Source organism: Ursus maritimus, unplaced genomic scaffold (genome assembly GCF_017311325.1).
Source record: "Ursus maritimus isolate PB19 unplaced genomic scaffold, ASM1731132v1 scaffold_13, whole genome shotgun sequence".
Taxonomy (NCBI): Eukaryota; Metazoa; Chordata; class Mammalia; order Carnivora; family Ursidae; genus Ursus; species Ursus maritimus.
The window spans coordinates 70640331-70711686 of record NW_024423675.1 but is presented as its reverse complement, the minus strand read 5'-3'; the positions used below and the strand labels follow the sequence as shown (position 1 = coordinate 70711686).

The 71356-nt window shown below is 42.0% G+C and overlaps 3 protein-coding genes across 4 annotated transcripts; 2 read left to right on the top strand and 1 right to left on the bottom strand.

The window, feature by feature from the left end:
• Positions 1–4367: 4367 nt before the first annotated feature.
• On the top strand, positions 4368–10876 carry PDCD2 (programmed cell death 2). The gene is made up of 6 exons (XM_040628095.1): positions 4368–4684; positions 5097–5339; positions 5657–5788; positions 7629–7732; positions 9408–9521; positions 10272–10876. Exons 1-6 carry the CDS (start codon positions 4402–4404, stop codon positions 10428–10430), a joined length of 1035 nt encoding a protein of 344 aa, XP_040484029.1. The 5' UTR covers positions 4368–4401; the 3' UTR covers positions 10431–10876.
• Positions 10877–14294: 3418 nt separating this feature from the next.
• Positions 14295–36392, bottom strand: LOC103660778 (TATA-box binding protein). 2 transcript variants are annotated; one of them, XM_040628094.1, is made up of 8 exons: positions 36238–36392; positions 33139–33344; positions 29177–29577; positions 24687–24774; positions 18913–19004; positions 17230–17397; positions 16167–16261; positions 14295–15026 (listed from the first exon to the last, which is right to left on the bottom strand). In XM_040628094.1, the coding sequence occupies exons 2-8, from the start codon at positions 33190–33192 to the stop codon at positions 14947–14949; spliced, it is 978 nt and encodes a 325-aa protein (XP_040484028.1). In that variant the 5' UTR covers positions 33193–33344; positions 36238–36392; the 3' UTR covers positions 14295–14946. The 2 variants fall into 2 exon arrangements, with proteins under 2 accessions (XP_040484028.1, XP_008686648.1); XM_008688426.2 differs by having other exon boundaries at positions 33139–33341.
• Positions 36393–38965: 2573 nt separating this feature from the next.
• PSMB1 (proteasome 20S subunit beta 1) lies at positions 38966–55504 on the top strand. The gene is made up of 6 exons (XM_008688427.2): positions 38966–39144; positions 42273–42380; positions 46138–46219; positions 48868–48997; positions 54102–54208; positions 55217–55504. The coding sequence occupies exons 1-6, from the start codon at positions 39032–39034 to the stop codon at positions 55400–55402; spliced, it is 726 nt and encodes a 241-aa protein (XP_008686649.2). The 5' UTR covers positions 38966–39031; the 3' UTR covers positions 55403–55504.
• The last annotated feature ends 15852 nt before the right edge of the window (positions 55505–71356 follow it).

The following is a 71356-nucleotide window of genomic DNA, read 5'->3' as shown; positions in this document are numbered from 1 at the left end:
ATGACTTTCAGTGTCTTTGGCCCGGCTTGGGTCACACTCTCATCCTTGAAGCCATTAGAGCACCCAGAGAACAGAGCATGGGGTTGGGTAGACTTGGATCATACACCCATCTCTGAGGTGGATGGAAAGTGGGGTCTGCCCTCTGGAACTGTTTGGATGGGAGGCAGGTGAGATGTGGTTCCCAAAGACAAGCTGAGATGCTGGACTTGGATGTGAGAATGGATGCCAGGCTGGGAAAGCAGCAGATTCCACATCACTGGTGGCTGACTGCACGGCTGTGGGATCTGAAGCAGGGAAGGAAGGAGTCACTTAGGGTCAGGGCTGCAGCCGCCCATCCAGTGCTCTTGCTGTTCTCCCACAATGGCAAGACACTCTTCCACTTGCTGAAAAAGCAATTCTGCTGTTGATGGGAAACTCAAGGCTCCTGCCCTGGGCATTGGGTCCTCATGTCTCAGAGACTGGAAGGCACACAGACCTCACTTGTGTCTCTGGGAGGAGGGAGTCCCGGAGTGACACCTGCCCCCACATTAATCACCCATCCCCAAAGAACAAACTGGCTCATTTTCCAATCTCTTCTCTCTCATTTACAAAGAGAGAGACCAAATGTGAGGGTGGTAAGGAAATTATTGCTCAGTGAAGCAGTGGAAGACTCAAGATTATTCCACAGCATAAAATTCACACTTGGCAGGCTTTCTAGGGTCATGCATGTGGCTCTCTGAGACTATACAGCCTCAGCAAGAAACTGCCCACTGGGAGACATAGGTTCTCCTATACCCTTGATTCCTAACAAGTATGCATGTCAAATATTTACATTATAACCGAGGCCAAAGGACTGCAGGGCCAGTCTGCTGTATGGCAGTTGTACCCAGAGCCACACTCTGTATTTGGAGGATTATTACTGCTCTTAGCAGGCTCAGAGGCTGTGAGGGAGGAGGCACTTGTCTCAACCACACAGACCCTCAGAATGAAAATATCTCAAGAAGCTGTCTACACTGTCCATGGACCTGTTACGTTGCCCAGGAGCACAGTCAGCTCAGTGATTGTCATGGGGGTTGTCAAGACCCAGGCTGGCAGGAGCTGGAGGACCACAGATGCCTGCCTGCCTGCCTGGATGTTCGGAGGTCAAGGGCTGTTCTGTCTGAGACTTCATTGTCTACTCCTGTTCACTTGGATGGGATGAAGGATCCAGCCAGTGCCAGGAGGGCACCACCAGCCCACAAGAAAGCTGCAGACAGGGGCTGGTAGGCCACCACACCTCATCCTATATAAATCCACACATGCTTACTGAGTGCCCTGTGCTGGAACCTGGGAATCCCCAGGCAGAGTGGGGCCAGCAGCACCCTTTCCAGGTGGGAGGATCCTACATGATCTCTGAGGCCATCCACAACCCATGATTCGGGTTGGGTTGGATTTGAAACAGTCAGTGACCTGTCACATATTTTACTCTTCTTTTAGAGCCCAACACTGAGGGGCTCCCCAGACCAACTCCTGATATATAGGTGACCATGACAGTCCTGTCCATCCTAGAGGCTAAGAGGAAAATAGAGAAGAGACAGAAGATAGGGAAGGGGGCCACTTATGATCAAGCCAAACCCTGACCTTCACCCTGACCCAGATCCAGGCCCTGATCTAAACACTGACCTTGATGCTGACCCAGAATGTGAGGCTGACCTGGACCCAGACCAACAGCCTGACCCAGATCCTGTCCCTGACCCTAAACCCTGAACCTGACCTGTCCAACAAATAAGGAATACCAAGTGAGAATAATGAGAAACTAGACTCCAAAAGAAAGGTCCAGGGGCGCTTGGGTGGCTCAGTTGGGTAAGTGACTACCTTCAGCTCTGGTCATGATCCTGGAGTCCCAGGATTGAGTCCTGCATCGGGCTCCCTGCTCAGTGGGGAGTCTGCTTCTCCCTCTGACCCTCCCTCCTCTCATGTTCTCTCTCTCTCATTCTCTCTCTCAAATAAATCTGAAAGAAAGAAAGAAAGAAAGAGAAAGAAAGAAAAAAAGAAAGGAAGGAAGGAGGGAAGGAAGGAAGGAAGGAAGGAAGGACCATCCAATTTGGATTGTGGAGATTCAAATGTCTGGCTGAGCATTTGGGGCTGTGATGGCTGAGCAAAACCACTAGAGACCCTAAACAAAGGTGAGGATATCTAATACACCAGTTTTTCATCCAGGGATGGGTGGAGACTTGGCCCAAAGACTCCCTGTTCCAGGTGGCTTCCAAGGACAAACTAGCCATTCCAACCAACAATACACAGTGAGAGATGTCCTACAGTGGTGACCTCAGGGCCATTCTGCTCAGCCTCATTTTCTCCTCAGTGTTTTGGGAAAACATCTTTTGCTCTTTATAAACCTAAAATTATTAAGTGGTCCCTGTAAATTCCCTTGTGCAGGTGGAAGAGTCTAGTGCCTAGACAATCTGAGGCCAATGGCAGTGCAGCAGCACACGTGTTCAGCTGCAAAATGACTCATCCTCGCCAGGGCTTGTTCCATGCAGATACTCTGCGATACTTGTAATTCAGAGGCATTGACCTGCCCTCTTTGCTCCCTTTACTTGGGGGTGATGAAGTGAGTCACAGCTGAACCTCAGCAAAATAAAGACTCATAAAAAATCCATTCCCTTGAGATGACAGTTTGGGGGGGGTGCTAAATCACATCCAGAGGGGAGGTGTGTACCTCAACAGAGGGGTGGGAAGGAGGCACAAGGGCCAAAAAGGTCACACTGGAGAACACCACTTGGAGACTCAGGAAGAGAGAGGAGTGGAGGTGGTATCGATCTCTGAAATGAAAACTGATGTTTTCAGATCCGTTGTAATAAAGACAGAAACTAAAGCTGAGCCATAGGCTACAATAAGTCAGGGGAAAGAAGGGCACTGAGAGATCTGAACATTCGTCCACTAAAAAATAGGCTAGATTTCATAATACATTGATTCCAAGTAAAAAATGTTCAGGAATTAATAATAAAAAGCAGAGGGATCTACAGCAGGGGAACTGAAACAGATCTCCCAAATGGGTTTCAGTTTTCAAGGCCCGTCTCTGGCATTATCTCATCTTCATATGATTGGATTCTGTGTATCAAAAAAGAGAACAGTATTTCACAGACTTGAGGTGTGAAAAGTCACTGAATTCTCTAAGCAGTCTGGGACGCTACCGCTGGAAGGAAAAGTTTGTTGAGTAAAACTGAGCTGGAGCAGGCGTCACCGGAGTGAAGCGGAACGTCCCTCAACAATCTGCTTTTACGCACTGCTCCCGGACTTCAACAGACAGAAGAAACTAGTTTTTCTTCCTCAGCACGCAATTCACATCCACAAATAACCTATCTTATTAGGGATGTGGCTTACTCAATTCCAAGAACGTAGTTTTTAAAAATAAACATTCTTGGGGCACCTGGGGGCTCAGTCGGTTGAGCGTCTGCCTTCCGGTCAGGTCATGATTCGGGGGTGCCAGGATCGAGTCCCGAGTAGGGCTCCCTGCGGGGGGGACTCTGCTTCTCCCTCTCCCTCTGCAGCTCCCCTGCTCATGCTCTGTCACTCTCTCTGAAGCAAATAAATAAAATCTTTTTTAAAAATTAAAAAAAAATAAACATTCTCCTATTGTTTTCCCATCAGTAAAACAGAACCGAATTTAATCGAAGAATGATTAACATGTGCTTTGGGAAACAAAATACCACCACAGAGGTTACACTAAGATGAACGCTGTTCAAGTAAAATTAAAGAAACTTGCTTTCCAAAGAAAGGAAACGTTAGATGTAATTTTTCTATAAAATAATTACTGGAAATAGAAGCATCGGAGCCATAGCTACATTTGCTCGCGTCCGGTTGAGATTTAAACAAGAAACGGCCAATAAGATCCTCGCCGCACCGAAGGGGCGCAGGCCTGGATCACCAGGCAGCGCTTCGGGCCGTGTCGGCCCCACGTGCGAGGTGGAGGGGCTGCAGGAAAACGAGCGGGGACAATAGCTCCTCTGCAGGTTGCGAAGTTGCAGACCTGCTGCATTTAGCATTGAAATTATATTGTCAATTTTTACTTACAAAAATAAAACTCTCGGTGTTCGACGTGACAAAGTCTGCCATGTCCAAAAGGCAGAGAAGAGGAAAAAAACAAAACTAAGGACACAGTTGAAATAGTGGTGAAACTTGCACACGTCTCTTCTCGGTACATTAGAGTAAATTCCTAAACCCTAAATTCCAACCCCTAAGTCCTAGCCCCGCCCCCTTGTCACGGGACCGGAAGTTAGGGACGCGCGGAGAGACCTGACGACCGGCCGTTTCCTTAGTCCCGCCTCCTCTCCCCGTGGCCCAATCGCTTCTGAGACGCCGTTCCGCGCCTTCCGGTAGCCAACTTCCGTCCTCCGGCCGCGAAGCGCAACCTTCCGAGCGCCCGGCTCCCCTCGCTCTATGGCGGCCACCTGTGCGGGGCCGGCTGAGCTGGGCTTCGTGGAGGAGGCGCCGGCCTGGCGGCTGCGCAGCGAGCAGTTCCCAAGCAAGGTGGGCGGGCGGCCGGCGTGGCTGGGCGCAGCCGGGCTGCCGGGGCCCGAGGAGCTGGCCTGCGCGTTGTGCGGCCGCCCGCTGGCCTTCCTGCTGCAGCTGTACGCGCCGCTGCCCGACCGCGCCGACGCCTTCCACCGCGGCCTCTTCCTCTTCTGCTGCCGGGCGCCGCCGTGCTGCGCCGGCCTGCGCGGTGAGCGGCCGCGGCGCCGGGGGCCGGTGGGGGGTGGTCGCGCCTCCAGCCGCCACGCTTCCCGGCGCAGTCCGGGCCCCAGCTTCTGGGTTGCCAGTGGGTACGGAGTGTGCGTGCTTACACCGACAGAATACAAATTGTGCTTTTCTGGAAAGCTGCGCCTGCATAATGTTTCCATTCTTCTGCACCCAGTGTGACCTTCGTCAGTTCAGGTTGTTGGGTACCGAACTAGTCTCTTGTTCTCCTCTCCCCTTTCAGAAAATAGGATCCCTGAAGTCAAAAAGTTCCCTCTGTGTCTCTTTTTAAGAAATTAGTGTCTTTTCAGTCCCGTGTGGACTGGAGGCTCAAATATTTCCATTGCTGTATTGTTTTATTTACGGTATCTACAACATTTCTCCTCATTTTCTCTTAGTTTTTAGAAATCAGCTACCCAGGAAAAATGACTTTTACTCGTATGAGCCACCACCTGAGGATCCCCCTCCAGAGACGGGAGAGTCTGTTTGCCTCCAGCTCAAGGCTGGTGCTCATCTCTGCAGGGTCTGTGGCTGTCTAGGCCCCAAGACGTGTTCCAGATGTCACAAGGCACATTACTGCAGTAAGGAGCATCAGACTCTAGACTGGAGGTTTGGGCATAAGCAGGCTTGTACACAGTCAGGTGAGTCAACTCTTTTTAAGTCAACCCAAGTTTTTTGTTTTGAGGATAAAAGTTAAGATTAGAGAAGGCATTCTACTTTCAAAATTTTAGTAACTGGTAACATGAACACTTCTATGAAAGAGCTGTGAGGTCTTGCCTGCTCAGTTATGTCCTAAATACAGGCGTTTAATTTATGACCTAAACTGCTGGAACTATGTGTATTAATTCACTAGGGAAAAGTGTTACTGCACAGAATATACTTTAGAAATGGGAAATTATTGAACCCTCTTTAAAACTAAATGACGAGTAATGATGCTAGTTACCTTTTCGTGTTTCAGATTATTTGGAGAGAACAGTTCCAGACCACAACTTCCTTTTTCCAGAATTTGAAATTGTAATAGAAACAGAAGATGAGATTACACCTGAAGTTGTTGAAAAAGAAAATGAATCAGAGATTATGGGGAGCATGGGTAAGGAGTCCGTCTTAGAACTTTATTCATTAAATGATTAAATATAATGCTAACTTTGGGGCGCCTGGGTGACGCAGTCGTTAAGCGTCTGCCTTTGGCTCAGGGCGTGATCCCAGTGTTCTGGGATCGAGCCCCGCATCGGGCTCCTCTGCTATGAGCCTGCTTCTTCCTCTCCCACTCCCCCTGCTTGTGTTCCCTCTCTCGCTGGCTGTCTCTGTCAAATAAATAAATAAAATCTTAAAAAATATATATATATATAATGCTAACTTTATTCATTATATGATTAAATATAATTAAATATAATGATTAAATATAAATATAATGCTTAAAGAAAAGGCTCAGTATGTCAAAAAGAGAGGTAGGTACTGACAGGAAGTCAAATCACTTTCGAGTCTGTAGCCTGTGACTTTCAAACACTATCATTTGACAGTATCCTTCCTGTATCTCCACTCCTGGGCATATGTATATCAGATAGACTCTGGTTCTGATGAAGACATGTCAGGGTAAGTATCCAGGTGGTCATTTGGGTAGGGCTTCTCCACAAGACGCTGGAAACTTGGTAAGTTCACCTGGATCCAAGATCTGTTTCTCAGATCAAGGTCGAATATGTGAGACACTTAGCATAGTGTTTGGTGGGTGACAGGGGCCCTTTAAATGTTTCTCTTTCATCTACATAGTTTCAGATACCCAGTTTTACAGGTTATCTCGAGATGATGGTACGCTAATGTAGTGCCTAGGCCTACCAGATACCTAAGAGAAGGATTAGTACCCAACATTTATTCAGCACTTACTCTGCATCAAGGGCTATTTGTGCATGATCTCATTAAAATCCTGAAAGCAGTACAGTGAGTTAGAAACTGTACCTCATTTTGCAGTGAAGAATTTGAGGTTGTCTGGGTAACTTGTTTGGTCATGTAACCAAAGTTGTTAAAGGCTTAGAACTGCAGTTTGAGCTCACATGTTGTTGACTCCAGAATTTGAGCTCTTAACGACCACAAAATTGGTTTTAGAGTCTAAATCAGACTTTTAGAATATCAGTTTACTGGTTTATAGTTCATATTCAGGTGATATCAAAAATATACTTTGGGGGACGCCTGGGTGGCTCAGTCGTTAAGCGTCTGCCTTCGGCTCAGGGCGTGATCCCGGCGTTCTGGGATTGAGCCCCACATCGGGCTCCTCTGCTGGGAGCCTGCTGCTTCCTCTCCCACTCCCCCTGTTCCCTCTCTCGCTGGCTGTCTCTATCTCTGTCAAATAAATAAATAAAATCTTAAAAAAAAAAAAATATATATATATATGTACTTTGGTACATGTAACACAGACTAAATCCTGTTGAGGACAGCAGTGGTTCAGGGAGGTCGGATTCTAGGAGAGGAGTGTGCAGCAGTGTGCACAGAGAACAAGCTGGTAGGTCCACAGTGAGAGTGATGACTGAGTGAGTGTTCCACCTGGGAAGAGACATGCATGAGACACGAAGAGATCGGGACAGTCCAGGCAGCTTAAGGGCAGTAGTGAAAATAGAAGGCTCAGTGTTTGTTGGGTGTCCTGTCATCTACTGGGCACAAGTGCTAAACCCAGGACTTGGGTCTGTTCTTTTAAATTGAAGCTTTGAGATAAGCAGTCACTAGGAACCTGCCCAGTAAAGTGGGGTACCCGGAAAATCAGATGATCTTGAAGGACTATGACGAATTAAAATAGGGAAAGCCTGTGGGAACATCTGGTTTTCACTGTCTGATTTGACACTAGGTTGGTTGGTTGAAATTTCCTGCCCTCATCATGTGGGAATTGTTAAGTCGTAGGAATTAATCCTATTGCCAGAACGGTTAATGTTGATATTTTTCAGGTGAAGCACCTGAGGAAGAATTGGATTCCATGGCAAAACATGAATCAAAGGAAGATAAAATTTTCCAGAAGTTTAAAACTAAAGTAGCCCTTGAGCCAGAACAGGTAAACTAGAACTCCTACAATTCCTTTTGTGTTCTTTTCAGGTGGTGTTTTCAGGGTACAGTCCCTGAGAAGTAACTACAATAAGGCTAGTCTCTTGTTACAGGAATCCTTCACACAGATGGTCTGCTGATCTGTCAGTAGTTACTGAAAAACTACAGGTTATACTGTTTATCATGTAGGGTCCGTATTTTAAAGAAGGCATCAGAGGCAGATGAGTAGGATGTTGCCTGTAATACAGGAAGTTTGTACCAGTGGCAGAAAGAAAGGAACAGATATTCTTGCCCATTTATCCAACAGGAACCTTTTGATTGTAAAACCAACGTGACATGTTAACACAGACACTGGTTTTGTGAAAAGAAAAATGGGCTTTGGGGTTGGGAAGAATCCCGGGTCCTAGAGGTAAACGAAGAGCTCTGATGTAATTGCATCTACAGTGTGAAAAAATCAGAGGCTAGTTTTGAGGATGAAGGAAGAATGTAGGTGCAGAGTTAAGTGCTCAGCAAATGTTGCCCTGCTTCATCTCTGTTCTTCCAGTATCATTCCTCTTAAAGACATTCACCATAACCCTAAATCACTGAAGAAGTTTCAGCCAAACTCCTGTAAACCGGTCACTGAATCAAATATCCAGGGGAAGAATATCATACGAATAGACCTAGGTCCTAAACTGCGAGGGTAGTTTTTAGCAATGCATATGCTTTTAACAAAGCATAGGAAGGCACTCTGTTGACATATAAGATCTTACAATGAAATTTATCTCTGTAGTATTTATCTAAACAACCGTGTATTACTTGGCATTTGTCCCTTTAAAATTCATTTAAAAATATATATATGTATATATTTTGAGAGCGCGCACAAGCAGGCGCGGGGGGGGCAAAGGAAGAGAATTTTTTTTTCATTTTAAGATTTTATTATTTGAGTGAGCATGCAAGAGAGAGCATGCACGCACACCTGAGCAGGGGGAGAGGGGAAGGGAGAGGGACAAGCAGACTCCATGCTGAGCACGGAGGCTCCATCTCAGGGCCCTGAGACCATGACCTGAGCTGAAACCAAGATTTGGGCGCATAACCAACTGAGGCATCCAGACACCCCTGGTCCCTTTTAAATTTTTTTTTTTAAGATTTTATTTATTTATTTGAGAGAGAGAGTGAGAGCTCGAGCAGGGGGAGGGACAGAGGGAGAGGGACAAATAGACTCCACGCTGAGCAGGGAGCCCGATGCGGGACTAGATCCCAGGACCCTGGGATCATGACCTGAGCCAAAGGCAGCCGCTTAACCGACTGAGCCACCCAGGCGCCCCCTTTTAAAATTTTTAACTGAGGTTCCTTTTATCTGTGAAAGTAAGCAAGACTCTGGGCTGCATTTTGGATTCAGAAACTGGTAATGGAGAAACAGGATTATGGTGGGACCCTCACAAAATACCCCTAGGATTCAGATTCTAATCATATTATCAGCTATGAAATAGGATTTTTGATATCCTAAGTCAGATAAGCTAAAATAACTGATTTGATGACAGTGAAAAAGCATTAATGGTGCCAGGTTTGAGGTGGGGGATGGTAAAACTGCGTTGCAGATGAGCGTTCCATCAAGGGTCTCCAGATCACCATCCAGTCACGTGCTACCACCGGGAATCTAGGTGAGATGTTGGTGATTTGCACATGACCCTCGTTGATCTTAGGTTCTCAGATACGGCAGAGGGATTACACCCATCTGGATCTCTGGTGAAAATATCCCTCAAGAAGAAGATATTCCACATTGCCCTTGTGGTGCCAAGAGAATATTTGAATTCCAGGTATGACCTTAAATGAGTACTTTAATATGTAATCACCCTGTTATGTTATTAAATGCTCTAAAACTTTACTGAAGTAATACATGCACATAGGTCCTGTTGTTACTACAGAAAGTGTCTTGTCCCATCTAAGAGCTTATTCCCTGGAGGGAATTGTCTTTTACAGTTTCATCTGGTAGTTCTCTAAATAACATGCCTTTTCTGATAACTTCTCAGTTTGCTAGTTTTTAGACATTATCCGTTGACTGGCACGTGCAATAATGAGGATTTAAATGTAGTTCCTTAAACCATCTGGCCCATCCTCCCACCTCCCAGTGTGGTTACATCATTATTTTTAGTGTCTGCATTTTGTTACCTTGTAATTTTAAACATTCCTTCTTTTCTTGTTACGGCAATTAAGGTCTTTGTACTTTGTGACAGGAGTGTTCTAGAAGCCTTAGAAAGGTTTGGTCTTAGTTCGTGGATTTGTTAGGAAAACGGATATAATCATTAAGACAAATGGTTTTTCAAAAGGAATTGTTAGAATCACAATCCATTTGGGTTAGGTAGAAATGCTCTTGAACTGTGGATCTGCTGATAATTGTTTAGGGTAAAAAAGGAATTGTGAAGACTGTATCCAATAGTTATTGGTTCTTAGTGTCAAAGTTGGAAACTAAAAGACCAGGGTAATCGCCCTGGCAAGGAAGATCTGTTGAAAGCAGACAGTGCTCCTTGCCTCAACGCAGGGCTCTAATCGTGTCATCCTCTTCTCAGGTCATGCCTCAGTTGCTCAACCACCTAAAGGCCGACAGACTGGGCAGGAGTGTTGACTGGGGTGTCCTGGCTGTCTTCACCTGTGCCGAAAGCTGTAGACTCGGGATTGGCTACACAGAGGAATTCGTTTGGAAGCAAGATATAACAAATACACCCTAAGGACAATGTCGTAAAGCCTTAAAAATGCTCATAATCTCTTACACCTTACAAGTCCATTTCTAGGACTTTATCCTAAACAAAGGTACAAAGGTGTTGTTTTAGGTGAGTTTACCATGTGTAAATATTAGTGCAACAAAAATGTGTGGCGACAGGTAATTAAAGAAATTTTGGTGAATCCCTACAGCAGAAGGTAATACAGTCTTAATGATATATACCTATATGCACAAGATACAGGTTTAAACTGACACCAAGATATTCATAGTATGTTCATATTTTTGTACAAGCATTTATACATGTGGATGTCCACAGAAATCTGGAAAGATACATACTCTGTGGGAACTAGTTTACTATGGATGGTGGGACTAAGGGAAATGATCGTTTTACCTATGTGTTTGTTTCTTTTTACAATAAAAATGGGTTAATTGCCTAATTAAGGCAATACATTACTCAGAGCATTTTTCGTCCTAAAATTTGCAATGTTAAAGCCAAGAGAAAACTATTTGGGTAAAACCCAAAGAGACGTGACTGGTAATCAGGTCACTGTCACGGGCTCTAGGTTTCATGGAAGCCCAGAACACTGGAAGAATATGAAACCCCAGTAGGCTGGTGAGTGTGATAAATAACTGACTTCAGAGAGCTCTGCTTTGAAACTGACCTTGGTCAGCCAACAGCACTGTTCACAGATGAGAGATGCAAGGCAAGAACGATGGTCTTTCTCCCCGCACCCCCCAATCTCATGCCAGTGTACACATGGGGAGTAAACCCAAGTAAGAAGGCAGGAATCGGCCACTGGAATTTCCCTCGGGAAGTCTGGCCTTGAGGTCAGCTAAATCTGTTCACCGTGCTAAGGAGCCTTCCAGCCCCTAGTGTTTCATAATTACGTTGTGACAATTCCCAGTTCTTCCAACACCAGTGACACCTGCCCAGCACTAAAGCAAGCCTGAAGGGACACTGCTGTTGATCAGTGCTTAAAAACCAACAGCTAATCTAAGCTGGCTCATATTCTCCCCACAAGTGCACCTTTTAGGATGTAACACCATTAGCTAATGTCACTGACTACCTATTTCACTACACTTTTATATGAGGAAGTCCTGGTCTGTTAGCCCAGGTTATGTGTGTACCTATATATGTGTAATTCATAAAGGTGTGTGTATGAAATACAATGAAACATACCTCCATATGGGAAACCAGTATGGAATTACGACAGGGAGATTTGTTACTTAGGCTACTTTTAAATACAACCTGTAAAGAGGGAGGATGGTGTCACAGTTTTCAAGCTGGGAGAGCAAAGTCAGAATCACCTGCAACTATGGTGATACAGCCCATGGCTACTGGAGGACACATTACAGTAGTCGTCAACTGGTAAGAATGAACAGTTGGTAGCAAGCTCAGTGGCTTCTCGAAAATTGGACTAGTGGGGGGGTCTTCACATCGCCAATTGTAAATGATTCTTAAAGTCAGGAGATGTTACAGTAAGTTTTCCAAAGCAGAACAGTGCCCTGACTACTAAGGACTTTAAGCAAATCTATTAGGGTCTGCTCAGAGACATCACCAGATGACTGTGGACATTCTTGCAGGTATGTTGGGAATAACCAGCCAAGCTCTCCTTTAGATGTGGATCTCTACCAAGTTCTGGCAAGTAGTGTGAGGGTTAGGGTCTTTCCACTTATAGACTAGTCCAAATCAACAGAAAGAAAATGTCACAATGTCAACTAGCATCCATAAGATAGCCATCGTATGAAAAATAATACGAAATAAAAATAACCTAAAACCAAAAATTTACATAAAAACACTGAGCAGCTCAGTTAAATGAAGTCTCACCCAGTAACTTCCTGTAGAGGATGTCATTCACTATTGCCAATCCATGTACCCCACTGTCTACCAAAACTTCTCTTTGGCTCAGACGCTGCCTGACCCGACTGCTCACCCCTACTAAGACAGCAGTACATTCACCAGTCCTTTTATTTCAGATACTGAATGCTGGTCTCATCATCCCTTGAAAATTCTGAGATCACAGCAAAATAAGTATGTTTAAGTGCTTTTCATAATCACCTTGGTGGTAGTGTAATTTAAGATTGCTGCATGTGTAATGTAAGATGAAATAAATGACCATGGGATTTTCTAACTCACCATTCCATGTCTTTAAAAATGAAGGATTCTCAGTGTAAAAAATATGTGATTAAATGAAACCCCCATAGTCCTGAATTTGAATTGGATATATCAATATGAACTCATGAGGTATTTTATCTTGAAAACTTTCAAAGGGAAAGAAGCATTTATCCTGCTATATGAAGTTTATCACTTTATAAAGCATTCCAATGAAAGGCCGGAAAATAAGTAGAATTTCATCATTTGCAACCCACTAACAAGTTCACAAATCAATGACCAGACAGACAACCAGGCATTCGATTCCCAACAAAAGAACATGCCACTTAATGTAGCCTCTACAACGGGACCAAGCCTCTGGATGTGGCTGCTCGTTTGCAGGGAATCGAACACAGGAGCATGCCGAACTACACCGTACGTTTGCAAACAGTAGAACACACGCTGTAAGAAACTACCAGCTGTAAATTTGGCCTGTAACATTTTAAGGAAAAGACGGGGAATATAAGGAGTAAAGCAGAAAAGCATCCATTTTTTTTAATGGAAGATTAACCCATATTAATAATTTAGGTAATGGCTATTAAATTCAAGATAACCGTTTTTGGTGGGGGGTGTTATGGCTAGACTGGAACAGAAAAGGAGGGCCCCTGGGACACGGGCAAGGTTCTGAGTGGTGGTTGCAGGGATGTTTACTGAGTAATACATTATGCTAAATATGTGTTTTGTTAGGTTTTCTGTGTGTGCTATTTCACAGGGAAAAGCTTCAGAATTCAGTAAAGTGATAAGGGAATAAGGGAATAAGGTAAGTATGTCAACAAGAATTGAAATGTAATGAAAAATTACATTAATAACAGGGACCAGAGAATACTTAGGAATTAAATGAAATGAAGCCCTATATGAAAAAATTATAAAACTTGACCAAAGAACCTAAGAGAAGATCTACATGTGGAAAGATACTTCTTTCTTGGATGGAAGGAGAGAATATGGGACTGACGGATGGCAGGTGTTCTTCTCCTAGGCATGTTGACTACAGAAATGTCTGCACTGAACCACAAACAGGCACGTAAGAGTGCTTCCTACTGCACTGTTGATGATGCTGAAACACTGCTAATAATTAAGGTAAGTACATAAAGGCGTGTAAGAGGAGATGTACATCTGTGAGGCTGTCAGACTCCATGACATACTGATTGAAAAAAAAAGCAAAGCTCTAAAACAAATGCTTTAGTATTTTCTAAATATGGGATCAAAAGCAGCCCAAAAGGAAAGAATCTGCACAGAAGGGGGCTTGGGAGATCCCTGGGGAAGTAAGCAGAAGGGAGAGAAGGAAAAAACTCTTCCTTTCTGATTATGTGCCTCTGAACTGCGTGAAAATATACTCCCAAACAATGACCCAAGAACTTACACATTTCCAGGTAATATTCATGAGAAAAACAAACACCTCACCAGGCTGTACACATACCCCAGCTTTAATACCGAAGGACTCTGGCCAACAGCGGGCTTTTGCATTCCCTAGCTATGTACCCCGGGGCAAATCGCGCAGCTGAGGCCGGAGTTTGCTCACCTGAGAAAGAGGAACAAAACCGAATTACAGGTTTTGTGAGAATTATAGGCAATGTATCTGGGAAACAGGAGGTGCTCGATACGTGGAACATAATAAATCCACGTTTCATGAGCAACCTTCAATTTTCAGGTAGTTCACCCATTATCACTGTGACATTACAACGAAATGCTGATTGAAACAACAACAAGCACACACTGAAATGGTTTCAGGCAATTATATCTAAAATACAACTTTAACGGTGTGATCACACGGATCTTACAAGGTATCATTTACAACATCAATCTAACACTTTCATGAACAGCATTTATTGTACAGAGTACTCCGAAGGAAGAAGATGTACAGCCATTCGTTCTCATTAATGCGGCCACTCTGTCCTGCAATACTGAAAAGGCGGAATGTGTCTGGCACAAAAATAACCCCTAGGAGTCACGAATTAGAAAAACAACACTTTTAAAAAAGATTTTTTACTTTTCTGGTAGAAATATAAAAACTGTGGTTTATGGGGAAGAAATTAAAAGAAAAAGTCCAATTGTCGAGGTGGCTTTAACACTTGAACCAACTTGCTGACAGCAGTATGTGTTTAAACTCTAAATATAAATAACGGGCAGCGCTGCCCAAACAGCAGCACAGTAGGAGCAACTCACATGATGCTGCAGTGTTCTCTGTGCAGAAGTAAGACCACGCCCGGCATCCCTACGGGAACGCACGCTGGAGAGCTTCGCCGGGTGCCACACCACAGAACATCCATCTTCTCACCAAATCGGGGCCATCCACAACACCACCATTTAAATGTACCAAAACTGATTTGTTTTAAAAACAAGTGGGTGCAGAGGCAGGAGTACATAACAGCCATTATGTCGTCTTCCTGAAACCCTTTAGAATAGGGTAGATATTTTCAAATGCTTCATAAATTTCTGCTCGGACTTTAGCACCTGCAAAGACAAGTCAGAGAAGAGAGTCTGAAATAGCTTTTCTTTACATCTTAAAGAGGTAAAATTACTTTAAAAAGACAAGTATAATTCTCTCCATTACCAGTTAGACACAGGCATTAAAACATTAATGAGGGAAACCCTTGTCACAAACCTGTTTTTGTTTTTAAAGCAGTATTTTCTTAAAATGGCTTTTTTTTTTTTTAAGATCTTATTTATTTATTTGACAGAGAGAGAGGCAGCAAGAGAGGGAACACAAGCAGAGGGAGTGGGAGAGGGAGAAGCAGGCTTCCCGCTGAGCAGGGAGCCCGACACATGGCTCAATCCCAGAATACTGGGATCATGACCTGAGCCAAAGGCAGATGCTTAACAACTGAGCCACCGAGGCGCCCCTTAAAATGGCTTTTTTAACCATAAAAACAGTGCCCTGGGTGACTCCAGCTTCCCTCTGCAGCTCACCACATGTGACCAGTGTCAGTCCCTGCATCAGCTCGTGATCTGAGCAGCTTGTGACCCAAGCAGTGCAGAAGGAATGACCAAATCTTATTCTCCCACTTGCTGCCTTCAAGCAAGTTCTTCTTTTTTTTTTTTTTTTAAAGATTTTATTTATTTATTTGACAGAGATAGAGACAGCCAGCGAGAGAGGGAACACAAGCAGGGGGAGTGGGAGAGGAAGAAACAGGCTCATAGCGGAGGAGCCTGATGTGGGGCTCGATCCGAGAACACCGGGATCACGCCCTGAGCCGAAGGCAGATGCTTAACCGCTGTGCCACCCAGGCGCCCCCAAGCAAGTTCTTTTGAACCTTCCTCTGTTGTCTCCAAATGGCATTGCTGATGCATCTCAAAGCTTTACAGGAAGCTTTCCAACTTAAAATGCCATCTCTTAACCAATGTAATGGCCACCTTCCCTGCTCTCCCCAGTACAGGTCTTGCTATGGTCTGATTTCCCTGCTCTCACTCCCCCTAGTGGGTATGTTTCTCAACAGAGTGTTAGGGTGGAGGAGAAGAAAGAGGCAAAGGCGTCTGTCTACACCACTGGCTAGCCATCTGTCCCCAGTCTATGAAATTACTTCTCAGCACTAAGAAAATGCTGTTCTTGAAACTCTTTCAAACCTTCAGACACTACTTCCTGTTGCAACTTACCTGTTAATACAACTTTTCCAGAAACAAAAATAAGAAGAACAATTCTGGGTTTGATCATTCTGTAGATTAAACCAGGAAACAACTCTGGCTCGTAACTAGGAGGAAAATGGCAAAAAGAGTTTAGAAATTAAAAGCTGCCCATGCTTTAGGTAAAATGAGGACCTGCACAGGGAACATACTGACTAAATCACAAACTCACTGGGAGGTCAACCCAGAGGAGAGAGAACTTAAGGCCAGTGAGGGCGATCTGTCATTAGCACCTGAAGACTAACAAACTCTATTTCTAATGAGTCTGGATTTTCTGATGTAAAAACGAGAACTTTAGATTTATGCTCTGCAGTGTGTGACCCTTATCAAGGGTCATGAGTGGCAGGTCTGATTCAAACCCCAGCAGCAGCCTCATTTTCCCAGTTCAGACAGACTGAAACCAGTTATGATATTTGTGATTAACCTAGTGGGAAAGGCAAGACAGGCTTCTCTGAGGAAGGGACACTTGGGTGGACATCTGAAATGTGAGTGGAAGTTTCCTAGGTGAAAAGTGGAACAAGAGGGTGCCAGATGTAAAACTGGGATACACAAAAGCCTTGGTCCAAGAGGGGCAGGGCAAGTCTGAAGGGTGCAGGGAGCAGAGAGGCTGGAGAGGTGGGCAGTGGCCTTGTAAGTGGCAGAGAAACTAAGAGGAAAGAATACTCATTTCACTCAAGTTTATACTTTGCTGGTAGAGCTCATATAATGTTCACTAGAAGAAATAATTCAAAAAACCTAGGGATAAAAATTGATAAAAGAGGTTGTGGATTTAATTCATGCATTTAAAATGCATTTATTGAGCAATAAAATAACAGGGAGTCAATTTCATCCCAGTCAAGGGGAGTTATAGATGTCAATAAGTGAAATGGTAAGTAGGAGAATAGTGAGAATACTACATTGTCCAAGACATAAAGAAGAATTTAACACTACATCATTTGCGCTTGCATACTGACCGTTTTGCATATGTTTTATCATGAACAGTGTTTACACAGATTATAAATGAGCTGTTGCCACAGGCAACACATTTCAGACTCACCTGCTAAACTGCTGGTGGGTCAGCACAAGGCCTTCTAACCTTATAGGGAACTTCACATCACAGCTCCCCACCATGTTCTGAATCTTGAAGTCCAAGAACTTTGCTGGAAAACCTAACTTCTGTACAACCCTGGCATATTTCCTCGCTGCTAGTCTGGACTGTTCTTCACTAGGGAAAAGAAAAAGTGAGATAGTCATAGTCAAAGCCCCTAAAGTAATTATTTAGATGAGTAACTTATAAAAACTCCAAACTAGAAAAGTTATTTTTTAAAAAAGTACAAAATGTCACCCCCCCTTCCAGTAAGAGAAAAGAACAAAAGACATTAACTATTTTCTTATGAAGTTACTCCTATGTCCTTGACAGTAAACTGCAGGCCTGCACCAAATTACTGATATGCCCAGGTTTTACAAAAGTGGAGTATCTCATCATCACCATATCATTACTATTACTGTATTTTAGCCCACAAATTCCTGAGATGAAAATTAACAACTTCATTCTTGATAGGAAAATACTGATGAGATTTATACTTGAATAATGCATACACTAATTCTATCCTCTTTTATGTCGAATCACTCATTATCCATTCCTATAACTATCAGTTGGATAAAACTACGGCTTAGTAATACAGAGCTTGTGTATGAAAAGCAAAGTAAAAGCAATACCATGATGAGCAAAAGACTCTCAAGTTCAGGGTCAGGAATGACAAAAATTAAGCACACATACATGCAATGCTTTTTTTTTCTTGAGGAAAATAAATTTATTTGCACTTTCCTATTTTGATAAAATAATCATGCAACTAGATACACACTATTCAGTGTGTAGCAAACAGATAAAAAGGGCTGAACAGTGCACATGAAAAGCATGTCTGGAAAAAACAGCTAGCATTTACTATAAACCAGAAGTTTTCGATGCTCCATCCAGGGGAAAACACAAGCAAGTCTCCTAAATGAAGATTTATGTGAAAGCCTGGGATAGACCCACATCTTGCATTCTGAAAAAACTCAGACCAGGAACCACAACGTCCACAATAAAGCCTTCCCTTCATCAAAAACGCAAAAGCATTAACAGCCCCCTCTGTGTGTGGACAACTCCAAGTCATATGAATTATCTTTATATCAGCTTTATAAAAGCTGATATCTTTATATCTTTATAGCAGCTTTATAAAAGCTGAATTTACTTCATTTGCTCAAGCTATATGAAGCTGATGTATCTAATCTTTCCCCAACCTTTGCCTTCTACCAATAACATGGAGTCTCTTAGGCAAGATTACAGTCAAGGCCCCAAAGCGTTAACCTCCGTAGACAGGATCACTCCAAACAGACAGAGTATAGGCAACAGCATTTTAGGAAAAGGGTACACTCCTTAAGACTTGCATAACCCGGATCCTCATGAGGCAGACTGCTGACCCCAAGGAGCAGCAGGCATCTGTGACCGACACGCGTGGTGCTGTCCCACTGCCAGGACCAAGTAGATCTGTACACTCTCACACCATCAGCTCTGAAATGTTGTGATTCCTGACCAATTTTTTTTTCACTTGGGGATGAATTTGTGCTATAGATAAAATTTTTTACATAAAGGGATCCTTAGTAATAGCTTGGATGTTATATTTTATCAAATATACATAAAATGCAACCGAATAATCATGGTAACGTATGACCAGGAGAATAAATTCCTTAACCCTACCTCTTGGCTCCTGTGCACACCATTTTCCCAGAACTGAATATCAGCGCAGTGGTTCGGGGCTCTCTTATTCTCATGATTACAGCAGCAAATCGCTAAAATGGTTAGAGACAATAGTTAATGAGGTCATGCCAGACTGATTTCCTTTGGGAGAACAAGAAAACGACAAAGAACATCACAACTGATAAGAAGGACCGGCTACATAGAGTTCTCACAGTATCTGACATATGTTCCTACACAGGATACCCTTACATCACCATGCAGCACGCATGCTTTTTGCACAGGAATACAATAAACAGTGACTACTATGTAAGTTGAGCCAAGATCTGTGCATTCTTTCACAGACATTGCAACAAGAAATATTTGCAGGTGCCTGGGTGACTCAGTAAAGCAACCGACTCTTGGTTTCAGCTCAGGTAACCATCTTGGGGGTTGTGGGATAGAGCCCAGCGTTAGGCTTCGCTCTCTCCCTCTCCCTCTGCCCCTCCTCCCCATTAAATAATGTTTGCAAAATTTTTTACTTTAACTATTACATCCTTAATAAATACCAGTGTCTCTTTCTACCTCGTATTTGCTAGCTTGTAGAACTGTTAAGTTTTCTGTTTTATTAATTTTTTTGGCAAATAGATTGATAAACCTTCTCTACCTCTAGAGGGAGTCAATCAGATCACAAACATACCAATATGTAGTGAAATGACCTTCTGTTTCCAACTGGATTTTAGAAATAGCATTAAAGTATTAACACTTAAAAAATTGCAAATTAAGAAAAAAATCAGTTTTTAATCTTTAATTTCTACTTTTTACATTTTAAAAATGTTTTTATTGCTAACATTGTAACTCAAGGGGAATATATTTCAGCCATGGGTTGAATTAATGGCCTCCATTACTAGCTTATAAAAAGCAAAAAATTGCTTTCAAATAACTCTAAAAGTTTTAGTTTCTGGTAATTACATAAAAAAAATTCATATATTTCTAATCAAGATGACTAACGAATTAGACTGCTTTAGCAATTTTAGTTTAAAACTGCATCTCCCTCAGATTTTACTATCATGCAAAAATGCTAGCACTATATTCTAGTTTATACTAGTCTGAGGAAAAGCCTAATCATTTAGCACTTCCTAAATTCCCTCTAGTGGTTTTACTGATCAAACAGTATCATTTCATTGGAGACTACAAAATTGTAAAATTACGTATTCAAAGTAAATAAAATGATAGATAAAAGATTAATTACTCTAATGCTACACATTATACAGGCTTTGCTACGATGGATAAACAGTTACCTCCAGACCTTAGTTACCTTGGGATCTGAGACAAAGACTTAAAAAAATTTTAGTATTTAGATAATTTCTTTTTTTTTTTTTTAAAGATTTTATTTATTTATTCAACAGAGACAGAGACAGCCAGCGAGAGAGGGAACACAAGCAGGGGGAGTGGGAGAGGAAGAAGCAGGCTCCCAGCGGAGGAGCCTGATGTGGGGCTCAATTCCGTAACGCTGGGATCACGCCCTGAGCCGGAGGCAGACGCTTAACCTCTGTGCCACCCAGGCGCCCCAGTATTTAGATAATTTCTTAAGAGAAAGATAAAAGCACTGGTCAATAAATAGTTTTTATTTGGCATTTACTTTCTTTTTAATATGCTATATAATAACCATTCAATTTCTTGGTGGAAGGACAATGTTGATATACATGGTTATTTTACCACTTTAAACAATTATAGAAGGGATATATATAGTGCACTGATGGAGAGACAGCAAGACATTTGGTTATCTACCTTCTAGTTATCCTTATGTCTGTAAGCAACAACACTGGACTGCTTTGGCTAAAGGTAATAACTAATATAAATGGTTAAGACTATACCAGGCACAACAGGTAATAAATATATATTGTATCTTATTAAGGAAATTGTTACAGTTTATTAATATCACAAATTCAACATTATATATGTATCATTTTACTTAATATGCTGATACTACATTTCAAAGTCAAAGGTAAAATGCTTTAAATGATGAAAAAACTTAAACAGTTCTGACTTTTCCTTTTTCTCCTTCTTAAATTCTTATTCTAAATTAAAAAAAAAAAACTGTTTTTACATCAAAGTATGGTTTCCTAAATGGCCACTGGGTAACCATAAAGATTTATTCTCATACCATAAAAAGAAGGGGTTCTAAAATGTTAGCCATATTTGATATTCTCCATATTTTAATTAGCTCAACCAAGCTGACCAAAAAGTCTCAATAGCTAAATGAGCCATTTTCGTTCTTAGCCAGTTATTACAGCAATTTTTATTTTGGACATTTCTACCTAGGCTACATCTTTCTCACTTGTATATAAAAGACAAGGTTATGTTTTAGAGATTTAGAAACTCGCTCCAAGACCATTACTTAACATTTTTCTCAACCCAGAGCTAACATTTATCCATCCAACTTAGCTATCTGTTATAGCTGATAAACATACCCCTACACCTCTATAATATTACTTTGTCCGCTTCCTATATAACTGTTAAATAATGCTCCAATCTAAACCCAGGTACTTTATTTCCCTTCCCTTAAAAAAAACCCAAAAAAGTATTTTAATAAACTATCAAAATAAATCTAAACCTGCCTCATTCTGTTTTGCTCTGATGATACATCCTAAAATGAGTCATTCAATAATGATTTGTATATTTAACATAATCAAGGTATACTTTATTACTGATATAGTGTAACTTCTAAATATTGTTATAAAATACTCTGTTACAATAGCTCATTCTACTAAAATAGTTACCTTACTAGAGGTTCATGAGTAAATATTAACAGTCAATAAGATTTGGGTTTATGTCATGAGGAAAATAAGAGTTTTCTATCTTCTTTGGATATCTCCAATTAAAACATTAAACATTAATTAGTGACGTATTAGAAAAATCAGACTTCTGAAGGAAATATCAATTGTAAGATTACACCCTACTCGAGGGAAAGTGGCTCCACCAACTTATGCAAACAGCAGCCCTTTACTAGGTTTAGCCCCCGCTGACAACACAATAATATATAGTTTTCAAGTTGAGGAGGGAGGCAGAAACTTAGTCATTGTACTTCTTTGTTTTACTTAAATATCTCAGAATGGCTCGGTTCCAGTCAAAATCATCTCCAAATTTTAATACTTAGGCATGTGCACACACATATGTGCATACAAACAAAAAGCCACCAGCAAAAAAAAAAAAAAAAAAAAAAGACAAGAGACAAATACATACATTGATCCAATTTACAAAAATATTGGTGGGGATATATAACTTGAGAAGTTCAGAAGGCTACTTCACAAGCCAAGAAAAACTGTAACAGAGGGCAAGACTCTGAACTCTCATTTACATGTGATTCAGTAGCCAAACCAAACCCTTTAGGTATGCTTAATAATAATGTGTACATAGCTCTCCTATTGATTGAAGCTTTCCTTTGTTAAAAGGCCAATGCTAAAACAGTCCAAGTTTCCAAAAAGAGTTTTATTTTCCCTGGTCTAAAGTCTAAGCCCTAATGACAAGGTGAGTTACACCTCAAAATCCCCACAGATTCTCACCCCATGATACTGTTTCTGAAAGACCTAGGAAAATCGGCCTGGCTACCATTAATGGTCCACTAATTTGCTATATTCCGGTCTTGTCAAGCACAGGTCTCTCCTGCTACTGGAAAGTGGAGTATTCCTGTGAAAACTTCTGTAAGTTGAAATGGAGTAAAGCGAGGAAACAATTACCATTTTGTAAAAGCAAAAATTCTCCTCAGATGTCTTTCTGTTAGTAAAAACAGGTACCAAGTAGATCTTTCATAAAAACAAAGTGACTTAATGCAAACTTCTGGATAGCATGGGAAACCTGTACTGGTCAAACCAATGTGGTATGCACAGTCATGTACCCACTTATGGGTCAGCTACATTTCCAGAGGAAACATCACTGCACACATCTCTACGTGATACACAGGCAGCAGACAGAAACATGAGAGATATCAGTGGAAGTCGGCTTTAAACTGCCTAGAAGAAAGTGTTTTCCGACTCTCCCCCCTGAAATACTATTCTCAAGCATCAGGATTAGATGCATGGATACCTTCCCCAGTTTGCATGTACTCAGAATCCAAATGATTATGGGTTCTGCCTGAAGACTAACCCCAAATCTACAAAAAGGCCTCCAGAAAGTGATGACTCCTGAAAATACAGCTTCTTTCCAAGACCTCTCGGAATCAAAGACAGGACAACAGACTTTGTTTATTCACTGACTTTTCTTTCTCACGTCCTCACCTCGATTTTAATCATTTTGTGCTGTTCACAAAATGTGGTACAGGAACATGATTTCACTTTGTGTATGAGATTTCTACCCTGACTGGGGAGTTCCTGAACTAAGACAGCAATTCCTGGGTTGTGGCTCAAAAAGCAAATGAAACCACTCCCCCAACAATCATAAATTCACCGGCTAAAACAGAGCCAGGTAATAAAATTGTCCTCAACTATTTATTGGCCAGCCAAGTCGTATTGATGGATAAATACTGGGGGCGGGGAGGGGGGACGCAGAACAGAACAATCAATCACTTGATACAAAAGACTTCATTCCTAAAATTGACCAACTGATTCTTGGGAGTTAATTCTTCTGGTTAGGCATAAGAAAACTAAAAAAAAAAACAAAACCAAAAACCGAATATATGAAGTGAATTTCACTTATTTCTTATGATACTTAAGATGCTTCTTATTCTTTGCTACTCTTCCACTGTCAAACACCCAGGTGCTAAAATGCTGCCACTTGGCCACTCTTTCAAGATGACATTCAAATAACACCACATAAGAAAAGGAGTAAAACCTTCATGGGCAACCTAGACTGGGCATTTAACCAAAGGGGGGACACGGGAGACATCAGTAAAGGATATGGTGCTCACCTGGCAAAAATGAGAGACACTAACCAGACACTGACACACATAATTCAGTTAAATTCTCGAGTTTTTCTTTCTGCCTGCTTTTCTTTTTCTTATATAAAATCTTATTCTTCGTTTGTTGGAAAAAATATATTTAATATCAGCTCCCCATGTACGGAAGTAAACAGCATGCTCATAATAGATGTTCCCACTTGAGGGGAACCGTCTTGTGCAGGGCCCTGTCCCGGAGGTCTTCAATCTGATCATCTTCTACACTCAAATACCGGGTCTGTCTGGTCTGGTGCTCAAAGAACGTCCACTCATTTGTGAATGCAAATATTTACTTTTTTTTTTTTAATAGCTTATCTACTAATGCAGAGTCTTACCATGTACTCAGGCTGCTATCGTAACATCAAAAATCTTGTAGGTATTTTTACCCCATAATCTTTTTATTACAAAAAGTTTAAAAGTTATACAAATATAGAAAAATATAATAAACTCCCTTGTACTTACTACCCAACGCTGAAAATTATTAACTTCTGGCCAATCCTGTTTTCACCCAAGTGCCTTTCCCCAACTCTCCAACTGGATTATTTAGAAGTAAATTCCAGAGAGCATATCATTCCATTCTATATAAATTTCAAAACATAAATGGAATCATACCACATATTTTGTTCTTTAATGTCACAGGATCCCATCACAACGGGTAAATAAATTTCAGTAGTTTAACTTGTAGACTGCCATGACTCTAGGGTCTCTTACACATCGTAGCTATTCAGTAAGAAAAGATACACATTTTGCTTTAATTCCTCATTTTGTTGGTGTCAACAAACTTAAGCATGACACAAACATTCTGGACTTTTAACAGTAAATTCCTGCATTATTATAGTTTGAAATACATTAAAATTGCTCTGACCTTGGGATTATATTCCGCATTTCGGGCACGAAGTGCAATGGTCTTTAGGTCAAGCTTACAGCCAAGATTCACTGTGGATACAATATTTCTGTAAGAAATTGAAAAAGAAAGCATGATCATTTAACTTTTATAGGTTGTGATGTTAGATAATTATCTAGAAATCTGATTCTTTTACTAGAACAAATTTAATTAGATTAGTTTAAACTAATTTAAATTTTAAATTAAATTATTTAAAATTGTTGACATTTATTAAGTGTTCACCACACACCACGGTGAGCATCTTACATAGGTTACCTCACTTAATACTTACAAGGCCCTATAAAGTAGTAACTATGAATATTCCCATTTTCAGACGAAGAAGCTGAGGCTTAAATGGGGCAGTTAACTTGCTCTAGATAATCATGGTTCCTAAGTGGTAAAGTCAGGACTTGTGCCCATCCATCCCTAGAGCCATGCTAGCCTTTTGAATGAAGCCTTTACTTGCCCTTTGAATGAAACTAATTGCCCATAAACCATCGTGCATGGGCATGGAACATCACTGTCCTGTGAATACTGATTCCAGATTGCAAATACATCTCCAATTGTTTCTAGCTCGTTGCTGCTTTTGATTTCTTTTCCTGTCCTGTCAAAATGCAATACTCTGAAAACTTGATGGTTCGCAATTTGGTTGGATAAGAAGACAGTTGTGTACCTTAATACACAATTTTAAGACCAATTATAATGATCAACCCAAAGAATGTTTTCATTTCTACATCATCTGTTTCTTCCAATCAATTTTATATACACCTACCTTTAGCATTTCTTTCCTTACAAGCTGAATCAAGTAAGTTGTGGTGCATCTACCACAAATGTAGTCATATAATAGCTACATGTATTCTTTTTTCTTTTTAACCAGTGGTGCATAAGAGTTCAAATTTCTCCATATCCCCAACTCTTGTTATATTCTGTTTTTGACAGTAGCCATCCTAATGGGTATAAGGTGGTGTCTCACTACGGTTTTGATTTGCATTTACATAATGTTCAGTGATGTTGAGCTTCCTTTCATGTGCTTATTGGCCATTTATGTATTTTCTTTGGAAAAATGTCTATTCAAGTCCTTTGCCCATTTTGGAATCAGGCTTTGTTTTCTTCTTGTCGGGTTTTTAGTAGTTCTCTAAATATTTAGATAATAATCCTTTCTCAGATACATGATTTGCAAGCATTTTCTCCCACCTTGTGGGTTGCATTTTTACTCTGTGAAGTGTCTTTTGATACACAAGTTTTTAAATTTTTCATTTATTTCAATTTATGTATTTTTTTCTATTGTTACCTATGCCTTTGGTGTCACATCCAAGAAAACACTGCCAAGTCCTACGTCGTGAAGCTTTTGTTCTGTTTTCTTCACTGAGTTTTATTGTTTTGGATCTTACACTTAAGTCTTTTATCTATTTTGAGTTAGTTTTTGTTTTGTTTTTTTAATACCCAAAATCTACTTATTGGGATAGTTTCCTACTCATCTTGATTCATGGTGCTTTTAGTGCTGCTCCTGCTTAAAGGAAGCCTTGCTTTTCCTCCTGTGGGTTGACAGCGGACAGTGGAGCAGCCGACGCGCAGAACTACCGTTTGTGCGTGGCTAAACACAGGGGTGATTTTGTAGCATCCCAGGTACTTCACGTCCATGAAGGAGGAGTTGAGGCTCTGCACCAGGTGCTTCTTCTTGTGCTTCCTCTTCTCCTCTTCCAGGGACGGGTAAAGGAGGTCCTTCACAAGAGGCATGTTCTCGTGGGGAGGTCGTTACCGCCAGAACGGCTCTTTTGGGTTAGTTTTTGTATATGGTATTAGTTAAGAACCCAACTTCATTCTTTTGCATGTGGATATCCAGTTGTCCCAGCACCATTTGTTGAAAAGACTATCTTTTCTCCATTGAACAGTCTTGACACCCTTGACAAAAATCATTTGACCATAAATGCAAGGGTTATTTCTTGGTTCTCTGTTCTACTGCATTAGTCTATGTCTGTGTCTATGCCAATAGCATGCTGTTTGGATTACTGTAACTTTGTAGTAAGTTCTGGAAACAGGAAGTGTCAGTCCTCTCATTTATTCTTCTTTTTCAGGATTGTTTTGACTATCCAGGGTCCCTTGGGATTCCCTATGAATTTCAGCATGAGTTTTTCCATGTCTACAAAAAATATCATTGGGATTTTGATAAGGATAGCACTGAATACATAGATTATTTTGGGTAATATTAAGATTTTAACAATATTAAATCTTCCAATCTATGAACATGAGATGTGTTTCCACTTATTCAGATCTTCTTTAATTCTTTCAGCAATGTTTTATAGTTCCCATGATAAGTCTTTCACATTCTCGGTTAATCTAATCCCTAAGAATTTTATTCTTTTTGATCATGTTGTTAATGGAGTTGCTTCCATAATTTCCTTTTTATATTGTTCACTGTGTACAGAAATGCAACTGATTTTTGAGTGTTACCTTTTATCCTGCCACTTTGCTAAATAAATTCACTTATTATATCTATTTTTTTTTTTGTGGAGTCTTTATGATTTTCTACGTATAAGATCATAACATCTACAAACAGAGATAATTTTACTTCTTCCTTTCTATTCTGGATGCTTTTTCCTAGTATTGCTCTGACTAGAACTTCCAATACTATGTTGAATATAAGAGGAGTAAGAGGTCATCCTGCCTTGTTCTTCATCTTACAGGAAAAGCACTGAGTCTTTCAACATTGAATATTAGGCTTGCTATGATTTTTTACATATGGCTTTTACATGTCAAGGTAGTCCCCATCTTTTCCTATTTTGTTGAGTGTTCTTATCATGAAAGGGTGTTGAATTCTGTCCATTCTCTTTCTGCATCGAGATGATCACTTTTCTTCTTCATTTTATTGTTGTGGCGTATTACACTGGCTGATTTTTGTATGCTGATCCACCACTGCATTCTAAAAATAAAAATCCCACTTGGTCATGGGGTATAATACGCTGCTTAACAACGTTTCCTAGTATTTTGTTGAGGACTTCTGCATCAATGATCATGGGGACGCTGGTCTGCAGATTTTTTTTACAGTATCTTTGGCTTTGGTGTCAGCATAGTGCTGGACTCACTGAATGAGTTAGGTAGCGTTCCCTCCTCAATTTTTTTGGAAAAGTTTGACAAGGACTGGTGTTAGTTCTTCTTTAAATGTCTGGAAGAATTCACCAGAGCCATCTGGTCCAGGGTTTTCTCCTGCTCTGCCATCTCCCCAGAATCCTTTTCTTTCTTTTCTTTTCTAAGTTTATTTATTTAAGTAATCTCTACACCCAACAGGGGCTCAAACTCACAACCCTGAGATCAAGAGTCACATGTTTTCCCAACTCAGCCAGTATATAAAAAACATATTTTTATATACTCATTAATTATTTACCCCAATTCTTCATAAGCCTGTAAGATTTAGAGGCCACTGAATTCCCACCCAGAAGGGCTCTTAGTAGATATGGAAACTCAGTAATGTGACTGACTAGATACTTTGTAGAATACCAGAAAGTTTGAGGTGCCAGCAAGAAACAAACACCCATCACAACTGGTTATAATTTATGATTTAAACAAGAGGTGCAAACTCAAATGCCCATAAGACCCAGATAAGCATGCAAGGCAACAGGGAGTGGTGTTGACAAAGGTGAATTAACAAGTGATTATCTCTCTAAATCAGTAAAATGAAAAGTGTTTGATTTTTAAAACTGTGTCATCTCAAACACCCGAGGCAAGATTTGGATAACAGGATCCACGATTAAATATTACTTAGTTCTAAAAATGACTAGAGATGGCTTACAAGAAGACTGGATGATGCTGTTATTGCCAATGACCCTTCAATTTGGCCATTTGTTTCCTAAAAGCAAAAGCTACGTACTTCTCACTGACAGATACATGAGAATATCTGTATGTTTTTCAGAATTTTTTTCCTACCCCCTCCGACCCCGCACCTAATTCTGTCACATATAGGACCCAAATCATCTATGTATTAGGACAAGAACAGACATCCTCAGCTTGTGGAAAGGACACAACTCTCCAAAGAGTTATATGCAGCCCTCATAATAAAAAATGAAGAAAAACAAGGACCACTATGAACTAACAAAGACTAAGTAACTAATCTTCCCTTCCCAAAAACTGAAAACTTCACAAGGCAAGGAGACTACATAAGGCTTGATTCAGCATGTCAGCTGCAGGACAATGTCTATAATAACAATTTGGTAGCTTGTGTTTATATATCTGGCCCAAAATTATAAACACAAGCTACCAAAGGTCTGAAGATGATATGCGGGCCTTTTACTGAGGGGACTGACTCACTAAGGCAGCTTAGCATCCCGCTCTCATGTGAGAGAGAGCGAGCAAATGTTGATATATGATTACCACTCGTACTACACCCTTAAATCAATCCACTGGAAAACAAAGAACAGCAGCACCCAGTCAAGGGACCCTTCCAGGGTGAGGGAGAAGACACAACACGAAGTACTCACTGCAGCTGCGGCACGATCCCCGAGCTCTCAGAAGCTGGTGTGGCAGGGGTAATGGGGGTCATGGGGGTCATGGGGGAGGGATACAGGGGAGTGGTGCCCGGCAAGGGAGCAGTGGTAAGAGTCTGTGAGTGGAAGAGCTGTGGTGTCTGGCCTGAGGCCCCCTGTGTTGCCTGTTGGGATGTCGACTGTTGAACCGCTGCCACTGCCTGCTGCTGGGCCTGTTGCTGCTGCTGCTGCTGGGCCTGTTGCTGCTGCTGCTGCTGGGCCTGTTGCTGCTGCTGCTGCCTTTGCTGCTCCTCCAAGAGGGAAAGGCTGTTGGTGTTCTGGATAGGCTGTGGAGTCAGTCCTGTGCCATAAGGCATCATTGGACTGAAGATAGGGATTCCAGGAGTCATGGCACCCTGTGGAGAGTCAGGAGAACAGTATAGTTAGGCCAGCTGGTGGTGTTTCCAGCACTTGTGTGGTAGAGGAGGAGGTGAGACACACGAGGACAGGTGCCTTCCGAATATAAATGGGGTTATGATGCCTTCATAGAAAGGCATTTGCTGTTCTTATACATACCACTTTCCTCTTCACCATAACACAGTGGGTAAAAGCTCAGTATTTGGGATTATACCCAGGTGTGAAATCCAACCCTGCAACTTACTACATGTGAAAACTTGAGGAAGTTGCTTAGCCCTTCAGGCATATCAACAGGGTAATAATGTTCTAATACTGTTAGAATAAAGGAAATAACTGGAGTGACTGCCCATCCGTGTTTAAACTATTACCCTAGTATACTGCCTGGGTAGTTCCCCGTTCACTCTCAATGGATCTGTCCAAGTTTCGAAGATAAACTATAAAGCTTACCCTAGAGATGCCACTTAACTCATTCAACACAACAACAGGCACATAGAAACACTGAAGTGCTAACAACAACAACAATAATTATTTGAATACTATTCAAAAAGGTGGATCATTTGCTCTCCAAAAAATTTAAATCAAGAAAATCCAATGCATCTATCAGAATATCAATTTATTTTTTCAAATGCATCACTTTTCCAGACACTGTTACGTTTATTATCAGTCTCAAAATAGCCCTTTGGGAAAGGGAAAAATAGATGTTGTTCTTCCCACATTAAGGACAAGAAAACTGACACCAGGAAAAGAAGCTAAATGATTTTCCTAAGACCACAGATCTCACTAGTAGAGAAGCCATGATCACAGCTTAGTTTTCCCGAGACCCAGTCCAATGCTCTCACCCAACACCAAAATGCATGGAGCCCGTGGAGCTTGCAGAGCTTGCAGTGACTGTGTGGACTTCTTAAAATTGTACCCAATTCCTTCCTGCATGAAGGAATCCGTAGTTTTCATGAGATTGACAAATGCGTGCAAGATCCAAAAGAGAGCCATAATCCTTTCCCACTTCTACCACTTTATTTGGCAGAAACCATAAACCAAAACTGCCTAAGATATTTACGTTAAATTGTTTCACCAACAGAGTGGCAGGAAGAATGTGAGAGGAGGATCAAAAGTATATTGCAGCCCTAACAGTACAGGCATTATTCTACTGCATCTAACACTTAGGTCTATAAAATATTAGCTAGAAAACATTCAGGTTACATTACTTTGTAAAGACTGAGGTTTTTGAAAGGTATGTCCTTCTTTTTTTTTTTTTAAGATTTTATTTATTTATTCAACAGAGATAGAGACAGCCAGCGAGAGAGGGAACACAAGCAGGGGGAGTGGGAGAGGAAGAAGCAGTCTCATAGCAGAGGAGCCTGATGTGGGGCTCGATCCCACAACGCCGGGATCACGCCCTGAGCCGAAGGCAGACGCTCAACCGCTGTGCCACCCAGGCGCCCCGAAAGGTATACCCTTCTATGTCACATATTAAAATGAACTCAAAATGGATCACAGACATATATGTAAAAGCTAAAGCTATGAAGAAAAAAATCCCTAAGACTTTGGGTAAGCCAAGATTTCTTAGAACACAAAAAGCACTAACGATGAAGTAAAACTGATAAATGGACTTCAGAAAAAAAATAAGAGCTTCTACTCTCTGAAAGACATCATTAAGAAAATTAAAAAGTAAGCCCCACCACAGACCGAGGGAAAACATCTACAATACCTACACCTGAGAATCTGTATCCACAATACATAAAGAGCAATTACATTTCAATAAAAGATAGACAAATAATCCAATAAACAAATGGGCAAAAGATGCAAAGGACATTCTACAAATGAAGACATGTAATTGGCCAATAAGCACTTGACAAGATGCTCAAGATCGTAAGTCATCAGGAAAATGCAAATTCAAATCACAAAGAAATACCACTAAGCAACCACTAGAATGGCTAAAAGTTAAAGCCTTAAGTGTTAGTAAGGGTAGGGAACAACCAGAACTCTCACCTGCTGCTGGTGGAACCGTGTTCTACGGTTCGACAGTTTCTTGTAAAGCGAAACATACGTTTACCATATGACCTAGTAATCCCACTCCTAAGTATTTACCCAAGAGAGACAAAACAGTACACACATGCCTGTTCAAAAATGTTTACAGCAACTTTGTTCATAAAATCCCCAACCTAGAAACTCCCCTAATTTCAGCAACTGGAGACTGGCTACACAAAATGTGGTACATCCATACACTGTAGTACTACTTGCCAATACAAAGGGATCTGCAGACATACAAATGTTATATTGGGCAAAGAAGACAGACACACAAAAGCACATACTGATATGATTTCATTTGTATAAATTCTAGGCTAGGTAAAACTATCTTTAGCTATGGATCAGCAGATCAGTTGTATACAAACAGGCATATACAACTTTCAAAACACTTAATGCGTGTTTTCATTTTATGAAAATTATATCTAAAGGTTAATTTTTTATTTAAAAAATTTTCGTATTTAAATTCAATTAATTAACCTATAGAATATTTTTCGTTTCAGAGGTAGAGTTTAGTGATTCATCACTTGCATATAACACACGGTGCTCATTGCCCAATCACACAAGGCCCAACACCCAATTACCCCATCCCCCCACGCACCTCCCCTCCAGCAACCCTCAGTATGTTTTCTAGAGTTAAGAATCTCTTGGCTTATCTCCATCCCTGATTTCATGTATTTTATTTTTCCCTCCCTTCCCCTATGGTCCTCTATTCTGTTTCTTAAATTCCACATGAGTGAAATCATATGATAACTGTCTTTCTCTGACTTATAGGTTATATATATTTTTAGATTTATTTATTTATTAGAGAGGGAGAGCACAACCAGGGAGGGGCAGAGGGAGAGGGAGAGCGGATCCCAAGCAGACTCGATGCCAAGCACGGAGTGCAGACTCGACGCTCAATCCCATGACACGTAAGATCATGACCTGAGCCGAAACCAAGAGTCAAGACGCCCAACTGACTGAGCCACGCAGGCACCTCACAAATAACTATCTACTTCAAAAAAATTTAACCTTTTGGGGCGCCTAGGTGAGCTCAGTTAGTTGAGCAGCCAACTCTTGGTTTTAGCTCAGGTCATAATGTCAGGGTCATGGGATCGAGCCCCACATCGGGCTCTGAGCTCAGTGCAGAGTCTGCTGGAGATTCTCTTCCTTCCCTTAACCCCCCCCTCCAAAATAAATAAAATCTTAAAAAAAAATAAAATAAAGTAGATATGTTACTTGGAACCGTAAACATAAAAGAGAAAAGATAAAACCAGAAAATAATTTGGTGAGAGTTACTTTCAAAATCAAAGACCCAATAATCAACGTTTCATAAACATTTATGGAAAGATTAAGATTTATAGACAAATACATATTTTAACTTCCAAATAAACTCCCAAAATTTAATACTATCATGCCTATTCAAAGCCTAAGAGAACCTGTCAACAAATCCATTTTCAACAATAAATGGTTAAATTCCCTTCCTTGCTTTTTACACCGTCTCTAACAATGCAGATTCTGTCCCATCTACACCCTCCCTCCAGTTGTATTACCTGAGGGGAGGCCAGGCCCTGAGCATAAGGTGGCAGGCTGTTGTTCTGATCCATGATGTTCACTTTCTTCTTGGTAAATCAAACACCTTTGGACTGGAACTCGCCTCGGCATTCAGTCTTTTCCTAGAGCATCCCCAGTGCACGCTTCTTAGCAACTTCCTCAACTGCTTGCGTTATCTTCATGTACACCGAGAGACAGTAATCTGCTTTGAAAAAAGTTTGAAGTTTAAGAATACAGGCAAGCTGTACCGTCTTATAAACCAGTTTCATGATTACATAAAAACTAGAAAAAAAAAACCAATGAAGCTATTTTGGAATATATATATATATATATATATTTTTTTTTTTTAAAGATTTTATTTATTTATGTGACAGAGAGACAGCCAGCGAGAGAGGGAACACAAGCAGGGGGAGAGGGAGAGGAAGAAGCAGGCTCCCAGCCGAGGAACCCGATGTGGGACTCGATCCTGGTAAACCAGGATCACGCCCTGAGCTGAAGGCAGACGCTTAACGACTGCGCTACCCAGGCGCCCCTGGAATATATTTTTTTAACCTTATAATGCTGAAATGTTATTCTTTCCATGTTTCTTGTAACTGCATGTAAAACTGTCAATAGAACAAAAATTGTTTTATTACATGTTTAAATACTTAGAATGTTCAAAATTAAGGTGTCATAATCAACATTAAAAACTTTGGGGGAAAAACACCCAGAGAAAACAAAGTCCTAAGCAAACTGCCATATCTGAGTAGAAATATTTATTGAGCACCGCATACACAGTGCTGTTATCTTGTGTCCTCCACAATGTCTTGGATGTAAGTTCAGGAAATATTGAATAGGGTCCAATACACTTTGGTGTGATCGTTTGTTCATCTACTAATTTAACGGAACACTGTAACAGAAGCTGTCCAGACCCAAAAATAAATAAAGCACGTTTTTATATATGCAATAACTTGACCTCTTTAAAACCTGTAAATACAAACTGTGCTCTATCTAGTTTTCCTCAACTCATCGTCTCTTTACTGGCTACACATTCTTTATTTCTTTTAGACAATGAACCAAGTGACTACTGAAAGACGTTTTGTGAGTTTAGTTCAGATGGACCCTTAACTTGCTGAGGGCTGCTATGAGAACTGACCGAATCAAACAGTACTGGCTAACACATCACGAGCAGCATCTAGTTACCACATAATAAGCACAGGATAAATGTTAGCTATTATTATTAGATTTCAGTTTAAACATTATCATCTAATAAGAATATTGTCACATATAGAACTTGCTGGTCTCAAAGTTACAAGTTATATATCAAAGACACACACGATCTTCAAGCATTGTATTGGTACAAAGCAAGCACTCAGATATTTGTTGATTGAATGAGAGAAACAGACAATTACTCTGAGAGGACAAAGGACCCAAAGACTATACATCCAACATACTCATCACTGAAAAAGACCAAAAAAAAAAAAAGAGAGAGAGGAAGAAAAAAAGGGAACACTCTGCTTCAGAAAATGTCAGATATAAAAATATTATATTTTTAAAATTCTTATCCTATAATAGAAGTTCTACAAATATGAAAATGATGACGATATAGTCATTAGCATCAGAGTTCAATTTGAAGGGTATGCAAATAATTACTGCCAAACTGAAGTGCTATAATAACAAAAGTGTACTATGCTAAGTTCCTGGAGTGCAGAATCCAGCAAATGTCTTTGCAATCTCTATTTGCATACAGCACGTAATCAAGAACAAATGCATACATGCTATGGAAAGACAGAACAACTGCCAAGTGTTTCTGAGAGGGAATATTTTCACAAAGCGCAGACTGTCTAACTAAGCAGGAGTTTACACATCAGAATTTCAGGCAAAAGATCAATCACAAGGCGACAAAGACTGAAAGAGCATGTGGGATGCAAGCAACAAGCTTAGGACAGGAGATACAGCAAGTATCAGTGCGGTCACACTGTTTTTGAGTTTTATTCATTATTGCATTGGAAAAAGAGCAGCGACAAGATTTTGAAGTGCAGCGTACTTTGGCAAGACTGTGGATGAATTCGAAGAGATAAAACTGGAGGCTGGAAGTTCAGTTTAAGGCAGTCAGGGTGATGGTTGAGGCAAGAAATGAGAGTGGGATTTAAAGCACTCATAAACATGACAAGAGATTTATCCAGAAACTGGTGGCTCCAGACCCCATTCGGTAAACTAAAAGTCTGCAGAAGAAATCTGCGGCACTAGGTTGGGGCCTGATGTTATGGTTGTTCGGAGCTCATCTCTGGCTCCCAGTGATGGCACGGACCATATTTCCTCACCATTAAAACCACAGTCACTATACTTAGACTTATCCTATAACAGTCACTTATCCTTTGAAATGAGAGTTGTTGCAGAGTGTGTTCCTATTTTGAAAACTGAAGCACCAAATTTGATATTTTTAAAAGACAATCGCTGATAAGGGGGGAAAAAAGCAATAAATTCTGCATCGCCTCCCAGTGTCTGCATACCTCAATCAAGCACATTCTTCTTCACACGGAAGCCCAACTAGACTTTTAAATTAGAAAACCACCCCGCCTAGGGCCTAGACAGCTAGGCCTGGTAAATAAAGAGCTGTGTATTTACATCTTATGGTCTATCGCGCCTGAAATCTCTGGCCTCTGACAAAACGTTAAAGCCTCAAGCACAACTTTGTAAATAAAACCACCCCTGCTGGTAGCGAAGCAGGGGTACACAGGCCAGGGTGAACCTGCCCTCCAACACCGACAAGGGGCAAGGCTGGCAGGACAGGAAGACTCCGGCTCTAAGCTGTGCGGGACTGTTCTGTCCCGGGCCCTCCGGGAGCCCTGCGCCCCGCGCACCAAGGGTGGAAAGCTGCTTGCGAAGCACACCCGCTGAGGGCACCCGGCAGGACCGGAGGCCGGGCTGGGTGGGCGGCCGGTAGAGGCCCGAGCGGCAGCAGCACGAGCGGGAGGAACGTTCCCCACCCCCCACACACACACCCCGCGGCCTGCGCGCCCCCTCAGTGTCTCCCCCGCCATCGCCCCAGGGCCTCGCTGCAGTGCTCGCTTCTGTACGAATCCTCAGAGAAGAGGAAAAGCTAAAAGGGCTGTTACCTGGAGTCCCTGCAGAGACCACTGCTGGCCCGCGAAAACGAAGGTAAGCCGCAGGCGGCCCAGGCGCCCGCCACGGCGACCCTCCCGACCCTACTAAACTTCTGGCGCGCGTTGATAATGTCACTTCCGCCAGTTCCAGCCTTGGCCTCAGCAAGTTACCCACACTAGAGCGTCGGCCATGTCAAGTGTGGGCGCCCGAGCACTTCCGCGGTTTCCTTGGTACTAGGCTTAAAGGAAAGAAGGGGCGGGTGGAGCTCCTCAGGACTTCTGGGCGGAGGCCCTCTGACCAGGGCATTTTCTAATTGGTCCTTGCTGCAGGGAGGCAGGATAATGATTTTCAAATGTTGACTTTTTAAACCATCTAGCGGTGTAACCTTTGGCAAGTTACCTGACCTCTCTGCCCCAGTTCGGAGAATGGAATACTAACAGCAGTTACCCCCTAAGGAAGTTGCGAGATGGGTTCAGGAAATGCTTGAGCAGTGCCTGGCACGTGGTAAGCTCTCGGTGGAGAATGAGAAGAGAAACACAGCCTGGCTTACAGATTCAATTATATTTTACTTCTGTCACTACCATCGTATGCAAGCTTCTCACAATTGCTACAAAGAAACTATTATCGAACCTCACATTCAGCTGCCCCTGGCTTGAAAAACCAATACTCAAGAGATGAGCTTTGATTGGAAAGGAATATGAGCTTCATTCAGGAGGCCCGCCACCTGGGGAGAAGGCGGACTCCTGTCCAAAGGCCAACTCCAATGTTTCTGCCTGGCCCGGAGATTTCTAAAGGAGTTTAGGGCAGCTAATCAGTAAAGGGAGGGCAGCGGTCCGTAATATTTCTTGATTATGTGCAGACTCGATGCTGCCGGCTACTGACGATATCGCAGTGCTCAGAAGTTGTACAAGGGGGTCTGGTTCCCTAGTGGCCAGGATTGTGCAAGAAGGTCTGGTTTCTGTTCCTGGCATGCAGAGGTGCTCTGTTCTTTCTGGGAAAAAATGCGTGGTGTATAGATACACAAAGAAAGGTTAATCATGCTGTAGAAGTGCGCTTGCGAAAGCTCAAAGAGTACTAGGTTGGCCAAAGGGGCCAAGGCGGCTTCAAGGTCATCAGTGGTTTTTTCTCATTGTGGTCACTTCCTGATGCTCGGTTGGACCTGAGCATCCTCATCTCTCCTGTAGTTCATTTAAGCATAATTATATATTGTTCTGTAGTTTGTTCCATTTGTAGTGTTCGCCCTTGAATGATGTAGGAGCTAGAAACGCCAACCTCCACAGAGATGAAAATCCACACATAACTTTTGACTCCATTCAGCCTATTGTTGACTGCAAGCTTTGCTGATAACATGAACAGTCGATTAACACATATTTTCTATGTTATATGTACTATATGCTGTATTCTTACAATTAAGTGAGATGGAGAAAAGAAAATGTTATTAAGAAAGTCACAAGAGAAAATACATTTGCAATACTGTAATTATAAAAAAAAATCTGCATATAAGTGGGCCTGTGCAGTTCAAACCTGTGTTATCTAAGGATCAACTCCATTTTATATAATCAGTAAAGTTGTGAACTCCTTACGGATAAAAAAATGTTACATACGTGTTTTGTATTCAGGACAGAATCTGAATAAGTATAATAATTTTCTGTCCATAACCAACAAAGAAAATCCTGTTTTATCCTTTGTTTACCTACCATAAAACATGGGGAAACTTTTAAACAGTACTTTTCAAAAATCTTTTCTGGTCCCAAAATTACACCCATGTATCAGGTTGTCCATTCTATATGAGCCAATTGCTTGTTTGCTTACTTTTTCAAATGATATTTTTTAGGGGCGCCTGGGTGGCTCAGTCATTAAGCGTCTGCCTTCGGCTGAGGGCGTGATCCTGGCGTTCTGGGATCGAGCCCCGCATCAGGCTCCTCTGCTGGGAGCCTGCTTCTTCCTCTCCCACTCCCCCTGCTTGTGTTCCCTCTCTCGCTGGCTGTCTCTCTCTCTCTCTCTCTGTCAAATAAATAAAATCTTTTTAAAAAATCAAATATTTTTTAGACTGTAAAATATAATATTCATATAAGGAAGTTCATAAACACATGTGGAGATTAACAGATGGTCATACCTCAAGAAACCTAGTATTGCCAGCCCCAGAACCTCCCTCCCACAGTCCAGCCGGACAGGCTCTTCCTACTTACAGTGCACTCATAATTAATGGAACATGCATTCTTTTGCACAAACTGTTAAGACTCACCCACGTTGCTGCACCTTCCCTCTAGGTGAAGTCAGTCAATTTTCTTGGCTGTGACATATCTCTCGATTGGTTTATGCCTTCTGCTGTTTATGGACATTTGGCTCATTTCTGACTTGGAGCCTTGAAGAACAATGCTATAGGAACATTCTTGCACTTGTCTTCTGGCTAGGGTACAGACCTCGGCAGGGAATTGCTGGGTCCTCAACTATGCTAGGCAACTCCCTTTTCAGAATATGGCTGCACCCACTTACACTCCCATAGAGTATTCGAGTTTCCGTTACTCCACAGTTCCGCCAGTTTTTTTGTATGGTCAAACTTTAAAATTTTTGTCCATCACGAGTGAATTCGAATGTTTTCTTAGGAAAGCAAAAGCAAGGGAAAAAAGAAATCTGTCAGCCTCCTCGCAATAGGGGGCGCCCGGCTACCAACAGGAGCAACGACAGGCGCGAGATAGAGCGGCCGGAAGGAGCTCCGCCAGAAGCCGGAAGTGGCGGGATTTCCGGCCGGGCGCCATCTCGCCGTGAGACAGCAGCTTCCGCAGCGAGAGCGGGTACCGCGCGATGTTGTCGACCGCGGTGGGGTGCTGGGGACCCGGCCGAGACCTGGCGATGGAGCCTCACAGCACCGCGGGCCCTTTGCAGCTGCGCTTCTCGCCCTACGCCTTCAACGGAGGGTAACGACCAGAGAGCCTCGGCTTGCTTTCGTCCCTGCTGAAGTCTGTTGGGGGTCGCGACCGAACCCGCGCTGGCCCGCCAGCCGCAGGCCTCCCTCTCCGCGGGTTGCTGGGGGCAGCTTTGCCTTACAGGCCGGTCACTTGTGCATGGCCTGCTCTTTGTTGCAGTGAGACAGTAGATAGGAATTGAAACCCGGCCTCTTCTGTGAAAGAGCTTTAGGAGAGACCTTTCCCTACGGTCTGACTAGGTTTCTCAGGCCAGAAGGCGAGGGGACAGATAGCATCTGATGTTAAAGAGTTAGAATGGATTGGTTGGTGTCGTTAGATGCTTGATCATGATAGTGTCTGCCGCTAAAATGTCTGATCAACGTAATCGTTTTCTCTTATTTTAAATAGAAGGCAGCGTTAGTTGGCCAGACTTAGTTTCGTACGTCAGTGCTTGTTTTTAAGGTTTAGCTTAAGTTCAGGGAAAAAGTAGTCAGAAGAGAGACCTTTTAATGTGTGTATTCCTGCATGTTACATTCAAGTGGTCTTTTTTTTTTTTTTTAAACTAACAGCTTAATCTGTAATACTTTCCTTCATAGTGCACTAAAAGAGGTGGTGATGTAGAAAGACCGTGTATCTAGGACTTCTGACCAGTGAAGAACTGCAACTTGAAGCAGTAGTTGTAGCTTACCACCCAAACTTTGTACATTAAAACATACACACCCAGTTCAAACAGATGGTTCTTTGAGATAACCAGGTTAATTAATTCTGTCCTTAGGATTTGAAATTTTAATGCAGACTTTGTATGTTGGAAAGAGAGGGGAAGGCTCTGATTTTAGCCGTGTTTCTGCCACTGAAGTTCAGATACCTGTCGGCTTCTTGAACCCAGGTTTCATTATCTTCTCTAGCTAGTCACAGGAGAGAAGCATTTTGTACATTGTAAGCAGTTATCTTTTTTAGTTCTCAGGATAACTGAGTGTTAGATGGTATTCGCTCCGTTTTTACAAAGGAACCAGGGCTCTTAGAAGGTAAATTGCTCTAGTCATAGAGCAGGTGTGGGGTTGAGCCAAGACTTGAATCTGTCGTTCTGTTGCCACTGATTTTATTTTATGTATGCTATTACCATTGCAGTTCTAAACACTTTCGGTGACAATTAATGAAGTAGTTCTCTCGCAAGATGGGTCGTTAGACCCATTTCATGAGGCAGTTATATAAGACTTTTCAGGGTGTTCGGTATTCAGTACTCATTACGCTTTAACTCTTTGTAATCCAGTTTAGGCCATTACTGCCTTAAACGGTAGTTAGTTATGATCTTGAGATTATTAAGTCCTTTCTTCAGTCTTTAGTGCTTATTGCTGCTGGCTCTTGGGCAGCCTTTGTTTCTACAAAACAAGGCTTAGTTCCATGTCTTCTACTCTGCCTCTTAAACGTAGTTACACCCCCATTATAAACACTCTCGTGTCTCATTCATGGGAGGATAATTCCCAAATGGTGTTTTTCCAGTTTTACCTCTCATGAGTCATGAAACATTTCTACCTGGATTTTCTGCTGTCACCATAACTCAAGATACTAAAACAAAAATCAGGCTAATTATTCCTCAATCACTTTTCCTTCTTTGCATTCATAATTAATGCTGTCATCCTGCTTAACCAGGTTTAAAATCTTGGACATCACAATTGGCTCTTCCCACTTCTGTCACATTTGGTAGTCACAAAAACTTGTACAGTTTGTGCGTTTGTGTTTTTTCAGTATCCCTGTTTCTTCCAGTTCACAGTGCTACTGTATTGCTGTATTAATCTTATCGGAACAGTGCTTCCATCCCCTTTCATGTATTGTGTTATTGTCACAGTAGCCCTCTTAAAACTCCACTCCACTTTGCATATGGAACTGTTCTCATTCCAAAATCTTTAGTTAAGGATTTTCTGAAGTCAGACCCCTGTCCATCACATAAGCCTTATGTTCCTCCACTAGCTTACACAGAAAGGAACACCTTAATAAATTGTTTGAATGTATTATTTGGATTATTACCTGTTTACCTTTATTCATTGTCCATATTTTCTGGAATGCCATCCTTTTGTACTTCAGAGCTTTCATGCACATCCCACCTCAGTAAAAATAATGGATAAAGTTTTCTGAATGCTTGTGTTCTGTGAGGCATTGTGCTAGAAGCTTTTGTGATCTATGTCATTCAACTCTATCAGTCATCCTGTAACACAGGAACTGTTACTACCAACAACCTGAACTTGGATAATTTGTCCACGGTCACAGAGGTAGGAGGTGGCAAGGACAGGTCTCCAGTAACTCCAGAGCCCAGGTTCTCAGTGATCACACTCAGCTGCCTCGTACCTGTGCCGCAGCAATCATAGCTAACAATGGAGGACCATTTATGTCTCAGGCACATATAGAAGGGCTTTACAATTATTAACTCATTTAATTCTTGCAAAATCCTAATAAGATAGTTACTGTTATGATCTCTTATGTATGTATGAGGACTTTGAGGCCTTGGGAAGTTAAACAGCTTACCCACAGTCTCATATCTGGTAAGTGAGAGATCCAAAATTAGAACTGGATTAAACTTCTTTGGGAATTCATGCTGTAGGCCTTTCCAGTAAACTGCTAGCATAAATCATACAACAGCAAAAGAAAAAGTTTGTTTTTTGTTCATTCATTTCCAACAGATACTTGGGTGTTTACTGAGTGGTAGATAAGGGCTTGGATATAAAGAAATGAAAAACATTAAGCCCTTCTTTGAGCTCACTGAGCTTTTGTTGTGGTACCACTGTCGATACCTGACCCCCATGGGCAGGATTGTGGTCCGGTTTTGTGATACCAGTACCTTGCACAAGGTCAGTATTTAATTTTTTTTGATGATGTTACGATAATTCAGTGGTTTTTCTATTACCTTCTGGTAAGTGATCTGTGCACTGATTTAGGCTTGTTTTTTAGGGAGTATTTAAAATTCCCCCCCATGACTTGTAGCCAGGGATCCTTTCCCTTTGATCTTTCATCTGAGTCCGGCTCTTGCTTAAATCTAATGGTTTTATTCCAATATATGCTGCAGATAACCCTACTCTAGAGGTGCTATTAACCATCCACAAATATTCGTTAATTTTTGTGTCTCCCCCCCTTTTTTTTTCCCTCAGTACTGTATTGGCAATCGCTGGAGAAGATTTTTCGATTGTTGCTTCTGACACTCGATTGAGTGAAGGGTATTCAATTCACACCCGGGATAGCCCCAAGTGTTACAAATTGTAAGTAAATACTTGTAGGGATACATTTCCCATGCCTTGTGATGATTTACTGCTGTACGAGATTCCACTTCTAAACAGTTTATTTCATGAGTTTGTAGATTGAGTGTTTGGAGCTTAGTTCACATTTTTGTTAGAAAACTGTTTTCTAAATTAGTATTTCTTAATAATTCAATATGTAGTCTTTTTTTTTTTTTAAGATTTTATTTATTTGACAGAGAATACAAGCAGGGGGAGCAACAGTGGGAGGGGGAGAAGCAGGCTCCCCACTGAGCAGGGAGACCGACACAGGGCTCAATCCTAGGACCCTGGGATCATGACCTGATCTGAAGGCAGATGCTTAACCGACTGAGCCACCCAGGCACCCCTCAATATGTAGTCTTAATGATACTTGCTGTACTGGCAGGAAATATTTTTACCTTAACGTTTTATCATGCAAATTTTCAAATATGCAATAAAGGTAAAAGAATTTTGTAGTGAACACCTATATTGCTATCACGTGGCTCTTATTGTTAGCATTTACTATAATTATGTTATCACATAGCTTTGCATTCTTTTATCTGTTAATCCAGTGCATGTTTTTTTAATCTCCCACTTTTTTTTTTTAACCTGAAACATTTAATTTAGCCATTACCTAAGCAGCTATATCTGTGAGCCAAAGTCTTAATGGGCTAGCTATATTTTTTTCTAAAACATGAAAATGAAATATTCACTGATAAGCAATGGTTTGTAGTTTGGAAACAGTTACAAATGGTGGTTAATTCCTAAGTTAGTCCACAAGAGCCTGTTAAGCCTGGATTGTAATACGAATGGATTGATAGGGTTCAAGTCCCTGGGACAGGGCCCTGTATTATGAGTAGGTAAAGACGAGGGCTCTTTCTTCTTTTCTGGTCTGGGGCTAGCCCATATCCTACCGTAAAGAACAATTGATGTTTGTCTTCATCTTCCCAGCTCTCTTCATATGCTCTTTTTTTTCTTCTAAGATTTTATTTATTTGAGAGGGAGAGAGAGAGAGAGCGCGCGCATGCGTGCACGAGAAAGCACGCACAAGAAGGGCAGAGGGAGAAGCAGGTTCCCCACTGAGCAGGGAGCCCGACTCAGGACTCCATCCCAGGACCCTGGGATCATGACCTGAGCTGGAGGCAGGCGCTTAACTGACGGAGCCACCCAGACGCCCCTCTTCATGTACTCTTCTTCCATCTTTTGATATTCCTTTCTCCTCTCTGATTCATAGTGCATGGATGCTACCTTTTTTCTTCTTCTAAGATGTTTCATAATTTGAAAGTAGTAAATGTTAAAGATAAAATTTAAGGATATAACTTTATAAATACTGTTCTCATGCAAGGTTCTGCTCATTTTTGTAATGTTCTACTTTAGTATATGTGTTTATGAAGGGAATACCTGTTTTTTCTTTTTATGAAATACTGTAGACATATAGATAGGTAGCACATTAATAACTTCTTTTGTCCTTATCATTCATCTTCAGCACTAAACCATACATAGAGTTGAAGCTGCCTGTGTATGCCTAATCCCAAGCCCTTTGGAGTTGACTTAGAGCCAAACTTGCCTCTTCCCCACCTGTTTGAGACTCCATATTTAGATTTTATTCTTTGCATGCAAACTCCCCTTCCTTTGATGTATACCTGAATATTTGGGAAAAGCATCTTAAAGCTCCAAGATTTTGTCCTACCCTTTTGGTATTATTCACCCATCTTGGTAATAAAGGCACTGCAGCCTTATGGGAGATTGGAGCTCTTTAACTCAGTGCAGTGAGATTGGTTGTAGGGATAGGTCAGGAAATGCTGGTGATGCCCCCAGAGCTGTCAGTGGTCCCCGTAATTGGACAACTGTTGTTTGTATGAATCACTCAAATTTCTGAAAGGAAGAGTTTATCACGTGACTTCTGCTATGTTTCTTTCTTTTTTTTTCTTGAAGATTTTATTTATTTATTTGACAGAGACAGTGAGAGAGGGAACACAAGCAAGGGGAGTGTGAGAGGGAGAGCAGGCTTCCCGCTGAGCCCCCAATGTGGGGCTCGATCCCACAACCTTGGGATCATGACCTGAGCCAAAGCCAGACACTTAATGGCTGAGCCACCCAGGCGCCCCTTCTGCTATGTTTCTTGATGAGATTGGTGTAGGTTTCCTTATAGAGTGATAACTAAAATTTAGAAATCTTTGAGACCTGGTTGAATTTGTTTGGCTGTACCAAAATTGAATCAGTTCCACAGTGGTGGGCATTTAAGTTGCTTTTTGTTTTGTTTTAGAGAGCCATCGACATAATATGTATACTTTCACAAGTAAGCCTATAGTATATCTTTGCAAACTTACGTGAGTATATTTACAGGATGAATTTCTAGCAGTGGAATTATTGAGTAAAAATGATGTTCACCTGAATTTTTTCTGAATACTGCCAAATGACCCTTCTAAAAAGTTAAATTGATATATACTCTTGCCCATTTATTTATTAAGAGTACCCATTTTCCACAACCTCCCCAGCATTAGGCATTATTAACCAGTCTAGTAGGTTGAAATCATCTGTAGATTTGGATTTGTGAACGACATAAAGGCTCTTCATATGTTTATGGTGACTTGTGTCTCTTTTTATGTGACTGGTGACTGTACCAATCTTTCCATTGTGGGGTTTTTTTTTTAAATTGAGATATGATTGACATAAACAGTGGTTTCAGGTGTACAACATAATGATTCTATATTTGTGTGTATTGCAAAGTGATCACCACAGTAAGTCCAGTTAACATCTGTCACCGTACATAATACAAAATTTTTTTTTGTAGTTGAGGACTTTTAAGATGTTTCCAGGAACTTGAAAACATTCAGTACAGTGTTACTAATTGTAGTCACCATGCTATACATTACATCCCATGATACACTGTGTTAATGCTTTTAATGCTTGATATTTATAGGAGCCTTTTTTTTTTTTTTAAGGTTTTTTATTTATTCATTTGATAGAGACAGCCAGCAAGAGAGGGAACACAAGCAGGGGGAGTGGGAGAGGAAGAAGCAGGCTCCCAGCGGAGCAGGGAGCCCGATGTGGGGCTCGATCCCAGGACCTTGGGATCATGCCCTGAGCCGAAGGCAGACGCTTAACGACCTGAGACACCCAGGTACCCCTATAGGAGCCTTTTTAGACTAAGGAGGTTAAAATTAGACTTTGGTCATATCTTCTACAGTTATTTTTTTATCATTTTTCTGTATGTAAGTTTTAATCTGGAGGGTGCCTGGGTTCGGCAGTGGGTTGAGCATCCAACGCTTGGGTTTTGCTCAGGTCATGATCTCGGGGTCATGAGATTAAGCCCTGCATCAGGTTCCATGCTCAGCAGGGAGTCTCCCAGAGATTCTCTCTCCCTCTCTGCCCCTCCCTCTGCTCACTCATTCTCTCTCTCAAATAAGAAAGTAAATCTTTAAAAAAAAAAAAAAGGTTTTAATTTGATACATAGTCAAATTTATGAAACTTTTCTGTGTGGACATTGGGTTGTGTCATATTTAAATAGGTGGCTCTCAACCCAAGATCGTATCACCTGTGTTTTCTTTAGGGCATTCATTCTTTCATTTTTGTATAAGTCTTTGATCTGCCTATAATTCATTTAGTGTAGGGAATAAAATGATGACCTCCCCCCCAAGGGCTAACTAGTCCCGTTACCATTTGGTAAATAATGGAAATAAGAGTTTTAAATTTAAAATTGCCCAAGGCATGTTTTACTTTATTGTCTAACGAGTTTCCTGAAATGTGCTTTTTACAGAACAGACAAAACAGTCATTGGATGCAGCGGTTTTCATGGAGACTGTCTTACCCTGACAAAGATTATTGAAGCAAGACTAAAGGTAGATGTTTTCATTATCAGTCTATGCTATGGAAAATTAATAACAATTCCTTAGATTGTTTGAAGCTGTAGCAGGACTGTTCAGAATAGCTGGAAAAGCTCTAGGATAGCTGGTGAAACTACAGCCCATTCTAGAAATGATACTGTTAATACTGCCACATGAAAGTAGCATAATGTGAAACTGCAGGATATTCCCTTTGTTAAAATCTCTGTACAATATAAAGGTTCTCTACCTCTTTCAAGGTAGCCTGTGAAGGGTTTCTTCTGAAGATAATCTTCCTTCAAAAACAAAAATTCTGTCGAGGAAGCAAGCTTTTAGACAGGTGCTTGGTTTGGAATACCATCAGCTGATGTGCTTTCTGTGTCTTCACAGCATTGCACTCTTAGTCAACAGGACACATGAGCAGGAACGGGAATAGATAAGGCAGGAGTTTGGGTGAGAGGCACAACCTAACCTGTCATCACCTAACACCTTGGTAGGCTTTAGTTGACTGCCAGCTGAGGAAGTTTGACAGGTGATAGGTGGGGGTGGAACAGCAGGAAAGGGTGGTATGAGGAGGAAGTGAGAAAATGAGCTGTGTCTAACCTGTTCTGCACTTTTTAAAGGGGCTGACAGTGTCACCGCCTGCATGTCTTTTGTGCAAGATGGGTAGGCATGAGGAACGAAGCAGAGGCACTTCTGGGTTTTTATTATGGCCTCTGTATATTAAGCAGTATGTAACTTCCAATAATTTCAAGGAGAATAGGCGAGGAGTAATTTAGACTGTATTAAAATGGGATTTTAAGGACACCTGGGGGGGTGCATTTGGTTAAGCATTTGACTCTTGGTTTCAGCTCAGCTCATGATCTCAGGGTCGTGAGATGGAGTGCTAAGTTGGGCTTCGTGCTTACGACAGAGTGTCTTTCAGTTTCTCTCTCCCGCCATCCTTCCCCGACCCTCCATGTGTGTGCATGCTCTCTTTTTCTCTAAAAAAACAATAAAAATAAATTTAATGGACTTTATCTGTAATAATAACTAATAAATACATACTCAGCTAGCAAAAATACAAGGCTGGGGTGGGATTTAATTTTGTAGGGTATGTGTCATAATTTTTATGTAGTTGGTGAGGACACCTGATACGTGAAGAAGTTAGAGGTGGTCAGATTCTGTCTTTGTGTATTTGTGAATAACACTTGAGATTATATGCACTTATGAATGATGTCATAGATACTGGAGTATGTGATAAATTTAACTGACACCTGTTTCGAATAATTTTGAAATCGCTCATTAGAATGTAGAAATGATTTCATTCAGTAGTTACCATTTGTTAATAGTTATTTAAAATCTTTACATTGAAAGCTTCATTGACATATGTTTACTGACATATTTATACAATTCCTGGTACATATTTTATAAATGAAACTTACAATACAAAAGTACACGAACAGGGGGCGCCTGGGTGGCTCAGTCATTAAGCATCTGCCTTCGGCTCAGGGCGTGATCCCAGAGTTCTGGGATCGAGCCCCACATCAGGTTCCTCTGCTGGGAGCCCGCTTCTTCCTCTCCCACTCCCCCTGCCTGTGTTCCCTCTCTCGCTGGCTGTCAAATAAATAAATAAAATCTTTAAAAAAAAAAAAAGTACACGAACAGCGCACAGTAGTATTGTGTTCATAAAATATAATAAGGAGCAGTGAATTCAGCATAATTACACAATCCTTGAAATTTTTCTTTCATACATAGTCACATAAATGGTTGGTGATTAAAGTGTTCATGCTTGGTTTTGAAATGAAATGAAGATTTTTTTTCCTAATTTTTTTTTGGTATTTTGACTTATTATTTTGGCCTGTGTTCTTAAGTAAATCTTCAGAGATGCTTGTTCTGTGGCTGATAAATTGGTGAACTTAAATTTATTTTATGTTTGTAATTTTTGTAGAATTTCTCTTTTGGATAATTTAGGATTCCCTAAGACTGCGGTAAATCTAGGATTTAGAATCACAGTAAGGTTTGCTTGGGACAGTTCTGTTCTCGACTAGAGATGCTTTAAGGAGCAAGACCATTTCCCAGAGTAAGGGTCCTGCCCTCACACCTTCTGTTCTCACAGGTATCTGCTCTGCAAAGAGAAGGGCTTGTGTCTGGGTCTGATCAAGGGTGAGCAAACTCTACCTATAAGAGGCCGGAAAGTAATTATTTTCAGCTTTATGGGCCATTTACTCTGCTGTTGTAAGGCACAAACAGATATAGATATGTGTAATGAATGAATGAGACTATGTTCTAATAAAGCTTTTTTTGCAGAAACGGTGGGCTGGATTTGGTCCGTGGGCCCTAGTTTGCTAACCCTGGTCTAGAGGCAGAGGTAAAGGAGAGCTGGACTTAAATCATCCTCCCAGGTCACCCCACTTAATGCTTGATGTGTGTGCATTTGCTCTTGAATGAGCAGTTCCTGAGATAAAGGTGGCATGGAAAATAGAGAGCTGAGGGCAAAGTTAACGTTCTTTCCCTTAAAGACTTTATAGCCCTCCAAATGGTATGGAAGTATTATTTGTGTGATCATGAAAGAAGTAGGCATCGTTTCACCAAGATAGGCGTTCACCCTTAACTTTACTGTTCCTTGTTCTAGTCTGCAGTATATTCTGCCTCTCCATGCCTGTTACTTTTGTTAATATTTGCAGATGTATAAACATTCTAATAACAAAACCATGACTACCGGGGCGATTGCTGCAATGCTGTCTACGATCCTCTATTCGAGACGCTTCTTTCCCTACTACGTTTATAACATCATCGGGGGACTGGATGAAGAAGGTAGAATTCTTTCTTTCTGGAAAATGAAGGGGGGTGGCATTTTTTTAGATATGTGTGTTTCCATCTAGAGTTGGAAAGAACCATAAACACCATCTTGCCCAGCAGTTTTAGTTTTGTTAATTAAAGCAATAAGAAACTGAAGCTAAGAGGGAAGTAAAGAGGCGATGCAGAGGCACACTGCAAGTTGTACACTGAAGCTCTAATAGTGACCGATGGGCAGGCTGTTATTTTACTATTTCCTGAAGATCTTGCATGAGTTCAGTAGTAGATAATTAATATTTCAGTCTTACGGAAAGAAAGCTGACTTGGAGAAGCTTGACCTAATTATCATTCTACATAACAAACATATTTGACTAAAGTTTTTAAAAAACAATGCCTTAAAAGAAATGTGTGCATTTCCAACAATGTTTTCAGGACATTGTGAAGCACCTCTTTGATTTCCTGTCGGAGTCAGACCAGGAGGACTAAGAAAATTAGTCTTGTTACTTGACATGTCCATCCCGTTTTTGATCCAAAGCTCTATTATGGAGCAGGGACACTGATGGTTTTCACTGGGTCTCATTCAGATTGACTTTCAGTTGCTTCCAAAAACCATATACTATCTCTCAGGACAGATCTGTGCTACCATTTACAGTAGTCCGTTGAAGAAAGAGGTTACAGAAATGTCTTGCTGATAGCAATATATGGAAATATATCTCCTGAGAGGGAAAATTTCTGGATAGTAAGGTGTTGGGCTCCTCTCATCTCCTTCTCTCTCCACTTTTTACTGCTATTCCCTTCTGTTCCATGGGCTTTTCCTTTGTTTTCTTTCTTTCTGTCTTAATAGCTGCCCCCATATGTGGCCTCTGGGAGCGTTCCAGTCATTTTATCTACTGTGGTTTAGATTTAGACAAATTAGATTGACACAGTGTATTTCAAGGTTTTTCAACCTTACTTGAAAACTAAGAGAAAGTGTAAAGCATGGAAATAGTCAATAGAAATTAATTACCCTTAATAAGGTAATCAAATTCTAGCCACAGATTAGCTTGCCTAACCCAGCATGCTGGACACTTTTTTTCACTTAAATTATGTCTGACTTGAATGACAGATAAAGTCAGGTTTTAGCAACAATAATAGCTACCATTGAATTTTAGCCGGCCAAGCAGTGTCCTTTGAGTTTTACTGAGAGACAAATACCAATTAAGGAATGCTCACATCTGCTAAAGGGCAAAGCTAAGGTTTGGGTTTGGATCTGTTTTGAGTTCAAAGCCCTGTTCTTTGAAGTTTTGGTGATATTCTCAGGCATTTCCAACTGTCTTTTTAAATCTTCTCTTGGGGGGACGCCTGGGTGTTTCAGTCGTTAAGCGTCTGCCTTCCGCTCAGGGCGTGATCCGGGTGCTCTGGGATCGAGCCCCACCCACATCAGGCTCCTCCGCTGGGAGCCTGCTTCTTCCTCTCCCACTCCCCCTGCTTGTGTTCCCTCCCTCTCTGGCTGTCTCTCTCTGTCAAATAAATAAATAAAATCTAAAAAAAAAAAAAACAAAAAAAAACAAAAACTTCTCTTGGGACTGTGTGACTCGGTTAAGCATCTTCCTTTGGTCAGGTCATGATCCCAGGGTCCTGGGATTGAGTCCCGCATTGGGCTCCTTGCTCAGTGGGGAGCCTGCTTCTCCCTTTGCCGCTCCCCCCCTGCTTGTGCTCACTCTCTCTCTTTGACAAATAAATAAAATCTTTTAAAAAAAATAAAAATAAATCTTCTCTGGTCTGCTTTGATTATCCTTTATGTTTATTTTTATTTCTTAGAGGAATTTATGTGTGTAATAAAGCAGTCCTTTTTGTCTGTTCCGCAAGATACTCCAGCTTTTACCTGTGCCTTCCTCTTTTGTTGTTTATTTCCTTGCTTTGGTGGTGTACATCTCTCAAGAGAGTTCTGGAAAAAGAAATCAGGAGGCCTTTTTTGAGACATTTTGGATCTTACAGTTCTGTTTTCATTCCTGCCGTTTACACAACCGTACCTAAGCCTAGTGCCCCCAAGTCCAGAGTCTCCACTAATGTCTCAAGAGACCTTGTTTCCTCTTTTCCTCCCTTGTGGAGATGGAGACCTGGAGAGCAGTGCTCCTTATTGAGACCTTCAGGGTAGTTGGGTCAATGGCTGTCCTTCAGGACACTGGGATCAACGGCTGAACTTTTAATAATAACAAAGTTTTTCTGTAACAAAAACAGGAGTACTTGTAGAAGTTTTGAATAGTATGGGAAGATACAAAAATGAAAGTAGTAATCACCCCAACTTTCTACTTTGAGATAATTAGTATTAAACTGGTGAACATGCTTACAGGTATCTTGTTGGTCATACGTGCTTGTGCCCTATGTAAGTATCTTCACGGAGATAGTTTATGCCAGTGAGTAAAGATGCATAATGATTCAGGACTGACTGACCTAGGGTGTAGCCACACCACAGGGTGCCTACCTAGCAGTCCTCTGAAGGTCACGTAGGTTGTTCGCAGTTTCCTTAGCAGAGACAGTATAATGAACATTCTTGCGCATACAGTTCTGTATACTTCTTCAACCGCGTGTACCTCCCTGGAAGACGTTCCTAGAAGTTGAGCTGCTGGGTCAGAGAATACATATTTTTGGCATATTGATGCCATCACTGGCTTGCCCTTTAGAAAGGGCCTCCTAACTGGGGCATGAGTACCTGGGTTTGTTTTGCATCCTTTACCATTACCAGAATTAACACATTTTAAAGATCTTTACCCAGGTAATATTTTATGGTTTTCATTTATATATAGTTTTTATATTCTCAAGTTGGGCATTTTTTTTTGTGTTCACTGACCTTTTCATTTCTTCGGCGACTGACCTATAAGCTGACCTTTGCTCATTTCCTTATCTGCACGTTAGTCTTTTTTAAAAATTTGTGAGAATGCCATCTAACTGTGTCAGCTCTGTAATGTATGCAGTGGATGCCTCCCAAGAATGTTTTTGTCTCTTACATTTTGTGGGGTGTCCAGCTATGGCAGAATTTTCTGAATTGCATATGGTCTAGGTTAATGGTCTTTTCTTTATGATATTGAGTGTCCTACTTTTTTAGAAAGGACTCTCCCATCCAGGAGAGAGAGTTCTTTATTTCTTTCTAGGACTTTATTTTTTACGTTGAAGCCATTGTGCTTTTTTAAGATTAAGAATTATTTTGGTGGGGAAAAGCACTCTGTATCTCCAGTCAATATTCATGCCATTCTGCTCTGATGTTACAAATGTCTCTTTTGCCTTTGCTAAGTTGGGGGAAGGTCTTTGAAGCTCTGGTCTTCAACTTATCCCGCTCTTCTTTTCCTCAAATGTGCATGGTTTTTCTGAGATTGGTTCTGCGTTTGGTTAAAACTTGGGCCTCATTTTACTTGTGGCCTCTTGGTCTCCTGAGAGATACAGTTGTTCTTTAGGCTTTGTACATCCTCCCTTCTTTGTGTGTTGAAGTTAGTGAACTGCCCACTGGGATCTCGATCTTGTCCCACACTTGCTTCCAACAAAAACACTTCCCTGGGTTCTCCTGGGTGACCTCAGCACCTTAGATGCTGCCTTCTCAGCAGAGAATTGTAAGTAATTCTGCAACAGATAAAGCACACAGCTAAGGGTAGCAGAGGCCCGTGGATAGGAATATGACCGTCCTCATCGCACATCTCCCAGGTTAACGACTGAGGGGTTTGAGTTCTGGTATAATGTGTTTTCAAGATCAGTTATATCACTTTTAAGTCCTCCCTCGTAAATGACCCATGATTTCCCCAAACATGATTGTTTTTTTAAGAAAATTACAGTGTCACGTGTGCTTTGTAACAGATTCAGTACCAAAGCCTACAAAGTGATTCCCTTTTCTTGCCTCCAGTCCCACAGAGATAACGAACTACGGTTTGCAGTTTTATCTCGCCATACTTTTTTGTGTGCTTATACAAATATGTGTATGCTTTTCTTATGCTTTTAGACAAAATAGGTCTGTGTGTACATATTACAGAGGTGTTCATTTTACATTGTCTTGTGGTTGTGGGGCTGGGGGCAGTCCCATCTTCCTCTTCTTTTCCAGTTTGTGCTGGCAAAAATCAGCCTTGTAGGTGGATCTAATCTTTAAGTGACATTATTACTGTGTTGTAGGGTGTGTACCTTTACGTTTTGGTAGATTCTCCTACCGATTGCTCTTTAAGAAGGCATAGCAATTTGTGCACCCTTCAGGAGAGCCTGAGGGGCCCGTTTACCCTTCTCCTCATACTGCTCTGTAACTGTTGTTAAGAATGGGTACATTCAGGGGTGCTTGGGTGGCTCAGTCGGTTAAGTGGCTGCCTTTAGCCCTGGTCATGGTCCCAGGGTCCTGGGATCGAGTCCCGCATTGGGCTCCCTGCTCAGTGGGGAGTCTTCCCTCTGCCCCTCCCCCTGCTCATGGGAATGCGCTCTCTTCTCTCTCAAATATTTAAAAAAAGAATGGGTACGTTCAGATTCTGGTTTGCTGGTTTTGTTTTTTTGTTATTTTTTGTTTTTGTAGTAGTGATTCTTAACTCTGATAGTACAAAGCAAGTGATCAAGTGATTACATTTTAGACAGAACTAACCTTTTGTTTTTCTGAAATTTTTCCTTTATTAAATCAGTTTTTTATGGTGTTGATGTTAAAGAGCGTGCTTATTGTTAAGTTTAAGAACACACGGTAAATCTTCCTTGTGACTGTTCACATTCAGCAGTAGGAGAATTTTAAACTCAAGTCCATGCTAGAGCTACAGTAGTGCAATTTTTAGGAAATGTGAGTAGCTTGGTGCAGAACTCAGAGCAGGACCTGTGACTTCTAATCAGTGTGCCCATGAGACCACATACACATTGGGAACCACTGAGTGGCGATCAGTGATATCAGCTTGATGAGAGCGTGAAGCTCCAGGTGGCAAAAACACCGTAATGAGACAGGAGTGAGCAGGTGTGCCTCTAATCACATTCTGAGAGGAGGTGAGCAGACCTCTGGTTATAACAGCAAATATGCTTCTTAATGAAATTTGGCTGAAATTTTAGCTAAGTTCATAGTCCATTTTGTGTCACACTTTACTGTGATTTGGGATTGTGGTCAGGATGCATCCTTATAGAGATTATTTTATTCTTTCAGGGAAGGGAGCTGTGTATAGCTTTGACCCAGTAGGGTCCTACCAGAGAGACTCCTTCAAGGCTGGAGGCTCAGCAAGTGCCATGCTACAGCCCCTGCTTGACAACCAGGTAATGAGACTGCATCCACGTTGGTTGTGACGTTGACAAAAAGTGCTTTCCTCTGAGTTCTCCTCTTCAGCAGCTGAGAAGAGTAGAGAAATCAACGCTTTCTTGTATGTTCCTGCTGAGTTTGTTGGGCTGATTTTTTCTACCCCCATCTTCTTGTCTCTCTGTGTTCTGCTGGCGTTCTTCTGGCCTCTCACCTGCTCCCACGGCTTCAGCGTCTTCTGTGTTCTCATGACGTCCAGGCCTCTCGTGTCTACAGTGGTTGGTCATGTTTTCAGTTCTCTTGCCAACTTTACCTGGAGATCTTGAAAATATCTTTCTCCCCATATTCACCATTTCTCTGTCACCTAATTTTGTATTCTAACAACTTCCAGGTACATTTTTAATTTACCCCCTTTTCTGTTATATTGCCTAAATTCAGGCTTGCATTTCCCAACATCCTTTCTGCCTCCAAGCATCCTTGTGTTTCTGAAATACATATGTATAGTCACTTGTGTGTATTGCTTATCTCCCTCATCTCCCGTCACTCTCCTTTACACCCAGACCTCCAGTGTGGTGTGCCTGTCCCATCACCAGGCCTTTGGTCATAGCACAGCCTCAGTCTGCAGCGTTAACGCCCCCTGACTCTGGCTCATCCTTCACACTTCATACTCAAGTGTGTCTTCTGTCCAAGCCTTTCTCTTCACGTAGTCTTAGTTGTGGCTGCTAGGGGCTCTCCTGGCTCTTTTTTCTTCTTAATGGTAGCACATTGTGTGTGGTACTTTTGCTTTCATGTGTCCTCCTCTCTAGGTGATGTGTGCTTCTCAGGAGCATGAGCTTTGTCTCAGTGGGTGTTTGTCAGGTTTCAGGAATGTGTAATTCAGCCGGGTCTGGAAGCTTTTCAGTTAGGAGACATGTCAGATTTGTGTGATCTGTTCATTACGAATCCTCAGACGTGTGAAGGCACTGGGGAGGCTGGAACCACCTTTGTACTGTCACGTGATGCCTCATCCAAGTTTCCTGTCCCACCAGGTTGGTTTTAAGAACATGCAGAACGTGGAGCATGTCCCGCTGTCCTTGGACAGAGCCATGCGGCTTGTGAAAGACGTCTTCATTTCTGCAGCTGAGAGGGATGTGTACACTGGGGATGCACTCAGAATCTGCATCGTGACCAAGGAGGGCATCAGGGAGGAGACTGTTCCCCTGAGGAAGGATTGATTTGTGTGCTCTTAGCATTAATCGTTTCAGAACTGTTGAATTTTGTATCTTGGGACTATTGGACTAATGTGTTTTATTAAAAAATAAAGCCTGAAGTAATCATTTTGTTATAACTTGTGTTCTCTAAGCAGGACAGATCTAGAAACTAGAATTTCATTTTCCTTTCATTTTTTTTTAAGACTTTATTTATTTATTTGAGAGAATGAGTGAGAGAGAGAGAGCATGAGCAGGGGGAGGGTGAGAAGCAGCCTTGACGTGGGGCTTGATCCTGGGACCCCAGGATCATGACCTGAGCCGAAGGCAGTCGCCTAACCAACTGAGCAACTGAGCCACTTAGGCTCCCCTTCCTTCCATTTTCTGCTTCTCCTATTTTTCTGTCTTCCAGAGCTATTTTTGTATTTTGATCATTTTTTTAATTTCTGAATTTTTTTTAGTAAGCTCTACGTCCAATGTGGGGCTGACTGATCACCACTGACTGATCCAGCAAGGCACCCCTGTTTTTGTATTTTAAAGATGAAAAAACAAACTGGTTATGTCAGTTTATCCTTATATTTATTTTTTTCAAAGATTTTATTTATTTGAGAGAGAGCACAAGCACGGAGGAGAGGGAGAAGCAGGCTCCCCACTGAGCGCAGGGAGCCTGATGCAGGGCTCGATCCCAGAACCCTGGGATCGTGACCCGAGCCGAAGGCAGATACCTAACTGATTGTGCCACCCAGGTGCCCCTTTTCCTTATATTTATGAGCAAGAAATTCATCTGGAAAAGATGACTGTTTTGGTCAGCTTTTCATTGCATGATGGCCAGCCCCATCTTATGAAGAGGGTTTTTGAAATTTATTTAGTCCACCCAGCTTGCCTTAAAGGGTGGAGTATTACCACTTTTAACTTTAAACCGTCTCAGTTTTATTAATGAATGTGAATGGAATATCTTAAAATTTCTCATCCCTGGAGTTGTTAAGCAGTCTGAAATGGCTGTCTTGGAGAAAAATGTTCAAATCAACCAGAACAAAACAAACTTACAAGAGCAAATAGCCCTTTAAATCAGCTTTAGCCAGACATCAGCAGGAAGAATTTTTATGAACACTTCAAGAATATTAAATCCGAGGGCACCTGAGTGGCCCAGTTGGTTAAGCGACTGGCTCTTGATCTCAGCTCAGATCTTGATCTCAGGGTCATGAGATCGAGCCCTGTGTTGGGCTCCATTCTGGGCGTGGAGCTTACTTAAAAAAAAAAATTCAAGACCTAAATTTTGATAGAGCTACAGTAGTTTCTGTTTTAGGACTATTAAATACATTTTATCTCCACCACATAAAATGTTGGAGCAGTTTTCTTGGTGTTGAACAGGTCAGATAATACAGTGTGACGTAGGGGGTGTGATTGGTTTTGTGGCATATTGACAACAATGGGGTTTTCCTGTTAGCCTCCTGTTAATTAAAATTATCAAAACCCTAAGAGATACATATTTTAAAATTTGGTGAGATGTCCATTGATTCGTCGTGAAAGCTGGAGACCCAGGAGAGGTGATGTGTAAGGCCCTGTCTCCAAGGACAGGAGAAGACTTCTGTCCCAGCTCAACAGTTGGGCAGAGGGCAAATTCTCCCTTGTAAGTTTTCTATTCATGCTCCCAGCTGATTAGATGATGCCTACACTGGGAGGAGTGACCTGCTTTACTCTGCACCAGTTCAGATGCTAATCTCTCTCAGAAGTCCCCACAGACACCCAAAAATAAAATTTAGCTAGGTATCTGGGCACCTGTGATCTGGGCACGTTGACATAAAATTAATCATTACAATTTTAGAAGCTAGGTATATTTTTTGTTTCAAAGGATGTTCTAACTCCACTATTTGAAAATTACATGAATTTGTGTGTCTAGAATTTTCTAAAAGGTCCCCACCTCCAAAGATTGCTAGGGAAGTTTCACAAATTCATGATGTCTTTTTCTCAACTTTAGGTACTAATTCTTGTAACCTAGTGTTTCTCTAGAGCTTGGATGTGGTCTCATTTGAAGGCCTGTGTTTGCAGGCGGCTGGAGTCAATACTGCCTTGTCTAGAACGTGCTGGCATGTGGGTCCTTTCAGAGCTAACTCTGACTCCAGTTATATGGGTGGTTTTTATAGATCATTTAACCACAGTTACTCTCCAGAAAAAGGCAGCCTTTTAACACTTCAGTAGATTAGAAGTTTAATTTCTAGTTAGAAATGGTTGAAAAGCTGCCATTACATTAAGACTTCCCCTTCATCTGTCAGATTTACATTTCTGCCTGCTGCACAGAGTGAAAGGGAATGAGAATCTGATAATATTAGAAATCGTGGGAAAACAGCGTGCTACTTTGTGGGTGTGTGACCTGTGACTTGATATACACACACTGAACTGGAATGCTGTGTATATGTTTGCTTTTTCTTTAATAATCAGAAAGGGCAGAAATACTTCCCCGAAGTCTGCTCGATGGGACTCACCAGTTGGGTTGTGCTGGTTCAGCTGAGCCTGTGACTGGCAGGTGCTGCTCAGGCCTCCATAATTCACACACAACCACATTTTGTGCTCGAATCGCTGAAAGAAAAAACAGGCTAAGGGACCAACTGCAAGCCTACTTGAGAGAAATATGGACCAGTTAGTAGGACAGTGTCCTTATTACCAAAATGTCTTGACTATTACCTTGATAGTTTTTTCCCTACCTTTCCGTACCTAATACCTAGAAGTGCCCTTTATGGCCAACAGCAATTACCAACTTGTTCTCTGACTTGAGGTCTGCATTCCCTCTGCTTGTGACTTTCAGAGTATGACTGGTGGAATCTCCTGTATCAGAATTACCTAGAACACTGGTTAAAAACTAATTCCTGGGCACACCCCAGACATACTGCCCTAGTCTCTGAGCTGGGCCGTAAAAATATTTTAAATCAACTACCCAGGTGATGCATACACAATTTTAAAAACTCCCTTAACTCCTCTTCAGACAGGTTCAACCAGAGAAACAACTTGTAGGAGACATGATAAGGGATTTTTTGTAGGGTTTGACCTGGTGTGATTAAGAGGAGCTGGATCTGGTCTATGTGTGGTGCTGGAGCCTCAAATCCACAGAGCAGGCTGTTGGGAAGGGATGACTGGTGTGAAGTGGGGGATGCAGAAACAGGCTGGAACTTGTGAGTTGGGGCCATGAGGACACTTGTGCCAGCCTCAGTACCTCTAGATAGCCCACTTCAGTGATGGGGACAAGGGCCTGGGCTAAACACTCACCTGGCCCAGCAGCTGGGGAGAAGCTAGAGTGAGTCAGGCAGGAGCTGAAGGTGCTGTGAGCCCAGGCACTGCCCATGCCCCCTCCAGGTGGGCACAAAAGCAAGATGGCTGCTGCCTCACCTCCCTCACCTGCCAGCCCTCCTCCAGAGTTCCCAGCAGCTGGCTGCACCGAAACTTGGGAAGGAGCTTCAGGTTTGTCCCCATGTTGTCGCTTCTACAGAGGAGGTGGCAGCTTGTCCCATGGGAAATTTGGACTGCTGGGGGAGCCTGGAGGCAGGGTGAGTTGGAGGTACAGGAACATCATTCCTGCATTCTGCTGGTTACCCCATTTTCCACCAAGATGGAGTATATGAAAATGGTTTGAAGGGAAGTTTCACGCACAGGATCATTAGGGTTTGTCTGTTAACATCCTGGGGCTTGTTTTCCGTCTTGAACGGGGAAGCGCTCACAGCATACGTGTGCATTTTGGAGGGTGGTGAGTCTGGGTATATCCAACGAAGGGCGAGGCCCTGCCTGCCTGGGCCATGATCACCCGCTCCAAACAGGTGCCTATTGTCTCTGTCCTGAAGGATCTTCACGGGCATGTGCTGTCCTCTATGCTGTAGCACGAGATTAGTGTCCCTGTGGTTCTTAGGTCTGAGTGGCTTCTTGGAGCTTGGAATCATCTTTGAAAAGTACTTTTTTCTATAATGGGAAAATCTCCATTCAAAACACAACATGGCGGGGTGCCTGGGTGGCGCAGTTGTTGGGCGTCTGCCTTCGGCTCAGGGCGTGATCCCGGTGTTCTGGGATCGAGCCCCAAATCGGGCTCCTCCGCTGGAAGTCTGCTTCTTCCTCTCCCACTCCCCCTGCTTGTGTTCCCTCTCTCTGACTGTCTCTCTCTCTGTCAAATAAATAAAATCTTTAAAAAAAAACACCACAACATGGGTGTTGGATTGAAGTTCATGAGGCTGACTTGGGAAGTACAGGTAATCTAGAATGTGCTCTTCTACCACTTGGTCCTCAAGCACACCTACAACTTAGGACTCTTCCGCAGTGAGCTGCTTCTGGAGAGCACTCTGCGGGAAGCCTGTGGAGTTGGAAGGGGGGTTGCCTGTGGTCCAGGGAAGAGGTCGGACCCATGTTCTTCAACGGAGTTCACTCTCTCAGGGGCCACCAGATGGCAGTGTTGGCTTGCCCAGGCTAGCCAACCTGCCATAGACGATCCGATCTGTAAAGAAGTAGGTTGCTGACCCATCCCTGGCCAGTGCACAGACTCTGCTGAGCTTCTGAAGGAGCCCTGAGCCTAACTGTAAATCCTGTTTCATACCTGGAAGGAGGGATACCTCGTTGGTGCTCTAAATCTCAGATCATCCTCATGTCAAAGTGGAAAGGACAGGGGATAAACCCAGCAAAATTGGTAGTAATCTATACTAGAGGGGATAAACCAAAAAGTTGTTAAGTGGTAATCTATCCTGGAGATCCTGGGTGTATATCTGGGATGGAGGTAATGAGGCAGGGGGAGAAAGAGAGAAGGGGGGGGGAGAAGGGTTGTGGTTTGGAAAGACAAAAATCAAAACACAGAATTACTTTGGAAGCAGAGAAATTTATGGGGTTTTCCCAGGCAACTGACTGGCAGCAGAGATGAGATTAAGACTCAGTATTCATTTTATTTTATTGGTCTCTCTCTCTCTGGATTTTCTTTGTTTTCTACCAGCAAGTCCTCTTGTTTCTTATACTTCGGTAAATTCCTTTCAAATGAACCTGATGTTATGAAGAGCTAAGGACTCAAGTCTATAAATGCCATTGAGATTCTTGGGTGAGGATTTTGTATAGGTGCTGATAGTCAAATTTATCCACAAATCATGAGGCTTAATCTCTGATTAATGAAGTTCTGAGTCCAGCGAGCAGACTGTGCTTGTAGGGTTCCGCTACACCCCAAAAATATGTAAGAGAAGACTCGCTTTTTTTTTTTTTTAATTAAATTCGAGTTAGTTAATATACAGTGCTGCACTGGTTTCAGGAACAGAATCCAGTGATTCATCACCCACATGCAACACCCAGTGCTCATCCCAGCAAGTGCCTCCTTAATGCCCACCCCCCTGCCCACTTCCCCTCCAGCAACCCTCAGTGTGTTTTCTATAGTTAAGAGCCTCGTATGGTTTGTCTCCCAAGAGAAGACTTGCTTTTCTCACATTTAACTCAATGCTTTTGACTCAAAAGGATATGGTCTGTACTACTTTCATTTACCACTGGCAAGGGGTAAATGTATTTTTCTTGTGTCTCACAGGTAATTCTGCCTTTTTTCTCTTTTGCTCAGAATAGAAATCAAACAAGTCCAAAACAGACCTACCCTATTTGGAGATAAAAGGAAAGTCTATAATTATAATGACTATATTTGAATTTAAGGTTGTCTTTGAAATATTAACAGTTGTAAGAGACTTGTTAGGAGTCCCTATTTAACTTTGTTTCTCTTTCTAAATATTTATTTTTAGTTATTTCAAAAGCTATAACTGAATTCTGATTTTGTTTATGTTCTTGACTCTTTCATATTGGCAGTTTTCATTTATTATTAGAGTTGATTGTTAAGAACCACAGGGGTGGCCCAGAAGGTGAGGACGCTGCTGAGCCATCCGTGTTGGTGCTGCTGCTTGTCCTCTCATTTACAATTTTAAGAACAGTCATGTACAAACACCAAGATGTTGGTTAGCTTCTCGGGAAGACAAACCTGTTGGACCGGACCAGCTCTGTTTTTCCTGCTTCCTGGAAGTGCTGCTATTGACAATTTCTCTGGAACATTGTCAGGCTTAGAGGACTCTTGTTCCTGGACTCTGAGGCTCTGAAAGCCTCATGTCATGAAGTATTCCCTCCCCATTTGTGGTTTCCTTGTGAAAGCTATTTACCACATCCCTGGTAAGGCCAGCATTTCTGAGGGGAAGATATGGGCCTGGAAAGGCACGGAGGACAAGAACAGGGCCAGGGATAGACTGGGTAGTGTTGAGGAGCCCGTGTGCTTTGCAACAGTCCTTTCTGCAGGCTCTCAAAAGAATATAAATCAGCATTACGGCTGGTATCGACACATTGTGAGAGCATAGACGCTGAAGTATGATTTTTCCGAGAAATCAGAATTTGCTTGTTTGTTGTTTGTTTAGGGGTGGGTTAGGGTATTTGTTGAGACACTCCCTGTGCCCATGGTTTTGACCATAGTTTTCAAGCTCCTGTCATGTTCCAGGCACTTTCCAAGTCCTGGGGATATAGCTGTGAATGCAGATGTGAAGTCCCTGCTCTCTTGAGGTAGGTAGCAAATCGCCAGAACACATCAGGTGTCGAGGAGGAAAACCCAAAGTGTGAGGTAATGGAGTGGGCAGGTGTCCACTTTAGAGGGTTATGGAGGAAGTAACATGCGAGCTGAGTGTTGGTAACAGGAGCAAGCCAGGGATTCGGGGGTCCTGGGGATGAGCTTGCAACACACATTTGTTCCCTAAATACCAGCTGAGCTCCATCTCGGTGCCAGGCCCTGGGGTCCAGCCCTGAACAGAACGGACTCCAACCCTCCTGTCGGGAAGCTCGTGTTATAATGAGGAAAAGGAGACAGTCAACACAAGAGGAAGTGTATCTCACAGAGTTGTAGTGTGTTGTACTCACAAGGTGATGAGTGCTGGGCAGAAAGACAAAGCAGTCAGGGGTCTTGTGGGGTGGGGGTTAGGGCTGTGCGGGTATCTGGGGAAGGAGCTTCCTCCAGCTGAACAGAAATGAGACAATGCTTCTGTTTTTTTCTGAGGCAGAAGCGTAGCTCCGAAGGAGACCGAAGTCCTGACGCTGAAACCGTCCCTTGCCACAGGCTCCTAGCTGTGCCGCGCTCCTGGTTCTCTGTGAGGGACGCGCACGGACGCAGCCCGTGTGGGTTCATCAGTTAGCGCTGTCGCTGGTGGCGACATGCAGCACATCTGGGTAAACAACAACTTGTCACAAGAGGGGGCGTTTTAGTTTCAAATTCCTTAACCAACAACTGGGAAATGGTCAGGCGATTTATGACGTACTCAGTATATGAGATATCGTCCTGCCATTAGAAGCGGTAACTCTGACGTCCGTGTAAGTAACACGGCGGAATATCAGGGCAGAAGGCTAACTGAAAATCGACGGAACTCAGCATTGTTTGTGTGCCACACTTGGGTATGTGAGAACAAGAATATCGTCACGCAGAAGGGAAGCACGCACACTGGCGCAGCAGGGGGCCCGTATGCGTGGTTTTCTTTATTTTGTAGACCTGCATAATGGGCCCTTATTATTTATTTATTTTTAATTTTAGGACAAAGCTTTTTAATTTAAAATTCTAGTTTAATAAGTCCTCCCCCCCCACCTTTTTTAAAAAAGGAATGTGTACCCTGAACCTGGGGCTTGATCTCACGACCCCGAGATTGAGGGCAGCATGCTCCATTGACTGAGCCAGCCAGGTGCTCTGCCCCTCTTCCCTTTTTGCCAGATTTCTCAAAATCTTTTATTTTGATAGTAGATGCAATATAGTAATCAACTTAATAAAAGAGAAATCTAAGTGGTAACTTTGTTTGAGTTAGTAAAAAATCAGTCTGTTTGACAGAGTATCTCACTTTTAACCAGCCATGATGACAGTCATCTCCTAATTGGTAAGAAATAAAGACAGTGTCTCCATAAGCCACAAATATTTTCAGGCAGTGTGTGGGACAAGGTTGGGAGGAGGTGTGTTGACTTGCTCCCTGCAAAGGACATGAGCCCAGCTGGTGCTGCCTACTGTTTGTAAAGACAGTTGGACAGCTAGATGGTGCCTGGCCAGAAGAACCGTATCTGCTGGGCTGTGAAACTGAAACCCCAGGCTTTTTATTTTATTTTTTTTAAAGATTTTATTTATTTATTTAGAGCTCCCATGTGTGTGCTTGTGAGGGGGAGGGAGAACGAGAGAGAATCGCAAGCAGACTCCGTGGGGCTCGATCTCATGGCCCCGAGATTATGAACTGAGCCAAAACCAAGAATCGGACGCTCAACTGACTGAGCCAACCAGGTGCCCCTGAAACCCCAGGCTTTTTAGACAGCTGTGCACAAAGTCTTTGGGTTCTCTGGAGAAAACCACAGAAAATTATGACTTCCCTTGGGCTTCATGAGGGTGAAAGCAGTTTTAGCCTTTACACATATGACAAAATTCTAATAAGGCAAATGATACTGAAAGGTGGAGAATTTCCCTCAGAACAGACTGCTGGTAGGGGAAAATGACCAATGCTCTTCTTACTTCATTGGAAGCTTGGAGTAGTGTCACAGTCCTCCTAACAGTTTTCACAGATTGGACGGAAATGTTTACCAGGAAGTTTGGTGTAGGTGTGGAGGCACTTTGACTTTCTCCTATACCTTTAATAAATTGACATTGTTCCCTGCCCTCATAGTGCTGTAAGAAAAATAATTCTGGAAGTTTACAGTAGAGAAAACCTAAGTAGCTGTTCAGTGGCTCAAAATTTACAGCCAGTTTGGATCCAAGCCCCTCCTGACCCTTCAGCCCCTCTCATGCTCACACTTGCTGTTGCTGTGGGCATGGGTGCTTATGTGTCTGTCCTAAATGCAGAAACCACCTAGAGGGCAAGATCTGATCTTTGTTTGTCATCTGAAGTGACTGCATGCTTTGGTTTATTACGAAGTACAAGCCATATTTTCCTTGAATTCCTCCACTGCCTCATCCATTCATCCATGAATTTTATTATGGAACATTTCAAAGGCACACAAGTTGAGAGACCAGGACAGTGACACCCTATGTGCCCCCACCCACTTCAGGAGCTCCTCATGGCCGGCCTCATTCATCCCTCCCACCCCCCAGATTACTTTGAAACAATTCTCAGAGATTCTGTAAAACTTCATCTGTAAGTATTTCAGACCTGATAATGACCATATATTAAAATATAATCACAGTATCACAATCATACCTTTAAAAATTAACTGTGAGTCTTCAATCAAATATCCAGTCTATGTTCAGATTTCTTCGATTGTCTCATAAATGTCTGTTTACAGTTCATTCAAGTCAGGAGAAAATCAGTCTCTCTCTCTCATTCACTTGAAATTTAATTGTCAAAGAGGCCAGATGGTTTGTCCTACAGAGTTCCCTGCTTTCTGGACGTTACTGATTGCATATCTATAGTTTCTGTAAATGTCTTTTCCTGTGAATTGGTAGATTTAGAGGCTTGATCAGAGGCAGTTCAATTTTCCAATAACAGAGCAACAGACGTTTATATGAGCCTTACTATTGCTTAGATGAGCAAATTAGATGCTTCTATTAGTTAAACAAATGCAACAGTGCACCTGGGTCACTAGTCACTTTTCCAGGCAATTTTGGCGGAAACTGACCAACTGGGTTCCAGCACTACTCAGGAGACCCTGACCTCTTAGCAGGGTCTGGGCTCTGATTTCTCCCAACCTGCTCAGCCGAGGAAGGGGGAGGATTCAAAGCCCAGGACCAAAGGAGACATCACAGAAACAAGAGGAGCACATATGTTTGTCCTTAATATTGGAGCATAAGGCCTGTTCTCTCCAGCTGCTGATTTTACCAGGCTTTCTGAAAGATCTAGTTGTGAACATACAGGCAACCCCCTTCCTGCTGTAGTAACTTACTGAAGTAGCCAACTTTTCATTATCTTTATTTTAACAGTGCTTCTGTGTCCTGTGTAGATATCTTTTTGTGATATGACACATATCTCAGAGTATTACTGATTTTTCTAGTTTGTGCCATTATGCGATAGCCGTCAGTTCCTTCTTCAGATCATAGGTTCCAGACTCAGATGGCCTCCCCCTCAGGCAGGGCGGATGCCCCTTCCCACGTGGGGGCGTGGGGCCGGGGGGCACTCGGTCTCTGCAGGAGCAGCTCCTCGCCGCGCCAGTCCCTGGGCTATGCAGGAAGCCCTTCACGAGGTCTCAGCTGCTTCTTCCTGGCAGTACCTTCCTTCCAATGTTTTTTGCTTTTTGTTAAACTTGGTTTCTGCTCTATCTTGTTACCCTGCTCTATAATATAAATGGCACTTGCTTTCTCAAATAGCAAACTTTCCAGCCTGTCTGATCCGCTGGCCTGCTCCGGTGAGCCCTCTATTCAACAGTGTTTCCTGTGCTTGCTGTTGGTTAGCACCTAAGGGGTAAGAGCAGTAACGCCCTGTGAGTCTCATGTCATCTCTGCCATTATCTGTACTATCCCTGTGTTGGGACTATTTTTGGTAGAGTGCCTCAGTGACAGCTGTGGGACACATTTAACCTGCCAGCTGGAATGTCTTACAAAATGCCCTTCATGTCCCAGCTTCTGTACATGGTTCTGCCCGGGCACAAATGGCAACAGGGTAAGTGTGACTGGTACCTCTTGGGGGAGGCTCAGGTGGTCCTGATTCCCTTTTAGAAACTTCAGAGTCAAGCTATTCTAGTGATGACTGCTCACTCCAGCTGCCACGCCTGCTCCCTGCTGGCGGGCAGGGACTTGGATCCCTGAAGGCCTTAAAAGGAAAGGACTTGGGAAGTGCTGCCCTGAGTCAGACCGTGGGCTGCACAGGCCGGCGCTTCTCTCTGAGGGCAGTGCCAAGGGAACAGTTCATGGGGGCGAGAGGGTGTCCTCCCAGAGCCTGGCCTCAAAATAGCTTGGCTGTCCTGAGCTTCCCTAATAGCCTGCCGTGAATCAATCACCCACAATCTATGTAAAGCCATTGAACACTATTTATAGTTTATGTTTCTGCCACCATGAAGGGCAGTTAAATTCAAACTATCATTCCTGAGGCATTTTGTTCTTCTCCCTTGTTTTCCTAAAACTAAAACTGTCTTTAGGTTTTAGGGCTGTCCTCTTGCCTCTCTGACCTGGGACAACGTGGAATGTCGCGAGTCCCATCAGCTTGTGAATGTACCTCAGGGGGTCCAGCTGACACGGAGGGTGACCATTCACTGTCACGGACACTTTCCGTTGGGGTACTGGAGGGGCCACAGGTCGCCCATGAGACCTCAGTGTATGGGCGGACACCAAGTATCTTGCCTTTTGGAGTAGATTCCATCTCAAAAATGGTTATCCCGATTTCCTTCAGGGCTACAATCCAAAATAAGCTTTTATAGGGAGAATATTCCACACAAATGTGGCCGATGACCTGGGCTGGGCCACAGCCACCCTCCCTTTTTCTACTACACTATAGCTGTCACAAATGCGTGTGGCAGGAGGTCAAATTAGGGAGGATGCTAAGAAAAGTTACGGATTGGAAGCGAATTTATGCAATTTCCATCCAGAGAGTCCGAGCTGGGTTCACTCAGCAGCCTGGGTGGGCTTGGACGACAAGAGGAGTTCCTGGGAGTTTAAATGTGTTCAATGAGCTCCTGGGAGTTTAAAAGCTATCAGGTTAGAGTGAGGTCTAGATAATATTTTGTAAAATCTAACAGAAATTGGACATTTACATGAAACAGGGCCCAAGGACTAGGGAGACCATTCCCATTTAAAGAACAGTGGTGGAGTCAGCCCCCTAGGGCTCCTCTCTTCAGGTTTGCACTGTGGTCTGCCCCTCACACCCGTGCCAGAATGAACACTGGGAATCGCTGTGGTACAGCCAAGCGCACATTGGGGGGCCTCTCTCACACTCACTTTTCTGGCAACACCATGCTTATTGTTGCCCAAAGACACCTGCAGCATTGCTGGTTGTAGGCTCTGGAGTCCAATCCCATCACTCCCATGCTGTGTGGTCTTGGGCAAAGGACTGGACACAGGGAAGCTGTGCTTTCCTCCGCTGTGAGATAGGGTAATACCCCGTATCTCTGAGTACTTCATCAGAGTGAGGAGTAGCTGAGCAAATGTGTGTGCGTGCTGGCCCGGAGCCCGACACATAGCACAGCCTCGGGGGGTTACAGTTATTAGGTTAGGGCCTCAATGGTTTTCCTGTGCTCCGGAGGGGACTGCAGTCCACCCCACCCCGACCTGCCTGGAAACTCTTATTTACCCTTCCAACCCTTCAAGTTCTGGCTCAGGGCAGCCACCCCTGACCCCTGCCCATCCCAACCCCCACCTCCTAATTCACCGTCCTCTCTCCTCCTGCTCAGACGTTCTGCACAGGGTGACTGCACGTGTTGTCCGCCATTAGCCCGGAGGGCAAGGACCTCACCCACTTAGCGTCCTGGCTCTAGATCCACGTCCACCATTACTGCTTAATAAATATTGTTAAACTAGTTAATCACATCAATTTAGTGGGTTCTTGGATAAAGCTTTGGCTGGCAACTATAAATGTTTTTGATTCTTGAAGAATTCATTGTTACTAAATCCAGTTCTGTAGGAAAGCCCTGCCCGGCACAGGTGGATCAGTGGGGATGGGGTTGAAAAGATCAAAAGAATTCTTGGTGGTAGGAAGTTGGAGGGACCACGGAGCTAGCCTCTCCTCCCATTGCAGCGGAAGCTTGATCTCCAAATTAACCATTTGTTTTTGTGCTTACGGGGGCAGCAGCTGCCACAAGAGGTGAGAATACAGTGCTTTGCAGCTGACCAGTACCCTTCCCGAATCAGCGTCCCCCCTCCAGCAGGCGTGTGCCCCTGTTGGCTTTCTCTGAGCTGGCCTCCGGCCCCTGGCCACTCCCTAAGGTCCCTTGGGGTCACTTTGCTGCCTACAGCCTGAGATTTGGGGACAGCTCCTCTCCCTTTCTGCCCCTGTTTAGCAGTTAAAATTCCATACGTGCAAAATGGAGTAAATGATCCAGTATGACATGGTGACTGTTTTCAGACCCCAGAACTTTATTTTTAATTGGTGTTTAATAAACTTGTATTTGAACTAAAATACTAAAATCCAACAGTGGGTCCTTATCCTTCAGTATCTCAAGAAATCAGTTTTCCTAAGCATATGGCTTTTTCGTTTTGTTTGTTTGTTTGTTTTTTTAAGGATTTCATTTATTTATTTATTTGAGGGGAGTAGTGTGAGCATAAGCAGGGGAAGGCTGAGAGAGGGGAAAGAATCCACACTCGGCACAGAGCTTATAGGTCTCGATCTCGCAACCCTGAAATCATGATCTGAGCTGAAACCAAGAGTCAGACCCCTAACTGAGCACCCAGGCAGGCGCCCGTGGCTCCTCCAGTTTTATCCACCATGTGTAAGTTACCATTTTGCATACTGGTTTGATAGATGAGAGGCTTCTCTCTCTCTCTCTCTCTCACACACACACCCCTATCCAAAAAAAAATCCACTTTCTTGGAATCCATCTTTCTATTCCCAGTCCTAAACTAGTCCAAGGAGTTATTGAAACCAATTTCTCTTCCCTGTCTCCATTGCTACTTGAGTCCTAGTGCAGACTCTGCTGGTCCTGGACCTGGATGACTCCAGTAATCTCACCAATCTCCTGGCCTTCACATCTTTGCCTCACTCCTTCTGCTCTTCACAGGGCAACAGGTGAATCTTCCTTAAATGCAAATCCGACCATGCCATTTCCCTCCTTGAAGTTCTTCGTGGCTTTAATTTTCACTCACTGTAAAACATAAACATACAATAGAATTAACTCTTTTAGGTGCACTCGTATGTGTTTTGACAAATATATACAGTTGGTAACAACCACCACCACAATCAAGATACAGAAGTGTTGCTTCTCCTCACGAAAATCACCTGTGACCTCTCCCCCAACCTCCAGCCCTTGGCAACCATGGATCTATTTTCCATTCATTTAGTTTGCCTTTTCCAGAATATCATATAAAAGGAATCATACACCTAAGTATTTAATTTTTTTAAGTGATTGCAGATGGTACTGTATTTTTACTTTTGGTGTCCATGTAATCATATCTGGTATATAGAACTATTACTGGTTTCTGTCTATTTGTCTTGTATCCTGCAACCTTACTGGATTCCCATATTAGTTTTAGGTGTTTCTTTTTGCAGGTTCCTCGGGACTTTCTATGTAAACAGTCAAGTTGTCTGTAAGTTTATTTCTTCCTTTTCAACCTCTATACCTTTTATTTCCTTTTCTGGCTTTATTGCACTGGTTAGAACTTCCAGCACTATGTAAAGCAAGAGTAGTGAGAACAAACATTCTTGCCTTATTTCCAATCTTAGAGGGAAAGCATTTAGTCTTTCACCATGAAGTATAATGTTAGCTGTAGTTTTTTTGCAGATGTTCTTTTTAAAGTTGAGGAAGGACCCCTCTATTCTTATTTTTCTGAGACTTTTTAATCATGAATGGATGTTGGATTTTGTCAAATGCTTTTCCCACATCAATTGATATGACTATATGACTTTTCTTCTGAACCTGTTAATTTGGTGAATTATTTCAAATTAAAAATGATATCATTTGATATAATAGATATAATTTAAATTAGATTTTAAAATTATTAATTTTGAATATTAAACCAGCATTACATTTCTAGAATAAACCTCACTTGGTCATGGTGTATAATTCTTTTCATGTATTGCTGAATTCTATTTGGTAATATTCATGGTACCTATATTCATGAGAGATATTTGTCTATAAATTTCATTTTTTTTGGTTCTGTCTTTATCTGCTTTTGAATAAGGGAAATACTAGATTCATAAAATTAATTGGGAAGTGTTCCCTCCTCTTCTGTTTTCTGAAAGATATTGTACAGAATTGGTGTTAACTCTTCTTTAAACATTTGGTAGAATTATCCAGTGAAACCATCTGGGCCTGGTGATTTCTTTTTTAAATTATGAATTCAATGTTGAGAGTTATAGGGCTAATCATTATGCAACTAATGAATCGCTGAACACTACACCAAAAACTGATGATGTACTATATGTTGGCTAACTGAACATAAGAATAAAAAAATCTAAAAAAAGAGTTATAGGGCTATTCAAATGATTGATTTCATATTGAATGAGTTGTGGGAGGTTGTATTTTTCAGTTGGTCTATTTCATCTAAATTGTCAAATTTATGTGCATAGAGTTGTCCGTAGTGTTCCCTTTTGACCCATGTGACGTCTCACGTCTTTAGTGACATTTCCTGTTTCATTCCTGGTATTGGTAATTTGTGTCTTCTCTCTCTCTCTGTTTTGCTAAAGGTTTGGCAATTTTATTGATCTTTTCAAAGAATAAGTTTCTGTCTTAACGTCTTTTTCTTAGTGTTTTAAATTTAAATGATTTCTGTTCTTTATTATTTTCTTCTTTCTGCTTGCTTTGCGTTTACTTTATTCTTTTCTAGGTTTTTGAAAAGGGAGCTTAGATTATTGATTTGAGACATACAGAATGTGTCCTCCAACCCTAGTAGACTTAAACTAGAAATCAATAACAGAAAAAAGAAAAATAACAGGAAAATCTCAAAGATGAAGCCTCAAGGAAAATAAAACAAATACATTGATCTAAATAAAAATGATATATAACATATCATATTTATGTGTATGTTTCTAAATCTTTTAAATTTGTTGAAATCTTGTCTTTTCTTCCTTCCTTCCTTCCTTCCTTCCTTCCTTCCTTCCTTCCTTCCTTCCTTTCTTTTCTTCCTTTTCTCCTCTAAGATATCTTGGTATATCTTCTATGGGCACCTGAAAAGAACATGTATTCTCTTGTTGGTGGGACTGTTGTTATAAATATTGATTAAAGCTTACTGGCTGGTTTACAGTTGTTGAGAGAGGGATGTTCTCATCTCCAACTGTAATAGTGGATTCTTCTGTCTCTCCTTTCAGTTCTAAAAGTTTTTGCGTCATATATATTGAAGCTTTGTTGCTGGGTGCATACCAATTCAGGGTTGCCATGTCTTCTTGGTGGACTGGCCCTTTTATCATTGTATAATGACAA

Coding starts and splice junctions, on each gene's coding strand:
- PDCD2 (XM_040628095.1), top strand. CDS start 4,402: ATGGCGGCCACCTGTGCGGGGCCGGCTGAGCTGGGCTTCGTGGAGGAG. Junction 7,733..9,407: donor TAGCCCTTGAGCCAGAACAG/GTAAACTAGAAC, acceptor CGTTGATCTTAG/GTTCTCAGATACGGCAGAGG. Junction 9,522..10,271: donor AGAGAATATTTGAATTCCAG/GTATGACCTTAA, acceptor TCCTCTTCTCAG/GTCATGCCTCAGTTGCTCAA.
- LOC103660778 (XM_040628094.1), bottom strand. CDS start 33,192: ATGGATCAGAACAACAGCCTGCCACCTTATGCTCAGGGCCTGGCCTCC. Junction 29,578..33,138: donor AGGGCCTGGCCTCCCCTCAG/GTAATACAACTG, acceptor GACTCTCCACAG/GGTGCCATGACTCCTGGAAT. Junction 17,398..18,912: donor GTGTGCACAGGAGCCAAGAG/GTAGGGTTAAGG, acceptor TCTTTTCCCTAG/TGAAGAACAGTCCAGACTAG.
- PSMB1 (XM_008688427.2), top strand. CDS start 39,032: ATGTTGTCGACCGCGGTGGGGTGCTGGGGACCCGGCCGAGACCTGGCG. Junction 42,381..46,137: donor AGCCCCAAGTGTTACAAATT/GTAAGTAAATAC, acceptor TGCTTTTTACAG/AACAGACAAAACAGTCATTG. Junction 54,209..55,216: donor AGCCCCTGCTTGACAACCAG/GTAATGAGACTG, acceptor CTGTCCCACCAG/GTTGGTTTTAAGAACATGCA.